Here is a 70793-nt window from a genome sequence, read left to right as displayed (position 1 = left end):
ATCACACTGCCCTCACTCAGCCCAAGGAATAACTGGCTGGCCGCCTCATGCCACACGCCCCACCCCTGCAGAGAAAGGCCGCCAGCCTGTCCCTCCCCAACTCCCAGCTTTACCTCTCAGAAGCAATCGTGTTCACCTCCATCAGCTGTACCTCTGGCCTTTGCCTACATATCTCCAAAGAATCGGTTTATACTTTGTGATGATTAATTCCGTGTGTCACCTGGGCCAGCCCACGGCACCCAGGTGTTTGCTCAAGAGGTCTAGAGGTCACCATGAAGGGAATTTTTAAATGAATGCAGATGGCCGGCGATAATGTGGGTGGGCCTTGTCCAATCAGTTGAAGGACGGAAGAGGAAAGACTGAGGAAGAGGGGACCCTGCCTCCTTATGGCCTTTGGACTCAAGCGGACACGGAAGCTGCAACTCTTCCCTGGCTCGCCCACCTGCCCCGCGGATTTCAGACTTGCAAGCCCTCACGATCACGTTAACCCATTCCTTAAATCTCTCTCCCTTTATCTCCCCGGACACATCCTGTAGATTCTGTTTCTCTGGACACCCTTGTTGTGGGCAGCCGCTGAAACGGCCCCCAGTGAGTCCTGACCCTTGGTGTGCCTGCCCCTGAGTGTGGGAGGAAGCTAGTGATGGATTCCAGTTAGCAAGCACGGTGAGTGCGGCGGGAGGCCGTCTCTGAGACTAGGTTGCGGAAAGACTTCCGTTTCCTCACCTTCCCTTGTGCCCTTTCTGGAGTCAGAATCTTCCCTTTGAGGGAGTGCAGCAGCTTCAGTGGGAGCCACCCGGAGGACGGGCCCTGTGACAAGCAGCGGAGAGAGGCCTCCGGCCAGCAGCTGTTAGGGATCGGAATCCTGGCAACGGCACTGTGAGTGAGGTGGCCCCTTCCCCAGTTAGACCCTCAGATGACCGCAGCCCCAGCTGATACCTTGTGAGGGACCCCACGTCAGAAGATCCTGCTGTCCTGGGCCTGGATTCCTAACCCACGGAAACTGGGGGACGATAAACGTCTTTCAGTTGGGGTTCTGTTGTTTTGGGCCCAGACACTTTGGGGTGACTCCCTACACTGGGAGAAGGAACTCATACACCCCCTGCATACATTTAGACCTTATCTGTTGAGTCTTGCTGTTCCACGCGATTTCCCCTTCCCCTTCCTCCCAACACAGCCACATCCAAGTTTAGGTTAAATCGATACTCAGGCCTCACAGGATTATGACTATGGAAAGGAAATGTTCTTCTGAGCTAAATAGCACCTTCTGATGATACTACCACGTTTTCCCATTTTCCATCCTTTTTTTTCTCCCAGAATTGGTTATTGCCTTGCTTTTTAAAACGTATTTATGTATTACTATTATTTTAAATTTATTTTTTAATGTTTATTTTTGAGAGAGAGAGAGCAAGTTGAGGGAGGGGCAGAAAGAGAGAGAGAGGGAGACACAGAATCCTAAGCAGGCTCCAGGGTCCAAGCTCTCGGCACAGAGCCCGATGCGGGGCTTGACCTCACGAACCGTGAGATCGTGACCTGAGCCGAAATCAGACACTTAACCAACTGAGCCACCCAGGCGCCCCTGTTCATTTATATTCAACAAGTGTTGTTTTTCCGTATACCCATTGACAATCCAAATGCTCAGAGTTTTTAATGCTCAATACTTGTCCAAGTGCTCAAATGTATCAGATCATGTGTAGTTTTCATTTCCCTTCCTCCCGACGTCTCCTCTGGAGTGCTGGTTGCCCAGACCCGCAGCACCCCCATCAGCACCCCCGTCAGCACCCTCGTCAGCACCCTCGTCAGCACCTCTGTTGCTCTGGGGCTTCCCTTCACCGCTCCCCGGGGTGATGCAACTTATTTCGCATATTGTGTAGTTTCCCTGCACACTGTGCCCCAAAACCCAGGCCCAGCAGCTTGCCAAGAAAGAGCACACATTTCCATCCTTATAGGTCTGCGCTGTCCACATAATCTCCCGGTGGTTGGCCGCTAGAGTGCTTAGGCACCAGGTCCTGGTTCCCCTGCAGGTGCCGGGAGCACCCCGCCGTGTCTCCCAGCCTCCAGTGTGGCCATAGAGAGATCAGACGCCGCTGCAATTCTCTTTCCTTTTATACGGTTTGCCCTTGCAGTTTGGAAACTTGTAGGCTTTTTGTCTCCAGTGTCCTGACATTTCCCAAGTTGTGCTTTCTCGTGGGTCTGTCTGGGTCTTCTCCTCTGGACAGGAGAGGGAGGGAACCCTGTCATTCTGGACACCCTCTTCCAGGCTGGAACTTTTCTCGTCTTACTGTTGTGCTGTCCACACCAGATCTCCCGAGCTGACCTGCTGACGTTCCTGCATTTCTGGTCACTTTCCATGTTTTTGTCTTTTTATTTTACTTTAGGAGAGGCTTTCTCTACTCTATCCTCCCGCCTTCCTGTTGATTTTTAAAATTTAGGTGATTATGTTTTGAATTGCCGGTAACAGTCCTCGTCTTCCGAATGCTACTTTTGTTGTGACTCCCTCTTTGTTTCATGGGCACCATATCTTACCCGGCCCTGATAATATTCGTGTTTTAAGCCTTTCTCCCCCTGTCCCACTAAATCGGGGCTCACGCCTTTAATCCTGTTGACATCACCAGCAGCTAACGCCAGATGCCAGGGGTTCCCTAGACGTTATTTCATCACTTGGTCCGTTTCTCAAAATTTGTCCCTCAGGACGAGGATGGGGAGGTGGACATAGCAGCTCAGAGGGCAGCGAAGCTAGCATTTGTTGAGAGCTTCCCACACGCCAGGTCCTGCCCCTTCGGTCCCCTTCACGGCCCCGTGACATCAGCGCCCGAGTCTCCACTTTACACATGAGGACGCTCGGGCCCAAGGGCACCGAGTAACTTGCCCCGGGCCTCCCGGTTAACAAGCCGAGACGCTCTCCCCTTAGCACAGCTGTGATCTGAAGCCAGCGCCCGGTGCCCTGCCCCTAGGCTGGGAAGGACCTGGCCAGGGGGAGGTCCGTGCGTGCGTGGCTGCGCCTTCGGTCAGGTCCCAACACCCAGGATCCCTTGGCTCTTCTCAGAGGGAGGTGAGGCTTTCAGGGGGTGCAGCGCTGGGCAGCGGCGGCCAGCAGAACCCGCCCCTCCTTGCTTGCCCCTTGCACCCCAGGAGCTGGCCTTAGATCCCACGGGGAACCGGCCCAGCCCAAGATCCCCAACTGGAGAAGGGCCGGGAGGAAGCAGATAGCTGTCTCCCTGCGGGAGAGGGGCGTCCAGAGAGCTGGGTTTGAAGAGCTTGCGTTTGAACTGCCCTCACCTCCCGGAGTAGCAGAGGGAGAGGGAGGCTCAGGACAGAGCAATCATCCCGTGGGGCTTCTCACCCTCCTGGCCTCCGTTTCTTGTTTATGAAGCAGGATCAGTGTGTGAGGGCCCCTCGAGCCTCACGGCGGGCCCGGGTGACACAGGACTCCCTCCGCCCTCTGAGGTCCTGGATCCCAGGATGCAGGGAACCCGGCACGCCCCGTGCCAGCCCCTCTCCCTCAGCCTCACGTGCTGCCTCCTGGACCGCACCTGCCAGCTGCTCCTTTCCCTGGGTGGGGAGGCCGGGGGGCCAGAGGGTGAGAGGCCAGGAGACCCCGAATCCTCTCCGGGTGCAGAAACACAGACCCACCCAAGGAAAGAAGGGTCCGTCCCCTGGGTGTGCTTCCTCGATCAGAAGCAGAGGTGCACCAGGGGAGCCTGGGGCACTAGGCACGTCCTGCCCTGCCCTCAGGCGGGGCCAGGCAGGTGCAGGCGAAGGTGAGCCAGCTGGGCGTCAGAGACCCACTCGCTCCCCTCACTGCACCTGCGCGAACCCCACAGAAGGGCCAGCTCTCAGAAATCTGTGTGCAAATCTCTGTGATGCCACCATCACCTTGGAGGCCTGTGGTCAGACCTCACTGCCCTCCTCCCGGCCTGGCCCCTGGACAACCACCCGGCCTGCTCCCGACACCCAGAGTCCCCGTGGCACCCCACTGTCCCCACAGTGTCTATCATCCACTGTCTCCCACTGCCCCAGTTTCCCACTGTCCCCACAGTCCCCACCGTCTCCACTGTCCCCAAGCCCCCATCACACCAGGACTAGAAGAGTTGGGACACACTCCCACTGGCCAAGAACAGATATCTCTCCCCCCTCAGCCCTTTCCTGCCGTACTTCTGGGACGTGAGGGGGTGTGGGTTTCGAGGAAGTGGGTTGTCCCTGGGTTGACATTGAGTGGATTCTCGAGTGAGCCTTTCAGAATCACGTGGGCATCAGGGACGCCCATACGGAGGAGTGCCCGGAAGTAACCCGCTCACTCGTGCCAGGTGCTCTCTTCTCCCTGCGCTTACTCCCTGCTCGCGGAACCAGACTCTGGTCGGAAGGGCTGGCGTCAGAAGAACACCACTGTGGCATTCTCTCCCAGGATCCGCCCACCAGACTTCTGCCCCCTGCCCGTGCCCATGTCTGGATGGAGGCCCTGTGTGCCCACCTGGCTCTCGAAGTCCCCGGTCAGACAGATCCAGACCCATAGCTGGACAAATTTAAACTCGAGCCACAGCCAGTCAGCTGCTGTCCTGCTGTGGCAGCCATCCTGGAGGAGTCCCTCGGCCGGGGCGGACCTCAAGCCAGGGCAGGGGGCCTGCAGCACACCCAGGGGCCTGTGCCCCCAGGGACGGGCCAGAGCGTGCTCTCTGGGCAGCCCACTGAAGGCGTCAGGCCCTGCAACCCCCGGGCCTGGGAGCATGTTAGCATTGCCGGAGCTGGGGCAGGCCGGGCCTTCTGAACAAGACTCTGCAGGAGGGACGGGCATGCACACCGGCTCAGGGTGTATGATGGCCCAGGGAAGGAGGGAGTCGGGCCCTCCCCCGGGGCCGCCCCCTGGCCTCTACCCTTTGCTGTTGTCTCCAGCAGGTCCCTTAATTTGGAAAGCCTCAGTCCCCTCCCCAATACAACGGAGAAGGTAGGAACAGCTCTGGACTCACCAGGAGCGAGGATGTCAGTGGGTGGTCCGTGAAGGGCCGGCATAGAGCATCCACTTGGAGACATTTGCTGTGGGGGCACCAGGCCCTTAGCAAGTGAAGCGGGGTCCTCGGTGGGGAGAACACCCCCAGACACGGGATCATCCGAGCCAGCATCTCCGTGTTGTATCACACGACAAGGGGAACGAATGCCCACCGAGGCTCACCGCCTTCTGGCACGCAGAGCGCTGTGGTCTGCCTTCCTCAGGAGTGTGGACCCAGGTCTGGCTCTGTGTCCTTAGGGGACACCTGAGACAGGAAGACTGAGGAGTACAAGGTCCTGGGGCAGCTCCCCCCTCACTCCTCCTGCCCCACAGAGGCAGTGTCAGCCGCAGGGAGAGCTCCCAGGCCTCACCCAGCACTGGACGCCTGCAGGGGCCCAGCGGGCACCCCGCCTGGAGAGGGGGAGTTAACCCCCAGGGGCCCGGCCCCCAGCAGCAGAGACAGAAGGCAGTGGATAAACGCTTCTCCTGGTCTGAGCTCTCAGAGCAGGTTCCGGCTTCCCCCGCCTGTCTCCAGCCCCGTCCGGTCCTCCATCGGGCCCCCTGGGACCCCCCCCCCCCAACGGAGCACACACGGGCACCCATGCTCATGCATGCCCACACACTGAGCTGGCACTGATTCAGTCTCAGGGTGCTGGGGTGCGACCCTTGCAAGCCCTCAGCACCTGGAAGGAGGAGGACATATGGGGGGTTCCCACGTTCTGCATCCCCGAACATTGTCTCGGGGGGTCTGGGGGCCTCTCTGGGTCTCTCTTCCTATCCCGCCAGGACCGCAACTACGACCTCCAGCGGAATTCTCACACCACCGTGGTGCTGGGGCCCCGGGCTGCCTTCTCAGGGAGTACTTCCAGAAGGAAGGCCGGGGTGCTAGCCGCTTTGGGGGTCTGGGGGCACCAAGCACCCAGAGTGGGCATGTCGTGGCCCCCAGGCACCTGTAACAGTGCACATCTAAGGCGAGTGCCTGTCTGCCCCGAGTCCCGGCCCCACCCTTCCCTGCTGGGCTAGCGGGCTGCACCCCACGTCTCCGGCTGCTTCGACTTCTCTCGGTCGGTATGCCGAACCAGGAGCCTCGCTGACCTGGGGAGTGCAGGCTTGCAGCCCACCTGCCCGTCTGGGTCAGGACCAGAGCCCCACAGCTCCAGGAGGAAGCATCTTGGAAAAGACATGTGTCCCCTCCGGGACTGGGGCCCCCTCTCCCGGCCAGCCTGTGCCCAGAGCCACACACATGGATTGTCAGATTTAGCAAATAAAAATACAGGTTTCCCGTTTAGATTAGGATTTCAAATAATCAGTGAGTGCTTTGTTAGCATCGAGTTCTCCCGTATTTTATGAGTCCACCCTAGAATCCTGACGGGTCCCCACTGCCTGGCCTCAATGACACCCCAGGCCCAGGTGTCCTGGGCTCAGGAGAAGCCCTCTCAGGGACCAAACTGGGACCTGATCAGAAGTTCTGACAAATCAGCTAAATACAAAGATGAGTTTTACAAAGAATCGTTGGACCTTACACATCTTAGCTTTCAAATCTACACGGTACCCGTCTTGACCATCAATCCTCTGGTCATGGCGCCTTCTGGCCTGTAAGGATTCCCGTGGGGATGGCGCCCCCTGGTGCCTGCTGCGGGGATGCACCAGCCAAGATTTTAGGGTCTGGTTTTCTCTGATGGGGGACTCTGAAGGCAGGTCCCCCGGGAATGTGAGGACTTTGGCCCCAACCTCAGCATCGTCCAAGCCACATCTAACTTGACAGTAGTTTCCAGAAACGTCCACCTCTAGTGGGCCTTTCCAAGCAACTTTGTTTTCATCCACAACACTCTTTTCATGTTCATTAGATTCTATGATATTTAATTAAATCCTTTTCTCAAAACGACACGCACAGTCAGAAACCATGAATCTGGGGACAAAACAGGTGAGTGTGAGAAGCGCCCCCTCACTTGCAGGCGCAGAGGGGGTGGCGCTTCCCAAGGGGACCCGGAGAACGGCACACACAGCCAGGCGCTGGCCCAGACGCCCAGGTTACAGCTGAGTGAGAAGAGGCCTGCAGGATGTGGCCCTAACGCGCACGGGGGGCCCCAGGCCGGGCACCGACCCGCCGTGTGTTCAGCCCGTCAGCACGTCACCAAGCCCCACCCACAGGGCGACGGGAGCATTCCAGGCCCGAGACACTCGGCAACGCTCGAGCAGCCAGTGGCTCGGAAAGTGGCTCGAACACATAGCCAAGCAGGAGGGCAGGACGTGGGGCAGAGTGACCGTGCGCTGGGGATGGCGGAGGCTCCAGAGGGGGCAAAGCTCCCGGGCTCGGGGAGGGCGGAGACGGAGGCCCCCCGTGCTGGAGCAGCCGGGCACAGCGCAGGGGCCCGAAGGCCGGCCGGCTGGCCGGAGGCACCCTGGGAGCAGGCCTGCAGCCAGGGCTCAGGTTCCCAGGCTGGAGTGGATGAGCAGTGTGGACGTTTCCAGAAGCAAACCGAGGCCGTGGATGGGGGCTGAGCTGGTGGCAGCTGCAGGAAGGGTCCAAGAAGAGGCACATCCAGAAGGAGCCCATGGGTAGGAGGACCTATGTCTTTGGGACTTAATAAGGAGCAAGGCTCGGGCTTGCGCGGGGACGGCTGGAAGGGCTGTGAGCCCTGGGGTCCTGCCCACCCTTCCGGGAGATCTGAGGTGGGCTGGGCCTTGTCCTCCGGGGCCGAAGCCTGGGTGTCTGCAGCTGCCAGTGACCTCAGCGAGAGGCCACGCTTAGTGTTCCCGAGTCAGACGGCAGAGGGCGCCCGGAGACCTCATGACAGGAGTGTCCGCTGTGCCGGCTGGGGAGGACGCACCTGGGTCATTCAGGTGAAGCAGCAGGGGACAGAAGGCTCCCAGCCCAGCCACCTGACTTGCTCCCTTCCTGCTCATCTGGCAGAGACCACAGCCCTCCCTTGAGTTAGCCTGGGGGCAGACCCGTGTCCACGAAGACCCGATTATGCAACCAGAGCTGCCTCTCGCTACAGGCAGGGGGTCCTTGCAGGCCTCCAGTGCACCTGCAGGCCTCCGTGCAGGACAGGGGCAGGGGCTGGAGGAGCAGGGGGCCTGACCACCCCCAGGCAACAGCACGCCGGGCCCCACCTGGACCCGTTAGAGTAAATCCTGCCCGTGGAGACGGGGCTGAAATCCCCACGGCTGAGCAGCTCCGCGGGTGGTCTGCTGTGCAGTCAGGGTCCGAACCTCTGCTTCTGACGGTGGCTCTCGAAGCCTGGCCCTGAACCTGCTCAGCACCCTTGGTAACACGGCAGACGTGCAGAGTCCCGGGCCCAGCCGCGAGCCCTTGGGGCAGATCTCTGCAGGGTGGCACCCGGCCATCTGCCCTCTAACATGTCCCCGACATCGGTCTGCGAGAAGCTCCTTCAGGTGATTCTGACCCTGCCCAGCTTGAGAACCTGCCTCGAGACCCTAAATGTGCTCTAGGGGCTGGTAGCGTGGGCATCTCCCAGGAGCTTGTTAGGAATGCAGATTCCCAGGCCCTCCCCTCAACCTGCTAGATCGGAACGTGGATTTAACAGATCCCTGGACCATCTGGTCTGGATGCAGTGTGAGGACCATTGCTCTAGGGATCCCGCAGAACAAGAGTGATGCAAGGCTGGCCGTGCAGACCCCCGGCAAGGGGCACTGTGGGAGAGCTGCCGGGTGAGGGGGAGAAGGGGCCCTTGTCCAGGGCCAGAGGAGTTGGCCTCCGAGGTGGGGTCCTTCAGGTGGGATTCTCCAGGTGGGGCCTTCCAGGTGGAACTCTCCAGATGGGACTCTCCAGGTGGGGTTCTCCAGGGGGGACTCTCCAGGTGGGACTCTCCAGGTGGGGCCCTCCAGGTGGGGTTCTCCAGGGGGGATTCTCCAGGTGGGGCCCTCCAGGTGGGGTTCTCCAGGTGGGACTCTCCAGGTGGGATTCTCCAGGTGGGATTCTCCAGGTGGGGCCCTCCAGGTGGGGTTCTCCAGGTGGGGTTCTCCAAGGGGGACTCTCCAGGTGGGATTCTCCAGGTGGGGCCCTCCAGGTGGGGTTCTCCAGATGGGACTCTCCAGGTGGGATTCTCCAGGTGGGATTCTCCAGGTGGGGCCCTCCAGGTGGGGTTCTCCAGGTGGGGTTCTCCAAGGGGGACTCTCCAGGTGGGATTCTCCAGGTGGGGCCCTCCAGGTGGGGTTCTCCAGATGGGACTCTCCAGGTGGGATTCTCCAGGTGGGGCCCTCCAGGTGGGGTTCTCCAGGTGGGATTCTCCAGGTGGGGCCCTCCAGGTGGGGCCCTCCAGGTGGGATTCTCAAGATGGGACCCTCCAGGTGGGGCCCTCCAGGTGGGGTCCCCCAGGTGGGTCTCAGGAAGGTCTGTGTACAGGCCAGCAAAGGAGAGTGGCTTGAAGGACTCGGGAAGAGGGAAAAAGTGTGGGCTGGACTTGGGGTGGCCACGTGGTTGTGGGAGACCTGGGAGGTGTATCCAGGGCAGCAGCTCAGTAAGAAGGAGCTATTGGTGGCGGTTTGTAAGGTTTTCTCCCCACCACGTAAGTGCTAAGTCAAGGGATATACGTACACCCAGAAAGAAAACAAAACTAGTATCCCCACGGCTCTCCCACCCAATACCATCACCGCTCATCACTCGTAGATGCTTTCTAGGTTGGGTTTTTTTTAATTAAGAAAATAGCTATAAAGATATAGTACAGGCAGTTTATTTCCTTTTTCCCGACATCATGGGAACGGCTCCCTGGGCATCATCTTTGAGCGGGGAGTGGTCAGCGATGAACAAAGAGCCATCACCCTCTGGAGCGGCGAGGCGCGACGGGTCTGCCGGCAGGTCCTTGTGCCCTTCACGCCCTGCCCGGCCCGGCAAGGCCGCCGCCCATCTCAGAGGCCCCGGCCCCCACAGACACGCAGGCCACGCGTCGGGGCTTCCTCAGCCCCGGTGCTCCCGGGTCCGGCTCTGCAATAAACATCACGTCCCGCAGGACGCCCAGGGGCCATGTGGGTGGAATACTGGAGCCGGGAGGGATTCATCCCCAGGGGATCGGGTTCGGGATGGAATCGGGAATTGGTTCTCTGGCCCGACCGCAGGGCCATTTGCAGCGGAACAGGGCGCTGCCGTCCCCGGAGCCAACGGGCTACAGAAAGCCGGGCTTTGTGGCTAAGGCCACAGACCACTTAGCAGTGGAAGCAAGGGCTGTGGGGTTGGTTGGTGGTTTCTAAATGTGCCGGAGAATGTGGGGAAAGCAAATTATGAGCTCGGAGCTCAAAATTCCCAGCTCAGGGGCCAGATAAGGAACCCAAAGCTTCTGTGTTGTGCAGAAAGGGTTGACAAGCAGGCCCCGCTGCCCTCCTCGGGAACGCCCGCCCGCCAGGTGGCCCGCGGCTGGAACTCATGGATAAGAGGACCTCGCTGCCCCCTGACGTCTGTGCGGTCTGTGTGGCGTGGTTTCAGCTGAGCACCCGCTTCCGCCCGGGCATCCGGGATCTACGCCAGGCCCGGGGGGCCCCGTGCCCAGCCCCCGATTAAAACCCCGGGCGCTGCGTCTCTCACAGGCACCTGGTGGTGGCCTGTGTGAGCGCACAGGGAGGGCGCCCGGGAGCTCGGGCCTGCTCCCCCGACTTCTCCCTTCCTGCGCGCCCTACCACTTCTGTGTTGCGAATCCCAGCTGGGAGCGCGGCCTGTGCTGAGTCTGGGGGGGCCCCCGTGAGTCACCGAGCCGGGTGGTCTTGAGGACCCTGACACAATTGCCCTAAAAGAATTACGTCTTGCAGGCGAGGAGTCCAGATTTCTGAAAATAAAACCCGAGGTCTAAGCTGGTGGGTCTGAAACTCACAAGGAAAGTTGAACTTCTTCTCTCTTAGGCCATCTTTTGTGAAGGTTAGGGTTTGTTGGGTAGGAATGAGTCTCTTATCACTTGGACGGGGACGTGTGGGGAGACTGATGAAGCTGGGGTCCTGAGCCCCTACATTCAGCTGCGTCTCCTTTGCCAGCAGAAGTGTCCTTCCTCCCTATCCGGCGGGTTAGTCCCCCGTGCTTGAAAAACCTGTAGCCCCCCCAGAGCTGTCGTCCGCCAGGGGCTGCTAATCCTCCTGAGGACCCCACCCCCAATCGTGACCAGACCCTGAGGCTCAGATGTGACTTAGAAAGCGAGGCACAACGTGTGTCCCCAGGAGGGTCCACATACGCCCATACGTGGCGTCCAAAGCCCAGGGAACATAGATGGGGTAGATCAGGGTACAGACGACGGAAGTGCTGGCCTGGGCCCACTTGGCAGAGGATCCTCTGGATTCGCAGGAGACCGGGAGCGGTTCTAGCCGTTTGTGCAAAGACGGCCCGTGCAGGAGGCTGGTCCCGGGTCCGGGCAGGCGCCCAAAGACTTGGGGAGACCAGGTGTGTGTTGGCTGGATCCATCACGGAAGACCTGCTCTCTGCCACTCGCCACCAGCCAGACCACATGCTGTGTCCCCAGCTGTGTGGATTCAGTGGGCGATGGGACCCCGTGGGCAGGGCCACGAGGCACGGCCGCAGTCTTGAGGAGCAGCCCTGAGGGGTAATCAGAGTGGTCTGGAGACCGTAGGAGTCGTCCATGGTGTCCCTGGGGCCAGACAGCTGCCTTCCGGACAATAGACTTAATCGTCGTGCGTGAGCCGGAAGGCTCTAGTCTGCAGATGCGAAGCGGGGCTGGATGCCCACACTTCCTGTACGGACTGTGCTCAACATGTCCCGTCGGCGGGGGTGGGGGGTGCTGAGCTGAGGCTGCTCCTGGCTCCCCGAGGGTCCCGTCCTGCCTGCCTGCCTGCCTGTCCCCCCAGGGGCCGCTCTGTGATGACCTTGTTCCTGTAAGGGGGGACCTCAGCCTCAGTGTCAGACTCAGAACGTCCTTCTATCCGGTGGAGAGGAAATCGCGTCTGAGTACTGGTGTTGAATTCAGTCCTGGAGATCCTAGCAGTGCCTGTGCAGAGATGTTTTTCTCCGGATCTGATCCTTGGATCAGGTTCCCACGAGTGGACTCTCGAGGTCCCGCTGCCAACAAGGTCACAGGAGCCCTCAGTGCTCTGGCCAGGGATGAAATATTCGGTTTGACAGCTCACGTAGGTGACGTCTGCCTCCTTGTCTCTGGCCTTTTATAAAGAGGGGCCTGCGTGCTGGCGGCAGACTCCTGTCCCCGTTCCGGCTGAGGCTGAACAACAGGAGCCCAGTAACTTCTGCGGGGGGCAGGTGCGGGGTCGCCGCCGGCCACGGGGGCGGGGAGGGGTGGTGGGCTCAGCCTCGGGACCACCGTCTGAAGCCACCGAGACTGAAATTGCTGTGAAAACACTCAGAGCTTGTCCTTTTTCCAGAGATGTTTTCCAGGGAGCTGCCCGGTGCAGGGGTGCTGGGAGGAAGCCGGGGCCCTCATGGGCGGCGGGTCTCACCCTCTGGGGTCCTCGCGCTGCAGGGGGACCGGAGCTCCATCGGTTGGTGGAAGATGCACCTGGGGAAGATGAAGGCCTGCTTGGTGCAAGGGGTGGCCCTCTGCCTCCTGCTGGGACCTCTGGCGGGTGAGTGGCGGTTCTGTCCCTCGTGCCATCCCCCTGGCCGCTTGGGCAGCTCATGTGCGGTGGGGTCCTACCCTCGGGGGTTCTCCAGGGTGACTGCTCTCTCTTCCTCTGCAGGAGCCAAGCCAGTGCTGGAGGAGGGAGGTATTGTATTGTCCTCCTGGCCTTTTCTGGTGTGTGTTTGGGTGGGGTGGGGTCAGAAGAGGGAGCTGGGTGGGAGCTGGCTTCTTATCCCCAACGAAGGAAGCAGGAGCCTGGGTCAGCTGAAGGCCAAGCTGTGCAAGCAGAGGGACTGAGTCTCTTCCCTGGGCCCTGCCTTCCAGCCACCTGGGGCTGCACAGGGCAGGAGAGACCCTCTGAACCCCCGAGGCTTCACGTTCTCGCCCTCGGACCGGATTCACCCCTGGGCCCTCCCACCGAGTCCGACCCCAGGGCAGCGGCATCTGGATTCCAGGGCTGGGGGCTGTGGCCTCGTCTGAAATCCCACCGGGATGCTCCCCCATCCTCAGCGTCTCCAGAACAGGGGCCAGATTTCCCGCCCCCTCCCTCCTTGTCCTCCTTTTCCCTCTTCTCCTCCCCCTGAGCTGTCCCCTCAGACCATGAGTCCCGAGAGGCAGAACCCAGGTCATTGTCCAGATGGCAAGGCTCCGGGATGCTGCCACAGAGGATCAGGGATAGCCCGGGGCCTGGCGTCCAGCTGGGAGGCTCCCCTCACTGCATGGGGCTGCTGGCCCCGGCCACCTGCCCTAAGGCATCGTGGAGGGGCGGCCTCGGGGCAGGACAAGCGGGGACAGCCCCTGAGGCAGGTGGTTGTGTCTTTCAGACCCCTATGCTGAGCCACCGGCCATGCCCTACTGGCCTTTCTCCACCTCTGACTTCTGGAACTATGTGCAGTACTTCCAGACCCTGGGAGCCTACCCCCAGTTGGAGGACCTGGCCCGCACCTTCTTCGCTCACTTCCCCCTGGGGACCACCCTGGGGTTCCACGTCCCCTATCAGCAGGACTGAGCACCAGCCTGGATCCCTGGCCGCAAGCTCAATAAATTCCTCACCTGAGTCACACAAACGCTGGTGGTTTTCTTTCAAGAAACAGCTCCAGTCAGGCCACATTTACTGTCTTATTCAATAAGCGAACCATGGCTCTGACTCGGGGCTTTGCTGTACTTGTCACCTAATAGCTGAAGTCACACGCCCTTGGAGGGGCTGTGGGTCCCTGGAGTGCAGGGGGGACAGTGTCCCTGGGAGGGACTGCGGGTCCCCGAAGTGCAGGGAGGACTGTGTCCCTGGAAGGGGCTGCAGGTCCCCTGGAGTGCAGGGGGGGTCAGTGTCCCTGGGAGGGGCTGTGGGTCCCCGAAGTGCAGGGAGGACTGTGTCCCTGGGAGGGGCTGCAGGTCCCCTGGAGTGCAGGGGGGTCAGTGTCCCTGGGAGGGGCTGTGGGTCCCTGGGGTGCAGCGAGGACAGTGTCCCTCAGAGGTGCTGCAAGTCCCCTGGAGTGCAGGGGGGAAGTCGTCCTCTGGAGTGCAGGGGGGAAGTGCAGGAGGGAAGGGGTCCCCTGGAGTGCAAGGGCGACAGTGTCCCTGGGAGGGGCTGCAGGTCCCCCGGAATGCAGGGGGGAAGCGGTCCTCCAGAGCAATCTGCTCTCCTAGGCTCAGTGCAGCACTACTCACAATAGCCAAGATGTGCAAACAGTGTAATTGTCATAGTTCCACAAGGTAGTTCCAGAAGTCAGAGGTGGAGAAAGGCCAGGAGTGCCTGGGAGATCTTACTCCTCTATGGGAATAGGGACTCCCATGTTTTGAAACTACTCGGAAGAGAAGCCTGTTGCTGACCATGGAGTAGTGGCTTCCTTTGTCTTTTGCTGGGGTGCTTCAGAGTGATTTGTGTTCACGGTGATTTCTGAGGCTCAACCATACTCCCGGTCTCTCCGCACCTCTCCCTGGGCCCCACGCTGCCTACTCAGGCCACAGTCCCCCTCATTCCCTGAGGGAATGAGCCCCCTCAGGCTCATTCCCTGTCTCCCTGCCCCACCCTTCCCCTCCTCCACTTCTCTTGCAGACTAGCCCCCAAGCCTACCTGCTTCCAAAGTCTAGCTCTGATATCTTATGCCCTCCTCCCATCCACCATTCCCCTTCCTGCCGCTTCCCTCCTACCCCCTTCTCTCATTCACATGCTTTAAAAAATGATGATAAAATACACATATCGTAAAATTTACTACTGTAACTATCTTTTTTTTTTACTACTGTAACTATCTTTAAGCACATTCACATTGTTGTGCAACCATCAGCGCCATCCATCTCCAGAACTTTCCCGTCTTCTCCAACTGAACCTCTGTCCCCATTAGACACTGCCCAGCCCCTCCACCAGCCCCCAGTGCCCACCCTTCTGGTCTCCATCTCTGTGAATCCGACTATTGTAAGGACCTTCCGTAAGTAGAATCATACAGAATTTGTATGACATCTCCTTTCACTGATCATAATGTCCTCAAGCTTCATCCATGTTGTAGCAGGTGTCAGAATTTCCTTCCCTTTTATGGCTAAATAGTATTCCATCTTATGTATGTACAGAATACATCTTGCTCAGCCATTCTTCTATTAATGAAGACCTGAGATGCTTCTACACTTAGCTATTGTGAATTGCTGTGAACATGGGTGTGCAAATATCTCATGAAGACCTTGCTTTCACTTCCTTTGGGGATACACCCAGAGCAGGACTGCTGGATCATATGGCATTTCTATGTTTAATTTTTGAGGCTCCCCCACACTGTTTTCCGTGACAGCTGCACAATTTCCCTTCCCTGCCAGCAGTGCACAGGTGTTCCTATTTCCCCTCGTCTTCTCCAGCACTTGTTATTTTCTGGGTTTTTAAATAGTGTTTGTTCCAATAAGCGTGAGGTGGTAGCTCACTGTGGTTTGATTTGCATCTCCCTAATGCTTAATGGTGTTGAGCATCTTTTCATGTGCTTACTGGTCATTTGAACATCTACTTCACAGAAAGGTATATTCAAGTCATTTGCCCATTTTGAAAAATTTTTTTTTTCAACGTTTTTTATTTATTTTTGGGACAGAGAGAGACAGAGCATGAACGGGGGAGGGGCAGAGAGAGAGAGGGAGACACAGAATCGGAAACAGGCTCCAGGCTCCGAGCCATCAGCCCAGAGCCCGACGCGGGGCTCGAACTCACGGACCGCGAGATCGTGACCTGGCTGAAGTCGGACGCTTAACCGACTGCGCCACCCAGGCGCCCCTTTTTGCCCATTTTGAATTGGGATTTGTTGATGTTGAGTTTTGTGGGTTCTTTATATATACTGGATACTAATCCCTTACCATATGTGTACATGTGTATGTATGTGTACATACGTACATATATGTGTATGTAACTTGTAAATACTTGCTCCCATCCGGTGGGTTGCCTCTTCACTGCATTGACCATTCACATTCTTTCATTCTAAGGTATAGTTGATGTACAATATTATTCGTTTCAGGTGTACAACATAGTGATTCGACAACTGTACACACTCTGTCCCCATGCAATGTTATTACGGTGTCGTTGGCTGCGCCCCCAGGCTGGACTTTCCATTCCGCACACCTGCACCTGGGGGCTGCGAGTGTGTCTCTCCTGGTCCCCTCCCCATTGTCGCCCACCCCTCACCCCGCCCCTCTGGCAACCGCCCGTCTCTTTCTGAACACGCACATTCTTTAACGGGCATCTCTTGGGCACCGCTCTGTGCCAGGCTCCGTGGGCCGAGCCTTCCGTGCGCTCAGCTTCCCTCTGCGCCGACGGGCCTGCGGGAGACCATAGAGTCGGCGGTCCTCCGGCGTCTAGACGCACCGCGGCCGGCGCTTACCGGAAGAGGCGTCAGGCGGGCCGGAAGTGAGCCGGGGACGCGGGAGACGCCGCAGGCGAGATGAAGCCGGCGGTGGACGAGATGTTCCCCGAGGGCGCCGGGCCCTACGTGGACCTGGACGAGGTGAGGGGGCGGCCGCGGGCAGGGGGCCGGGGCGGGCGGCGGGGACGGCGGCCTGCGCGGGCCCCACCCCCGTCCGAGCGGGCGCCCCGGGAGCCAGCGGGCGGCGGGCGGGCGCTGCCCTGGGCCGTGGCGTCCTCCAGCCCGCGCGGCTGGCAGCCGGCCTGCGGCTCCTCGGGCCCGGCGAGCGCTACGGACGACAGGCCGGAGTTCGGGCCTGTGCTCGGGGCTTTGCGCCGGGTTGCGTGCTGGCCGGGTGTGAGGGTGGGTCCCCGGCCGTGGGTCCGTGTTGTCCGGCAGGAGGCACGACTGGAGCCAGGCTGGGAAGCCGTCGTCGGGAAAGACGCGGCCGTCGGCCTAGGGAGCCGGGGGAATGGGCGCTTGGCATGTGTGTGTTGCACGGTGACCCTGTTCTCCTGCAGTCGTGCCGGTTACGAAGGGGTCTTGCGTTTTCGTCTCACTGCGTCCTGGCCACGGGGTGATCTCGGCTGATGGCGGTGTTGGTGAGCTGGTAGCGCCGCGGCCCAGCTCGAAGTGTCAGGTCCGCCCCATCGATGTCTGGGCCTCATTTCCCCTTTCTCAAAGCTTAGGGGGACAGACCCTGCGTCCGTGCTCCCTGAAATAGGGGCATGACCGAAGCTGATTGCAGACGCTAAGTGGAACAGAGTCGCGAGTGCCCTGATGGAGGCGCCCTCCCGGCTTTGGGGTGGCCCGGCTCGGGTTTAGGAGAGCAGCTGACTGTGGGCGAATGCTGAAAGCATAGTGTTTGCTAACTAGTCGTGGTGGAAGAGGAAGTCCTGGCAGGAGCCGAGTCCAGCAGGCTGTAAGGTGCCCGAACTCCGGGAGAGATTGCAGCTGGAAAAGGGGGCGGGGCTGGGTCACCAAGTGGCTTGTAGCTGTGCCGGGTCGGGTGGGCTGGCTGCACCCCACCCTTGAAGCACTGCCACCGAACCCCAGCTTCTCAGTCCTTTGTGAAAGGCATTTCCCTAGGCAGTGTGGACTCACTTGAGGGCTTTGCTCCAGTCTGCTTCCTAGCAGGTCACTCTGGAGAGTTTGGGGATTGGGTTTGGAGGTGGGAGAGTGGAAAGCTGCGAACGGAAGCCTTGAGGAGGGTCTGAAGGAAGGCAACACCTGTAGGTGGGAGTCGGGACTCACTCAGCAGAGTCTGTCATTGTGGAATCTGCAGGGCTTACTTGGCCATGGGGAAGGGGGAGGGAGGTTGAGGAGAGAGGAGAGCATCTTGGGCTTTTCTCCCGGGTTTGGGTTACTGACAACAGCCACGAAGAGGAAGGTGGGAGACACTCAGCTCCAGGGAGCCTGGAGAAGGTAGAGCAGACAGCCTGGGAATGCGGGGGTAGCAGCGGGGACCGGTGGGCGGGGGCCTGTGCTCTGCCCTCACTGTGTGACTCTCACAGACACCCTGAATCCTGAGGGCATCAGACTGCCCCACTTTGGCTGTGGCACGATTTTCCTGCCCCCGAAGTTGTGGCGGTGGGAGGTCCTGTGACCGCACCCCACAGAGCCCCTGGTCAGCAGGTCACTTTCCCAAGGGAAGCAGTTTAATTCCCAGAAGAAGCAGGGGGCAGTCCGGAGCAGAGAACTCGTCAGGCGCAGTTTTGCACGTTTGGGGCCCGGCCTCTGTGGCAACATCATATAGGGAATTAGAACCTCTACTCCAGGCCTACAGAGACGTGGTGGTGTTCCGGGGACAGCAGGATTCTGTTTCAACAGTAAGAGGAATCAAGGAGACCTTCAAGATGATTCCTCGGAATGCTGCCCCTCCCACCCACTTCCTTTGCCTGGAACTAAATTTTGACTCCCACCTGGGCACCTTTCCCTCCCTCACCTTCCCCTGCCCTGGAGGGGCGTGGCTTCTCTCGAAAAACAGCACTGACATATTCTCACCTTTCCTTTCCCAGGCCGGAGGCAGCACCGGGCTCCTGATGGATTTGGCAGCCAATGAAAAGGCAGTTCATGCCGACTTTTTTAACGGTAAGGACGCCGGGATCGGGGGTCCCGGGTCTAATCGAATGTCTCTCTGTGTGTTGTAAGTGGGGTGCTTTGTGACGAGAGTGCTTGGGGTCAGAGGACAGGGAAGCCAGCTGTGTGCGGTTCTCAGACGCGGCGCGGTGCGTAGGAGGTGACAGCACGGCTGTCAGCGCTGGCCGTCAGCCTTGTTCTTCGGGAGGACAAGTAGCGTAAAATTGCCTACTTGCACTCCAGTAGTTGAACTTGAGCTGCAGCCACATTTCGGACACGGGTGTGGGAGCCCCATCCTGCCTTCTCATCTCTGCTGCATCCTGACAGCTGCTTTCCTTTCCTTTCCTGTGTCCCTGGGCTCTGGTTGGTCGACTCCCTTAGCACAGTGACACCGGCTGTCCCCTCCCTTGTCTCTGAGGGCAGGACTCACTAGTATTTAAGAGCTTTAGCGCTAGTTACCAGGCACATGGGTGGTAAGCGTGGTGGAAACAGTTGATGTGACACCTTCCTGCGTGTCACGGGGGCATTTCTCTGTGTTCCGACTTCCCAAGGCCCTGTTCCTACAGAATGTACTAATTCACACTAAGGGTTTGAATCGTAAACGGAAACACGAGAGGGATCTTCCTCGGAGGGTTAAGTGCGATTTTCTCTCCTTGTCACCTTTCTTTCATCTGGGCGCCCGCTGCTCCAAAGACCTTCTGTCGCTAGTTAGTGGCAGCTGGGATGCGATCTGGCCACACTGGTTTGATGTACCAACCCCGCTCCCTCACCCCTACCCCTACCCCCACCCCCTCCTCGGAGTCTGAGGCCGTGGTAGTTTATCTGGCATCTTGTTAGCAAGTTGTCTGAAAAGAGAAGCCAGTGTTCCCGGGGAGTTGGGCTGCTCCCGAGGCAGCATCTGGGCTTCCCCCAGCCGTGAGGACTGGACCCCGTTTCTCTACGCTTTCCAGAGTGCCATGTGAAAGCCCTCGCTCACGTGGGGTGATCTCGGGGGCCCTTACCCCAAGCAGGGTGGGGTGATCCCTGACACCACCCGACCTGCTCCCACATGTGGTGATCTCCTTCAAGGTCCCACACGTCTTGTGGGTTTACAGACAGTTGGCTGTGTTCAAGTTCATGTGGTTTCTAAAAATAGCGCTTTAATTCTGCCAAGGAAGTATCTGGGAGGGACCTGGGCTGCTCTGCCGCGGGGAGCACGGAGCGGCATGAGCAGTGTGGCCTCCTCCCTCTGGGCCAGGGTTAGAAAGGGAAGGAGCACAGAAGAGCTCCACGCTGCGTCAGCCTGCCCCCGCCAGCTTGCGAGGTGCACACCGCCCGTCGGGTTGTGGCGGTCCCAAGTGTTACTGCGAGGACGCCGTGAGCGTTTGGATGGGGTTTCTTCTGAGTGCTTCTCGCTGCTCAAGCAGAGGCTCTGTCCTCTTGCCGCCTGGGCTCTGGGGTTCAGACCACGAACAAGGCTTGCCCTCTTCACCCACTGTGTTGCAAAGTAGGGGAGTGTTAGACAAGACGGCACGTAGGGGCGGTCGTGACGAGAGCCAGAGGCGGGTGGCATTGTTTCTGGGAGCACATCAGAGGGCGGTTTATTGGGGGGGGTGACACCCCAGCAGAGGTTGGAGGGTGTGACGAGTTAGCTAGGGCTGGGGGCTGGGGACAGAGTGCTCGGAGCCGTAGGCCACAGGCCAGCCCAGGTGTGGGACCCCTCACGGTGCGGTGGGGACACAGCCGGGCAGGAGGTCTCTGGGACAGCACCTTCCCCATGACAGCCTGTGACAGCCTGGATGTGCGGAGACGTGACTGGGGCTTTCCACTGCCCTCTTTGTAGCTCACTGTTTATCCTGCACCGTTTTGAACGGCCAGTACTACACGGGGCTCTTTGATACCCTTTCCCCAACATGACAGCAAGGTGTGCCCCTGGTAGCGGGTTTAGGAAACGCATAGACACGTAGACGATGACCGCCCATCGCAGCAGGTAGGGCGCTGGGAGTTTGTAGCGCTTCTTCCAGTAGGAAGGGCTCAGACAGTGTCTGCAGACTCCCTTAGAGACAACCACTCTAGCGTGGCTCAGTGCTTCCGGCGCCTTCCTCCCGCCTGCCCTCTGTTCCCCTCGCGGTGGGGTCTTCTGGCAGCCTTCCAGCTGCAGCACCTCGCCTCCGCCTGTGTGCGCTTTCTTGATTGTCACCGACACAGGGGATTAGAGATGCGTTCTAGACTCCTGTGTCCCCTGGGACTGTCTGACCTTGGGATAAAATGGAGTCGGTCGTGGGGTCCCTTTGATCGTGTACTGTTTTCTCCCTGTTTCGAATGTCTGTGTAATTCATCGTGAAGGTGTTTTCTCAGTTGTTTGCCTCATGTGCCCCATTAATGCGTGGTTTTGTTCGTTTATATAGATTTTGAAGATCTCTTTGATGACGATGATATCCAGTGAGACGCCCTCCGGCAGTGCGTGTGGTCATGCCCGCGTCACCTAGGGGTGTGGCCGATCTGCTCAGAGGACAGTTTCAGGTGGTTCGAAGGAACGGGTGGACGTTTCGTGAAATTAGGAGACGGTTGACCAAGAAAGAGGGTGGTTTTAACCATCCGCGTGAGGCCCGCTGATCTCTAAATGTGACCGACTTTTGCCCTTCAATTAAAAAAAAGAGCTGCCGTCGTTTGCAGGGTCGTTTTCGTTCTTGCAGTTTCCAGCGAATGTTACAATCCCCAAAAGTCTCTGCGAGCGCGCGTGTGGGCGCAGGTGTGTGTCGGCAAGCCGACTGAAACACGCTCGTCCGCTTAGACACCCTTCGCGGGAGCGGGTGGGCGTGATGGCTCCCAGCCTGCCCGGTGGCATCCGTGGCGGAAGGGTACGCGGTGCGGGGCGCGCCCGGCCCCCCCCCCCCCCCCCCCCCCCCCCCGACAGCGCGCGGAGACCTTCCTCGTCCCGCCCCCGCCCCGCGGGGGGTGCCTGGCACATCCCCCCCCCCTCCCCCCGCCACGGGGCCTCCTGCCCCCGCCTTGGCACCAGAGCTGCCGCCGTCCCCAGACCCGAGGCTCCGGGTTCGGGACGAGTGGATGACGGCCCCCGGAGGAGCTGCCTTCTACGCGAGACATGCGTCCGTCTGTCCGTTTTGAGGGACCGTGACACCCGAGGGGCAGAAGAGGGTTTTTAACTTTCTCCCCGGGTCAGCTCGCCACAGATCGCGGCTGTGAAAGTCAAGACTCCTGTTCCAGCGAGGACTGTCTCCTTGACGGGGAGGCGCCCAGGCCGCGGGACTAAGCAGTGGCGAGGCGGGGCGCCTGCCGACCTCCCCCCGGAGAGGGCGCCGAGCGGCGTTACCCGAGGCCTGTTGGTGGGTGACGTTTCCACCGAAGACACGTGTTCCGAGCCAGAGGAGGTTTCCTTGGTGGGGGGGGCGGGGGGGGCTTCCTGGGGGGGAGGATTTCTTGGGGGGGGAGGTTTTCTGGGGGCGGAGGTTTCCTCGGGAGGAGGTTTCCTGGGGGGGGGGGGAGGTTTTCTCGGGAGGAGGTTTTCTCGGGGGGGGGGGGGGGGGGGGGGGAAGTTTTCTCCGGAGGAGGTTTCCTCGGGAGGAGGTTTTCTCGGGGGGGAGGGGGGGGGGGCGGGGGAGGTTTCCTGGGGGGGGGGGAGGAGGCTTCCTGGGGGGGAGGATTTCTTGGGGGGGGGGGGGGAGGTTTCCTCGGGAATGCCGTGCGGCTTTCCCTTCGTGCTCCTGCCCTGGGAGGGCGCTGCAGCCCAGTCGCCCAGCAGGCTCCACGGGCCGAAAGGGGGGCGGGGTCACAGCCCAATGTCCCTGAAGAGAAGGGACAGACGCGGTCTGCTTCAGAGGAAGGGGCCGTCTCTGTGTCAGTGACTCAACGACAAGCTTCCCCCCCGCCCCCCCGGCGGGCGGGCCGCAGGCCGTGCTTCCAGAGCGGTTTCCCCGAGCCGTGCTCTCCGCTTAACTATGAGCAGTTTTTACCGTGTCCCGAGCGGGTTCTGTGGGGAACAACCAGGTGTGCGGGTGAATTTTTTCGTGATCAGGTGGTTCCCCTGCGGCCTCCTCCGTTGAGGTTGACGAGAGTCCCGCCAGGCTTGTCCCGCATCCGGTCGGGGCTGCCACTCGGATCGCGGCGGCCCCACGTTGACCCCTGGGTCGCAGGTCGCCGGGGAGCCGTCGCCCTGCCCAGCCAACCCGTTTCTCTTAGGCCTCCGTTCTTCGTGGCAGATGAGGCCCCTGGTCCCTGAGGCGCCTCCTGGTTCTTGGGTCTCTGCTCTTCAGCAGGAGGGGGTGGCCCCCACCGCGGGCTCCGGGGACCCCATGAGGCTGGTCTAGTCCAAGCAGCGCTGTGAACGGTGATCCCCGTGTGTGTGTGTGTTGCACTGTTAGGCCTGCTTAAGCGTTTAAGCTGTAGACCACCCTTTCCCTTCACAGAATCTTCGCGGCCTCCCTCGCACCATGAGGCCAAGAGACAGCTCTCCCACCTTTTTCCTCCCTCCTCTCCTGCACCTTGGCCGCCCCCGGGGGGAGCAGGAAATACCGTAGGAGGCAGACCGCACCTTCTGCTCATTTGTGTACTTGTGCTGACTCCTCCGGCCACACTCTTGCCATCGTCACTCATACGTTTTTATTGCCGGTGACCATCTCTGCCACGTTTAGAAAGCCCACTGTGTGGCCACACGGTTGATCACAGGCCCAGCTGCCAGGAAGTCGTGGAGCGTGGAGGGCGCGCACAGCTCAGCGGTACAGCCGCTGGGAGAACCGGCGGGGGGCGAGGGAGACTTCTGCGAGCTTGGGCAAGACTCCTGAGGGGAGCAGGACGCCTCACTGGAGCCCGTGAGAGCAGAAGCAGGGCTTTACCGGCTGGAAGGGCGGGTGAGCTGAGGACAGCTGGCCCCGGGCTCGGGGACCCCGGGCTCGGGGACCCCGGGCTAGGCCACCTCCCGCCTTCCTCTGCCCTCCAGCTGCTCTGGCCACGGGGAGACACGGCTCTGACGGGCCGGTGCCACCTGTCCCACCGTCACCCTTCTGGGGTTGTGTCCCCGAGAAGGCCTCTGATTGACCCTCCATCCATCCTGCCCCCCTGGCCTGTCGGTGGCAGCCGGGCTTCCACTGCGAAAGGAGGTGGCAGCGCCCCTGCTGACCCCCTGGGGTGGGGGGAGCACCTTCCTACGAGGGGAAGGCGTCCAAGGGATGCCCACCTTGGTGGCCATGGTGGGCTCTTGGGAGAATGCTCTGCTAACGTGGCCTCTCTGGGGACCCTGCGATCCTGAGCTCCCCACTTCTTGGACGTGAGAACAAGTGTCCATACCCTGTGACCGGCCACGAGGACGTGGGGCCGGGAGGCAGTTGTAGAGCAAAACTGTCCGACTGCTCAGCTGCTTGAGCACTTCTGTCAGGGCCTCTGAAGGAGCCCCTTCCCTTCCCTGCCCTCGGCATCTGCCTTCTGGCCTCACGCCGGCCTTCACCCTGGCCGTCGCTCAGAGCAGGGACCGGCTGGTGGCCCTTGTCGGGACTCCGAATTCTCGCACAAACGCCAAGCGGCTGGGCCAGGCGTGCCGCCAAACAAGTCACACTTTTTAAAAAGCAACGTTAGTGATCTTGGAACTCTCGCTGCTGTGAATTCTGCCCAAGGCCAGAATGAGAAAGTGCTGAGTTGGGGTGCTCGGCTGAAAGGCCCTCTGTTGCCCAAGAAGCTAAGATAGGCCCTGAGCATCCGGCCTCTCAGGACCCCAGGAGTCCTGGAAGTGAGGCCTCGGCCAAGGGCGAAGACCACTGGATCCCCCACACCCTCTGCCTCCTCCGTGCCCCTCCCCCGGGGGGAGGCACAAGGAGAGGCCACAGCTTCTCCACGGGCACCTCCACAGGGTCCTCACACGTCCCCCTCCAGCACAGGCCAGCAGGGGGCGTCAGCCGTGGGTGCCTGTGCTGTGTGAATTATCGTCACCCCTGACGAGTCTGAAAATAAACTAAGTGTGGCTCTGATGGCTTTTGTCACCGCTGTGTAATTCTGGAGAGGCTCCATGGGATGGCAGGTGCCCTGCGGTCAAGGATGATAATGGGGTGGGGGGGCAAGTCACCTGACCTGCAGGGTGACCACGCACTAGAGGGACAGCTTGTCCCTTTGTCCCTGTAATCAAGCCGAGTGTCTGCCACACAGTAGGTGCTCAATAAATGTCTGTTAAATGTAAACAAATGGCATCTGTTTTCCACGGTGGCTGCACCAGTTCGCATCCCCAGCAGCCGTGCGCGAGGCTCCCCGTTGACGTCCTCGCCGGCACCCGGCGCCCGTCGTTTCTCGTCTTTTTGAGTCTAGCCATTCTGAAGGGTGGGAGGTGGCATCTCATCGTGGTTTTGATTTACGTTTCCCTGGTGACGAGTGATGCCGAGACACACTTTTCACGTGTCTCTCGGCCATCTGAGCATCTTCTTGGGACAAATGTGTGTGCATTCTTCAGTCACCTTGTTGGGATTTCTGGTGTTGAGTCGCACGAGTTCTTTACATATTTTGGATGTTAATCCCTCGTCGGATGTGTCGTTTGCAGAGCCTCCCCCATTCAGTAGTTCGCCCTTTTCAATTTGTGGATAGTGTCCTCCACTGTGCAAACGCTTTTTTTTTTCGAGGTAGTCCCGGTAGTTTATTTTCACTTTTACTCCCTCTGCCTCAGGAGACATATCTAGAAAAAGAGTTGCTGGGTCTGATGGAGAAATCACTGCCTGTGCTCCCTTCTAGGAGGTGTTTGGTTTCGGGTCTCAATTCAGGTCTTTAATCCACTTTGGATTTATTTTTGGGAGTAATGAAAGAAAGCGGTCCAGTTTCATTCTTTGGCATGTTGCTGTCCAGTTTTCCCAACACCATTGGTTGACGAGACTGTCTTTATCTCATTGCATATCCTTTCCTCCTTTGTCAGAGATTCACTGACCATATAAACAAGGGTTTATTTCTGGGCTGTATCTCTTCTGTTCCACTGGTCTCTGGGTCTGCTTTTGTGCCAGCACCATACCGTGTAGGTGACTGTAGCTTTGCAGTTCACCCCGAAATCTGGGGCTGTGATACCTCCAGCTTTGTTCTTGCTTTTCAAGATTGCTTTGGCTCTTTGGAGGGTTTTGTGGTTTCATGCAAAGTTTAGTGATATTAGTTCTAGTTCTGTGAGAAATGATCCAGTAATTCCACTGGTGGGTATTTACCCAAAGAAAATGAAAACACTCATTAGAGATGATGCAGGCATCCCCATGCTTATTACAGCATTATTTGCAATAGTCAAGATGTGGAAGCCGCCCAGCTGTTCGCCGGTAGATGCATGGATAAAAAAGGTGCGTGTGCGCATGTGTGATGGAATATCACTCGGCCTTGAAAAGGATGAGACCTCGTCATTTGTGACAACACGGGCGGGCCTAGTGTGCACTATGCTGAGTGAGATAAGTCCGAGACAGAAAAACACCATGTGATTCACGTGTACGTGTACGTGGAACCTAAACAACAAAGGAGCAAAACAGGAAGAGACCCATAAATGCAGAGAACGCGCTGGTGGTTGCCAGAGGGGAGGGGCGGGGCTGGAGAGATGGGCGCAGGGGGGAGGGAGGGCCAGGCTTCCGGTTACGGTTACGGGGCGAAGGAGTCCCGGTGCGGGAGGCCCAGCGCGGGGACCGCAGCCGGTGGCGCTGGAGGAGCGTCGCGCGGTGACAGCCGGGAGCTACGCTCGTGGGAGCACGGCGTCCTGCCCACGCCGTCCGGTCACCGCGTCGTACACCTGAGAGTGACGTGACGTCGTGTGCCGACTACACTCAAGTGAAAGAAATAGTAAACCTAAATAAACAAGGGTATTTGATCAACGCACGGGGCTTTGGAAGTAGGCTGGGTCCTGCTGGAGGAGGAATGAACGCAGCCTGGAAAGGGTCTGCGCCCAGTGCGCTCACCGCGGCACCTCGTGGGCTTTGAGCGCCCCTCGGGGTAGGGGCACAGCTGCGCACGGCCGGGTTGGCCTGGGGGGGGGGGGTGGGCAGGGGCAGGACCTCCATGAACGCCACACGGGGTGGGGGGAAAGGCTGGCACCTGGCGCCGCGGGACCTGGATTCCTGTCCGTCCTCAAGTCACACCCGGCAGACAGGTGTGCCCTGGGAGACCCCCCCCCCCCCCCCCCCCCCACCCCCCCCACCCCCCCCCCCCCCGACCCAGAGCCCCTGGAGGTGGGACAGGCCAGACCTCACCCGCACCAGACAGGCCCCTCACCCCCAGCAACGTCCGGGCCACACCGACCCTGCCTGGAGACAGGGCCGAAGCCTCTAGAGGCCCTGGCGAGACTATAGGCCCTGTATCCCTGGAGCCGGGGCGTATGCCGTGCTTTGCGGGGAGCTCCCCCCTCCTCTCTGGGGGAGCAGGCCGTGCGGCGGCCCTCCCTGTTGCCCACCCCCCTCCCCACCTGGGTGACAGGTCGTGGCCCGGAGGCTGCACGGAGAGAAGACAGACCCCACAGTCAGTGGGGCCCCAGAGCTGAGCTGCAAGGTCCCGTGGACGCGGATGTCGGTGGGGCCGCTCCGGCCGCGTGTGAGATGCGCGACAGAGGAGATCAGGCCTTGGACAGGAGGGACAAGTGGCAGCCACTTGCAGGGGGCACGGCCCCCAGGGGACAGGGAACCGGGAGGGGGAGGCAGAGAGGGGCAGACAGGGTGGTGGTTACCGGGGTCCCTGGAGCTGCTTCCGCCCTGGTGGTCCCGGGACGACGGAAATCCCCGGGGGGCTGGGCCCGTGAAGGGGGGCGCTGAGAGGAGTCGGGGAGCGAGCTCGCGTTACCCCCGGAACGGCCCCCTGCACGCGTGGCTGGGCCAGCGCCGTGCGAGCGGGTCACGGGAGCGCTGCGTCCGCTGCCCTCGGCTCCCCCCCCCCCCGCCCCCCCCCCCCCACCCCGAGTGCCCGCGAGTCCCGGGCTTCTCCGGCACGAGGGTTTGTGCACCCGGGAGGGCCACACCCTGGTCCTCGCTCTAGGCCTGCGTCCCCTCTCCCCAGAGATCACAACGAGGCCTGGGGAGGCCTGGGGACAAGCGGTGAATTTGGAAGGAATCACAGGAGCCGCAGGGTCACAGACGAAGGCCTGAAGGGTCCGTATTCGCCAGCGCGAGCACTTGCACAAAATGGCCCGAGTGCTCCAGGCGTTCGAAAACGATGGGCACGGGATACCGAAGAGACAGTCCCCCGAAGGACCGGCGGCGACAGTAAATACTGAAAAGTACCCAAAATCTCGAGAAGTTGGTAAAACGTCGGTTAAGGCAACAGGACATCACTCACTACAGGGGCAAACATTTAAACGTGTTTAGGGGCCCCGGGGAGGCCCAGTCAGATAAGCGTCCGACTTCGGCTCGGGTCATGATCTCACGGTTCGTGGGTTCAAGCCCCGCGTCGGGCTCTGTGCTGACAGCTCGGAGCCTGAGCCTGCTTTGGATTCTGTGTCTCCCTCTCTGTCTGCCCCTCCCCTGCTCTCTCTCTCTCCCTCTCTCTCTCTGCCCCTCCCCTGCTATCTCTCTCTCCCTCTCTCTCTCTCTGCCCCTCCCCTGCTATCTCTCTCTCCCTCTCTCTCTCTCTGCCCCTCCCCTGCTCTCTTTCTCTCTGCCCTTCCCCTGATCTTTCTGCCCCTCCCCTGCTCGCTCTCAATCTCTCTCTGCCCCTCCCCTTCTCTGTCTCTCTCTCTCTCTGCCCCTCCCCTGCTCACTCTCTCTCCTTCTCTCTCTGCCCCTCCCCTGCTCTCCCTCTCTCTCTGCTCCTCACCTGTTCTCTCTCTCTCCCTCTTTCTCTGTCCCTCCTCTGCTCACTCCCTCTCACTCTGCCCCTACCCTGCCCCTGCTTGCTCTGTCTCTCAAATAAACATTTAAAAAAAGAAAGTCACTTGTGGGTCAGTAGATCGAGCTGTTCCACAGGAAGGGACGAGTGTGGGGCCGGGATGGTTCGCTTCAGCTGGCAGGCGTTGGACGGTGTTACTGGTTTTGTCCTGCTTGGTTTCTTCTTCTTTTTACTCTTTCAACTTTAAATTTTGTTTTGCTGCGACTTAATTTATCCTGTCACTAGGAGGGCAGATTTCTGTCCCCAACCGTGCCCAGCGCAGTTAAGTAAATGTTGAGAGAACCTGCTGGCACGTTTGCTGGGACAGGAAAGCCACCAAACCTGCCGTGAAAATAACGTCAGGAACAGTTAGCTGTGTTGTTTTTCTTAGCATCCTGTTGCTGATCTTAATAAGCCCACAAGACGCCATTCATTGGAAGCCAACTTTGAGCACAGCGTTTATATTCTATTGTTAAGTCCCCAGGACGTCCCAGAGGGGTAGGTAGTGTGCCATTTGCATGAATAAACGGAAGCCCTCACCCAGACAGGCCCTCCGAGGCCAGGAGGCCAGGAGGCCAGGAGGACGGAGGACAGGAGGACAGGAGGACAGGGCTTTGCCCTGGAGGAGCACAGCAAGGTGTCCTTGCTTAGGACACTCAGGCACGGGTGTTGGTTCTCCCCTGTAGGGTGTCTGACCTGGGGAAAGGCTTCCCTGCCACTGTTTCCCATCTACACAAATGAGGGTTAGAGACACTAGCTCCAAAAATTAGTAATTCCTACTTGGCAAAAGATGCCATTAAGCTGCAGACTGAGGAATATTACAGTACGTGAACTGACAGAGGACTCATGTTCAAAATATGTAAAGAGCTTCTACAAATCAACAATAAAAACATGAACAACCTAATGAAAAAGTGGGCAAGATCTAGGAACAGAACACTTACAAATGGAGCTATGTGAACGGCCGGTGGGCTCCTGAAAAGATGTGCAACCTCGTCAGCCAGAGAGATGGAGATGGGATGTGATGTCACACTTCCTTGAATGGCCAACGTCGAAAATAGCACATGCGTCAGGGGTCCTCAGGGCTGTGGGGCTTCCTCTGGAACTCCCCTGCTGGGGGTACGTGTCAGGCCCGCCACTTTGGGGAGTGGCTCGGCTGTGCCTTAGGAAACTAAGCCTGTGTAGGTGCGCCTGGGTGGCTCAGTCGGTTGAGCGTCCGACTTCGGCTCAGGTCACGATCTCATGGTTCGTGAGTTCAAGCCCTGCATCAGGCTCTGTGCTGACAGCGTGAAGCCTGCTTGGGGTTCTCTCTCCCTCTCTCTACCCCTCCCCATGCGTGCACACGCACCCTCTCTCTCAAAATAAATAAATAAAATTTTTAAAAAAGGGTCTCTTGTGGTTTGCCCCCCTCTCTGTTTTTACCTTATTTTCTTTTTCCTTCCTTTCCCCTGTGGTCATCTGTTTTCTTTCTGAGATTCCACATGAGTGAGATCATATGATACTTGTCTTTCTCCGACTTACTTCACGCAACATCATACCCTCTAGTTCCATCCACGTTGCCGCAAATGGTAAGATTTCCTTCCTTTCGATGGCCGAACAGTATTCCATCGTATGTACATAGCACGTCTTCCTTGGCCATTTTTTGAAGAGAAAAGCGTACTGGTCTGCTCTGGCGGCCACAACAAAGCACCACATGCTGACGCTCCAACAACAGAGATCTGTTTTCTCACGCTCCGGAGGCAGGGAGTCCAGGCTGAGGTGCTGCCAGGCTGGTCTCTGCTGAGACCGCTCCTCCTGGCCTGCGGATGGCCGTCTCCTGGCGTCCTCATGTGGCCTCACCCCTGTGGAGGTCTGGTGTCTCCTCCTCTTCCTGTAAGGACGCCAGGCCCGCTGGACGGGGACCCACTCCTGGACCTCACGTGGCCTCAGCTGCACCCTCAAAGGCCCGGTGTCCAGGGCAGTCACACTGGGCGTTGGGCTTCCACTTGTGAGCTCCTGGGGGACATCATTCAGTTCATAACAGGGGTTTTAGAAGGAAAAACACGGTAATACCTACTTTGCAGAGCCGTTGTCAGGATTGAACAATCAGATGAGGTAAGACCTGAGCTCGGAGCCCCGCCCACCAAACGAGAGGGAGCTGTCAACCTCACGGTTTGCTCTGGAAGGCCAAGTCGTTTTGACCCCATTCTTAGGGACTGTTGACCAGGAACACGTGTGCGTCCTAGCTTGTCCTGGCAGGAAATCACCGTGGCAGGAAGGAGCACCTTATCAGTTAAAGAATTTGCCTCTGCCTACACTCCCGCTCCAAGAGGGGCTTGCTGTTCACGGGCATTGCCCTCGACTCCAGATCATGGGGGAGGTGGCCATCCAACCGCATCTGGGTCCGGCCGCTTTAGCCTCTCACCCCGGGAAGCAAAATGCAAGAAACTTGTTAAATCCTAGAACTATGCTCTATGGAGACGTGGAAATTTAAGGGAAAAGGAAGAAAACAAATAGGTTTATAATTTCTCCCTGCTCCAGATGTCTGTATTCAGAACCTAAAGAAGAAGCTTGCTCTAGTCACAGGCGGACAAAGAAGCTTCAAGAGGTTAATTTCTTTTTTAAGCAACTTTGTTGCTATATAGTTTACATGCAGTTCTTTTAGGAGTATAGATGATGTTTTGGCAAAGGTAGGCATGCATGTAACTTCTATCACATTCGAGATACAGGACATTTCCATCATCCCCAAACCCAAAACATTCCCTCCTACTCCTCGGAGTCAAACCCCTCCACCCGCAACGTCTGACCTGCTTTCTGTAAATACAGCAAAGCTGTGCTATTCCACATCTCGTACAAACACAGTCACGCTCCTGGATCCAGCGTATTTTGCTGAGGTGATGAGGAGATTCATCCGTGCTGACGTGCGTATCGTAGCTCATTCTTCTTTATTGCTTGCTATTCACTGTGCCACTGAATGGGTATACCGTAGTTCTTGAACCACGCGTCTGTGGCAGACATTTGAATTGTGTGCGGTTTTTAGACGCTATGAATACAGTTGGTATTGGCATTACGTGCAAGTCTTTTGCAGACGTGTTTCCATTTCTCTTTATTAAATATTTAGGAGTAGAATTGCAGGGTCCTGTCAGAAATGCATGTTTGGCTTTACGAGAATCTGGTGACTGCTTTTCCAAGGTGGTGGTGTAAGTGTGCATCTCCAGGGGTAATAAACAAGTTCCAGCGATTCCGCAGGTTCTCCAGCCTTTAATACCATCAGAATTTTCCTTCTAGCTACTCAAGCGAACTGTCATAGTAAGTATCACATTGTGGTCTTCATTGCTGTTTCCATGGCGACTTACAGTGTTGAATATCTTACTTGTTTATTGGCCATTTGTATATCTTCTTTGGTGCAGGCTCTATCAAAATGTTTGGCCCCCCTTTTTTGGAGGTTGTGTATTGTCTTATTACTGATTTCTGAGAATTCTTGGTACAGTTTGCATACAAGTCTACAAGTCTTTTGCCAGATATGTATGATAAAAATATCTCCCCACCCCCTGTGGTTTGCCCTTGCGTTTTCTTAACGGTGTCTTTTGGAGGAGCAGAAGCTTTCAATTCTGATGGAGTCTATTTTTTTTTTCTTTCTTTTATTCAGTTAGTATTTTGGGGTCTTGCAGTTTTGGCCTACTACAAGTTTGTGAAGATCTTCTATGTTTTTTTTCTCTAGAAATTATATTGTTCTACGTCTGTGATCCATTTCAAATTAACAGTTATGCATGGTAAAGGCCAGAGTTAAGGATCATTTTATATTTTCATATGGATATCTAGTTTGTTCAGCAATTGAGAGAAATCAGTTGAAAGTAGGATCAAATAATCAGACTATTTTGTCGTGATCACTGTTGCTGTATAGTAAATCTTGAAGTCAGGTAGTATCAGTCCTCCAACTTTATTTTGCTTCTCTGGTATTTTGTTGTCTCCTCTGAGTCTTTTAGCTCTCCGTAGAAAATTTAGAGTCAGTTTGTTAATATCCACAAAATAACTAACTGTGATTTTGATTGGATTTGTAGTGAACCTATAGATCAAGTTGGAAAAAACTGACGTCTTGACAATAGTGAGTCTTCCTATCCATGAACATGGAATATCCCTCTGTCTAGTTCTCCCTTGTTTTCTTTCATCAGAATTTTGTAGTTTTCCTCATATAGATTTTGTACATATTTTGTTAGACATGTCTGAGCATTTCATTTTGGGGGGTGATAATTTAAGCAGTGATAATATAAACAGTGTTTTTATTTCTTTTTTTTTTATGTTTATTTTTGAGACAAAGAGAAAGAGACAGAGCATGAGCAGGGGGAGGGGCAGAGAGAGAGGGAAACAGAATCCAAAGCAGGCTCCAGGTTCCAAGCTGTCACCACAGAGCCCGACGCTGGCATGTAGGAAAGAGATTTTCTTTTAAATATTAATCTTGTATCCTGGAGCCTTGCTGTAACTGCTTATTGGTTCCAAGAGGTTTTTGTTGTTGTTTCTTTTGGATTTTCTACAGATGATTGTCATCTGTGAACAAAGTTTTATTTCTTCCTTCCCAATCAGGATGCCTTCTGTTTCCTTTTTTCTTCCCACTTGATTGAATAGCTAGGACTTCCAGTATGATTTCGAAAAGGAATGTTGAGGGGAGACATCCTTGTCTTGCTCCTGATCCAGGTGTGAAGGTTTCACATTTCACACACCATTAGGTATGATGTCAGCTCTAAGTTTCTTGTAGATGTTCTCTATCAGGTTGAGGAAGTTCCTGTCATCCCTAACTTATGGATGGTTTTTATCATAAATGGATGTTGGATTATGACAAATGCTTTTATCATGTAGAAAAATGTGGTCACATGATTTTTATTCTTTAGACTGTTGTGTGATGGATTATATTATTTGACTTAAAATGTTTAATTAGCCTTCCATACCTGGGATAAATCCCACTCGGTCATGGTGCATAATTATTTTTGTACGTTATTGAATCAGTTTGCTAATATTTTGTTGAGGATTTTGTGTCTTTGTTCGTGAGAGAAATTGGTCTGGACTTTTCTTGTGATGTCTTCATCTGGTTTTGGTATTAGGGCAATTCTGGCCTCATATGTGAGTTAGGAAGTATCTGTCTGCTTCTACTATCTGAGAGAGATTATAGATAATTGCTACGATTTATTCATCAGTGAACTCATCTGAGTTTGGTGCTTTCTGCTTTGGAGGGTTATCAATTATGGCTTTTAATTTCTTTAAAAGATATAGGCATGTCCAGATTTAATCCCAGGATTGTATATTTCATTAGGTTACCAAGTTATTGTTTTAGTTTTCTTTCATTATCCTTGTAATGTTCATGGATCTGTAGTCATGTCGTCTTTGTCATTTCTGATATTAATAATATTTTGTTCTTTCTGTTTTTCTTAGTCTGGCTAATGGCTTATCAATTTTATTGATCTTTTTAAAGTGACACCGTTTGATTTCATTGATTTTTCTCTATTGTTTTTCTGTTTTTAATTAATTTCCACTTTAATTTTTATTCTCTTTTCCCTCCTGCTTCCTTTGGATTTCATGAGCTCTGTTTTTCTAGGATGGAACCTTAGATAATTGACTGCACAGCTTTCTCATATCCTGACATATGAATCCAGGGCTGTCATTTCCCCTGAGCACTGCTTTTACTGCACCCCACAAGTTCCGATGAGTTGTGTTTTTATTTTCACTTAGTTCCAAAACATATTTAAATTTCTTTTGAGATTTTTTTCTTTGACCCTTGTGTTATTTAGAAGTGTGTTTAGTATCTGTGTAGTTGGGGATTTTCTAGCCAGCTTTCTGTTATTGATTTCTCATTTATTCTGTTGGGATCTGAGAGTAGACATTGTATGATTTCTATTATTTTAAATTTATTAAGATGTGCTTTATAGACCGGAATGTAGTCTCTCTTGGTGAATGTTCCAAACAAGTTTGTGAATTATGTGCCTTTTACTGTTGTTGGGGGAAGTAATCCATAGATGTCCATTATATCCAACTGGTTGATAGTCTTGTTGAGTTCAACCACGTCCTTACTAATTTTCTGAAAGAGGGGTGTTAAAGTCTCCAACTATAATAATAATGGATTTATCTATTTCTCCTGGAAGTTCTACCAACTTTTCCCTCATACAGTCTGATGCTCCGTTGTTTGTTTCCTGAGACTGATACGGGGCTCGATCTCACAACCATGAGATCATGGTTGAGCCAAAATCAAAATTTGTATGCTTAACCAACTGAGACACCCAGGTGCCCCAATCTGTATTTTCGGTGAGATTTTTATAGGCAACATACAATTGGGTTTTGTTTTTTTGGATTCATTCTGACAGTCTATACCATTTAATTGGTGCGTTTAGACCACTGATATTCAAAGTGATTATTGATCTGGTTGGACGAGTATCTACCATATTTGTTTTCTGCTGTTCCCCTTGTTCTTTGTTCCTATTTTTGTCTCCCACTTTTTCTGCCTTTTGTGGCTTTAACTGAGCATTTCATTTGATTTCATTTTACCTTTTCTTAGCGTAACAATTATATATATATTTTTTTTTTTTACTTTTTTTTTTTTTTTTTAGTAGTTGCTCTAGGGTCTTCAGTATATGTTTGCAGCTAAACAAAGTTTACTTTCACCTGCTGTTTCACAGGTACTGAGTACTGAAGACTCAAACCAACATGAGCCTGCTTGCTCCTCCCATCTTTCATAGTGCTGCTACTTAGTTCGCTTATCTGTAAGTGAAAGAATGACTAAACATGCATGTGGGTATATAGACATACAAAATTGAAGACTTTGTTACTGTCATTATTTTGAAAAAAAAGTTATGTTAGCTCAATTAGGAAACAGAAAAATGTAAGTTTTTATTTTCCCTTTACTTCTTTCTTTTTCAACAGTATTTTTTTTAAATGTTTTTCATTATTTTTGAGAGAGAGAGAGAGAGAGAGAGAGAGAGAGAGACAGAGCACAAGCAGGGGAGGGGCAGAGGGAGAGAAAGACACAGAATCTGAAGCAGGCTCCAGGCTCTGAGCTGTCTCAGCAGAGAGCCCGTTTCGGGGCTCGAAGTCATGAACCGTGAGATCATGACCTGAGCCAAAGTCGGATGCTTAACTGACTGAGCCACCCGGGCGCCCCACAACCGTATTTTTTTTTTAAATGCAGGTCTGAGTTTCTGACCTACATCATTTTTCTTCTCTCTAAAAAATTCCTTTGGACACGTCTTGAATAAGGCAGGTCTATTGGCAAAAGATTCCTTAAATTTTTGTCTGAGAAAGTCTTTATTTCTCCTTTTTTTTTTTTTTTTTTTTTTTTGAGAGAGAAAGAGAGACAGAACATGAATGGGGGAGAGTCAGAGAGAGACAGGATCTGAAGCAGGCTCCAGGCTGTGAGCTGTCAAAACAGAGCCTGATGCGGAGCTTGAACTTACCAACCGTGAGATCATGACCTGAGCCAAAGTCGGACGCTTCACTGACAAAGCCACCCAGGTGCCTCTCTCCTTCACCTTTGGAGGATGATTTCACAGGGTACAGAATTCTGGGTTGGTGGGTTTTGCTGTCAACATTTTAAGTACTCTCTTCTTGCTTGCATGCTTTTTTGAGAAGTTGGATGTAATTCTTGTCTTTGCTCCTCTGTGGATAAGGTGCTCACTTTCCCCTGTGGCTTCTTTCAGGATTCTTTCTTTATTTTGATTCTGAATATGATTTACTTAGGTGTAGTTTTTTTGGTTTTGTTTTTCCTTTGTTTTTCAGTATTTAATACACGTGTCATTCTCTGACCTCCCTGGATCTGTCGTTGGTGTTTCCTATGAACTCAATGTTTGTGTCCCCTCCCCAGTTAATATATTGAATCCCTAATCTCTAGTGTGACGGTATTTAGAGATTGTACTTTGGGACCTCATTATGGAACAGGTGCCCTTACAGGAAGGGACCCAGGAGAGCTCGCCTCCTCTCCCTGTCAGCCATCTGAGGACAGTGAAAAGGTGGTCGTCTGCAAGGCAGGAAGAATGTCCTCACCGGACACTGGATCTTGGACTTTCCAGACTCTAGAACTGTGAAAAAAGCGAACATTTACTGTTTAACCTCCCCAGTCTACTATACTTTTGTTATAGCAGCAGAACGAAGACAGTGTCTGACAGTAATTTAGGGAAAACTGTCAGTCATTATTAGTTTTTCAACTATTTCTTCCGTTCCTTTCTCTCTCCCTTCCCCTTCAGGTGTTCCATTACACACACATTACAGCTTTCGTAGGTGTCTCACAGTTCTTGGATATTCTGGGGGATCTTTTGCCAGGTTTTTTTTTTCTTTGCTTTTCAGTTTTGGAAGCTGCTGTTGTCATGTTTTCAAGCTCACGGGTGCTCCACTCGGCCCTGTCCCCCTCCTAATAAGCCCATCACAGGCATCCTTCATTTCTATTAGTGTTTTTTATGTCTAACATTTCCCTTGGGTCATTCCTTAGAATTTCTATTTCTCTGTCTACCTTTGCCCATCTGGTTTTGGATGCTGTCTGCATCATCCATTAGAGCCCTTACCGTATTACTCGGAGTTGCTTTAAATTCCTGGTCGTGCAATTCTGCCATGTCTGTCGTACCTGGATGTGGTTCTAATGCTTGCTGTCTTTTTAAAAAATCTGTTTTTCTGGTTTCAGTATGCCTCGTAATTTTTCTCAGACATGGTGTACTGAGTTAGAAGAACTGCTGTCAACAGGCCTCTGGTGATGTGGTGGTGAGGTAGGGGGAGGGGAGGCACTCCCAGTCCTGTGACCTCAGCTGGTCTTGCAGTGAGCCTGCGCCTCTGGACTCCAGCCTGCACAGTGCGTCTCAGCTGTCACTTCATTCCACACGCAGCCCCGCGTGGCACAGTGTGGCCAGAATGGGCCACCGCGGGGTGTTTCCCTCCCACCAGGTCAGTTATGTTCTGATAGTTCCCCACCAGGTTACACTCTGGTGAAATAGTTAAATAGCCTTCTCCTGAGGGAGAACCTTGCTGAGAAGTGCAGAATGTTCTGGCATGTTTCAAAATGGCTCCTTGCCCCCTCCTGCCGTCAGAGGCGTGAAGGGAGTTTCTCCAGTATTTGTGTGAGAACCTGGTAGAGCTCCGGGAGGAAAACGCCCCAGAGCGTGGGGGCCCCTGACGGCTGGGTCCCCCTAGAGGTTTTTTTCCTCAGGCTCATCCACACTGAGCCTCCAGCAGCTCATCAGCTGTGGCTCAGGGTTTCTGAGCTGGCGCTGGTCCCCCCAAGGATTCGGCTCAGAGTTTCTGCTCTAGTAAGTTGTGGTTCTCAGTGTTTTCCTGTGTCTTCAATGTTGGGAGCGGTGGTTTACTGCCTGACCTCACTCTCTTGTGGATCTAAGAAGAGTTGATTTCTCAGTCTGTTCAGGCTTCTACTCACTGGTAGGATGGAGTGGGGACTTGCGAGCCCATGCTGGAGAAACCTCAAGTCTCCATGCCTGGTTTTATTCCCTCCCTCTCACTCCTTTCCTCAGGCAACCACTGACCTCTTTTCATATAGATTATGTTGTATTTGCTAGACCTTCATATACATTGAATCGTGGAGTACACGCTCGTTTCTTTGTCTGTTTTTTTAAATTCACCCATGCCTGCTGCTGGGTGTATCAATAGTTTGGTGATTTTTATTGCCGAGTACTCACACATTGTGTTTGCCACAGTCCGGGTGTGCATCGGTCTGTTGATGTCTTTGGGCCACTTCCATTCTTGGGCCATGACAAATATGGGCGCTATAAACATTCACGCACCGGTCTTTGTGTGGACGTATGCTACCATATCACTTGGGTCAGCATCAAGGAATGGATTGGCGAGGTCATATGGTTGGCGTATGTTTTACTTTTTAGTAAATTATTAAATTGCTTCCCAAAGAAGGTGTATCATTTCATATTCTTACCAGAAATATATGAGCGCTCCATTGCCCTTACGATCAGACTTTTACATTTTAGCTAGTCTAGTGAGAGAGTGTGTGTGTGTGTGTGTGTACACACTCACACACACACATACACACACATATATATATGTGTGTATATATATATATATGTGTATATATATATATATATATATATATATATATATATATTTATAAAAAACATGCAAATATTTTCTTCCAGTCTGTGACTTGTATTATGGGTAGGCAACCTCCAAGTGGGCCCCAATGATCTCTGCCCCCCCCCCCCCGGTGTTAACACCATTGTATAATCCCCTTTCTGGGGCTAGGCTTAACTTAGTTACTTCCTTCTAACGAGTAGTAGGGCAGAAGCAATGGTGTGTTTCTGTCGCTATTCAGTTAGTTATATAAAGCCTGGCTTCTCATTTCCTCTCTCTGTTTCTCTCTTCCTCTTCATCCCCTTCTCTATGTCTCTCATTATTTTCTCAGGTAAGACAGGCTGCATATTGTAAGGATGCTTAGGCACTGTAAAGTGAGATCCACTTGACAAGGATGTGAGTTATCCAGTGAGTAACTGACATCTGTCAGCAATCTTGTGGGTGAGCTTAGAAGCAGATCTTTCAGCTGACTGCATTCTCACGGGTAACTCTGAGAAAGAATCAGCTTTATTTCAGCTGAGCTGTTCCCAGATTACAGACCCTCAGTAACTTTGTGAGATAATACATGTTTTTTGTTTGAAGCTTCTAGATTTGGGGATAATCTGTTATGCATCAATGGATAATTAGAACAGACTTTGTACCTGGAAGCACATAAAAAATGGTAAACTGTGGAAGTGGCGTTGGCACCAGGCCATGGGCTTTGAGGATAGTGTTTGTGAAAATCTAGAATGCCTTCAGGAAGCTCGTAGTCTCTTCTTAGGGCTTACAGAAAAAAAGGGGACGCTAGTTAGGTAGCGGCAGAAAAGTTTGTCGTTGCTTGAGGTAACACGGAAAGTAGAAGTTATGCTGAATGGGTTGGGAAACCTAGTGAAGGAGATTGTCTCCTTGCTGCTTATAGTAAAATTCAAGAAGATCCACATTTAATAAAACGAAGTGCCCTTAAACAGAAAGGAGCCAGGAAATCATGTTTTAAAATTTTTCAGCCTCTCCAGATGACAAGTGATGTTAAAATTAGGAAATGGCCTCTGAGAAAGGCTCAAATCCAGGGCACTTCCAGTAAAACTAAATACAGAAATCAAACCACAGGTGTGACTGTGAACTCCTTTGTTAGACCTTATAAGGATCTAAAGTCATAAAAAGCCTTTGGAAGAGAGGAAGGATGTGCCTCAAAGATGCTTTTACTCACAGAGCACCAGCAGGAAGCTAAGGACCTTGTCCTCACCAGTCTCAGCAGGAGACCAAAGCATGAAGGAATGACGTCAGAGAGCTTCGAGATTTGCAGGAGACCTCCATGTTCTTAAGAGTTCAACATGCAACAGCACCACCAGCTAGCTAAGAGGAGGACGGTGATAAATAAGAATGGAGAGGAGTCTTTGGGCTTCCAGAATCGTACTGGCAAAAATCAGGGTCAGAGAAATATTTAGCTAAAAGCATTTTATACCATTCATGCAAAAAGAAAGATGGCCCAGAGGGCAGAGCCAAAGGCCCCTGAGCATTATTCCTGGGCCATCAGACATAGTTAAGGAACTTAGAGCATTTCCCAGCTGGATTTCAAAATTGCTATGGTCCAGTGGCCCCTCTCTGTCCCCACTTCTCTGAATCCTGAACGGGAGCATTTACAGAAGCTGTTCCATGCATGTCCCACCATTGCATGTTGGGAATGTATGGATTCAAATAACCTCTCTCTTTAGGTTCACCAATCCCAGGTTGAGAAAAATTGTACTCAATGAGCCGTAATTGAGGAACTGCTCCTGAGGAACTGTGTCCCCACGTGGGCCCAATATAAGTGATGAGATCCTAGACTTTGAAGAGGTGTAGTCATGAGATAGGATTTGGGCGAACCTTGGGATGGAATGAGTGTATCTTTCATGTGGGAGAGAAATTGACCAAATGAATACAGGAAAAACGATGGGATGTCAGGCCCCCATCTCTCACTGCCTGTCTGGAGGAAGTCAGCTGCAGTGTCATTGGTCAGTCCTGGGGCCAAGTTGCATGAGGGAGCTTGGGAGAAGGTCTTTTGAGGCCTGTCCATGGACACTTGAGTGATCTTGAGCCTTTAGGTGACTGTAGCCCAGGCTGACACTTTGCTGTCTCAAGGGAGACCTTGAGTGTGGACAGCCTGCTAGGCTGTGTCTACGTTTCTGGCCCACAGAAACTGACGTGATAAATGTTTGGTTTTTTAGCCTCTATGTTTTGGGATAATTTATTAATCAACAATAGATAACTAATAGGACTATTTGCCTTTCTATGTAAATTTTAGAATTAGTTCATCAATATCTTTAAAAAACCTATTGGGATTTTGATCAGGTTTGTACTGAATCTACAGATCAAATTCGGGTGAAGGGATATCTTAACAGTATAGGGTATTCCATGAACACCATTTATGTCTCCCTTTATTTAGGCTTTCTTTAATTTTTTAAATCAGTCTTTATAATTTTACACAAATATATCTTGTGCTTATTTTGTTATGTTTATACTGAAGCATTTCATTTCTGTGATACTGCTGATACTGTTGCAAAATGTGAAGCTATTGTACTTGCAAAATTTCAAATTCCAACTGTTGATTACTAATCTATACAAATATGATTGATTTTGTATTCTGGCTATGTATTCTGAGACTTTGCTAAACTTATTTATTGGTCTATGGGATATTTCGTAGATTCTTTGAAATTTTCCATATAACTGACATTATCTACTAACATTAAACAGGCCCCAGTGACCCAGAAACTTTAGTTCACTGGCATAGTTGCAACACACATGAGTGCTTATGACCATCAAAAGGCATGCAAAAAGTTGTTCATGTCAGTTTGAATTGTGATAGCCCCAAAGGGAACAGCTCAAGTGGTCATCAACAGTAGAGAGGATAAGTAGGTTGTGTGTTCATGTGATAGAGTACCGTGCAGCAGTGGGAAAGAGTGAACCTTTGGGACGTGCTACAGCATGAAGGACTTTCACAGCATTGTGCTGAGCCAAACAAGCCAGACAAAAGAGGACACAGTGTTTAATTCCATTTTTATGAGGTTCAAAAGCAGAGAAAATTATGTTATTAGAGATCAGAATGGCTGTCATCCTAGGAGCAGAGCATTAACTGGGGAAAGGCAGAAATTAGCCCCTTTGGTTCTGAGAACGTTTCGGTCTTGACCTGGGTGATAGTTTCATGGCAGTTTTCATATGTGAGAATCACTAAGCTGTTGAAGTAGTATTTGTGCATTATGGGTGTGGATAGATGAGATGGGATGAGATTGTCTCCTGTGGAGACAGTGACCTCTGAGGTGGTGGACCCTGGAGAGAGGGGCAAGAACAGCTCCCTGGGGGCACCAGCATTTAAATAGAATGACAGACAGGGCCCAACACAAGTGTCTGGGTAGGAATGATCTGAGGCATTTGGAAAGAACAGAGGTTGCCACATGTCCTAGACATTAAAGGAAGAGGAGCTTTCAAAGAAGAAAAGGGTTACACTTGGGCCATCACTGATAAGGACCAGAAAGCGTCCATCAGACTTGGAGACACCATTGCCAGCAATTAGATGCAGTGCTGGGTGCAGAGGCATGATTGCAAAGGGATGGAGGACAGCACAGGCAGAGACAGTGAGTGCAGAGTATGAGTTTAAAAAACGTTCATGGGGAGTGAGTGAGAGATATAAGCAGGCTACAGAGATGTCTGGGCTTTGCACACCTTTGAAGCCTGAAGAGAATGAGTCAGGAAGGAAGAAAGGTCAAAATTAAGTAGAGGGACAATGCTTGTTGGCAGGGAGTCCTGAAGGAGCCCACACCCAGCATAGGGTTGAGTCTTGAGCAGGTTAGGGACGATTCATCCCAGGAAGATAGAGGAAGGAGGTAAAGATGGAAGTGCCTGATGGCCCCACGTTTTTAGCAAAATTCATGATGACCTACTCTGCTGATGGCGAGGCAGTTTGGCTAACTCATTTCAGTTCGGCCAACCTTCAGCATCCACCAGGTGCCGGGAACAGGGCTACAGAGACAACTGAGATGTGATCTCAGTCCTTGAGGAAAGTGCATGTGCATGCACACACACACACGCACGCACGCACACACACACACACACACACAGAGTTACCATTCATGTAACATGGGAGATGCATTGCTAGGAGTATCCACGGTGGGGAGAAGACATGCAGAAAAGTACGTAGATTTGTCCTGGAGTTGGATGCAGGGACTGTGGGGGTGGGGGGTAGGGCAGAGGGAAACAAGATGAGGTGTAGCCAGCAAGCTAGGAAGGAGGTTCATTCTAGGCACTGTTGCAGACTTGTTACAAGAGGAGCACTGGCTTCCTGGGACAAGGGAGGGACCACGATTGTCCAGAGAGAGTGCCAACATGGCCAGACTTCTCTGGGTTTGGTCTTATTAGCCTCACCATAAGGATCACCCTCCCCTGAGCCTGAGGCTGAGACACAGTTAGAAGCCCTTTCCAGGGGCTCTGATAAACTGCTTGGTCTGAGGCTGGAACAGTTATTTGCAGAGAAGCCACGGTGGGCAGGGAGAGCATGGAAAAGGTTAATGGACTGAGAGCCAGAAATGTCAGGGCCTCTGCCTAGGGTGCATTCATGATTCAACCTGGTGTGCTCTTGATTGTGGGAGAGTTCTAGGTAAGAAAGGCATATTCCTTCTCTTTGCTCTAATTTTTCATGTAGGTTTGGTTATTCTTATAGTTTCCATGTAGAAATTTTAGAATCACTTGTCCAGTACTATAAAAAAAATCATGTTAGGATTAAGACAGCATTGAGTATATTGGCTATATTGCATAAGAATATTTATGTTAAAACTTCTTATCCATGAACATAGTATAGTTCTCCATTTACTCTGTTCTTTTTTTTTAATGTTTATTTATTTTTGAGAGAGAGAGTGTGAGTGGGGGAGGGGAAGAGAGTGAGGGCGCCAGAGGATCCAAAGTGACAGCAGTGAGCCCGATGTGGGGCTTGAACTCATGGAGTGAGATCATGACCTGAGCTGAAGTTGGATGCTCAACCGACTGAGCCACCCAGGCACCCTACTCAGTTCTTTTCTATATTTCAATAGCATTTAAAATTATATTTCTAAAGATATTGCACATCATTTGTTATATTCATATATATTGAAGAGCTTATGATATTTTACTTTTTAAACATGAAACAATACATTATAAAATAGGACAAGAATAGATAAATAGCCTGACGAGACAGAATGAGACTCTAGAAACACACCAACTTATATATATAGGGACACTTGGCTTATGACAAAGGTGACACTACACAGTGGGGGAAAAAACGTACATGTGTATGTATATTAAAAAGGTCAGTAGGGGGGACGCCTGGGTGGCTCAGTCGGTTAAGCGGCCGACTTCGGCTCAGGTCATGATCTTGCAGTCCGTGAGTTCAAGCCCCGCGTCGGGCTCTGTGCTGACAGCTGTTTCAGATTCTGTGTCTCCCTCTCTCTGACCCTACCCCGTTCATGCTCTGTCTCTCTCTGTCTCAAAAATAAATAAACATTAAAAAAAAAAAAGGTCAGTAGGATAACCATATGGAAAAAAGACCCGAAATAACCCCTACATCACAAAAACCACAAAAAAGTTAACTCCATGTGGATTATAGATACTAATATAAAAGACAAAGGAAGAAAACTTCTACTAGATAACATAGAGAAATATCTTTTTGATCTAGTATGGGCAATAGTTCTTTAAACATGCCATAGGATAAAGTAACCATGAAGGAAATGGTTGGTAAATTAACTTTACTGAGTAAATTTAAGAACTTCTGATAATCAAAAAAAATTTTTTTTAAATCAATACAAGTACAAATGTGGAAGCTACAAAGAGGGCGAAGATATTTGCAAATCCTAAAACTGATAAAGGGCTCCTATCCAGAATATAGAAACAAAATTCTACTGTCAATATGAAAAAGAAAAACAATACAGTGTAAGAAATGAGCAAGGCATATATACTTCCCCAAAAAGGACATCCAAATTGCTGCTAATTATATGGTAATCTGGTCAGCCCATTGGCCACATATCATGGTGGCTTCATGCCCACCAGAATGGTTAAAATTGGTGAGACAGACAACATGACTTATTCGTGATAATATGCAGCAACAGGAACTCTTGTGCACTATTTCTGGGAACAAAGATTGCTGTAACATTTTTGGAAAACTTGAGTTATCCAAAAAGATGAGCAAGTCCACTAAGAATGCCCAACAGGAATTCACTCACAGCAAAACAAACAAAACAAAACAAAACAAAACAAAACATGTAAAAGAATTTCATAGCAGCATTTTTCTAAAAAAGCCAATAACTGGAAACAACCCAAGTGTTCATCAGCAGTAAGATGGACAAATAATAGTGTCTCCATATAACTAAATTTATACATTAGTGACAATTAACAAACTCCTACTATATACAGTCACAAGGATTAATCTCACAAAGAGAATATTAGCAGGGAAAAACAGTCACAAAAGAAGGAACGCTGTGTGGTTCTATTCATAGGAAGTTCACGGCAGGCAAAACCAATCTGTGCATTAGAGGCAGGATAGGTGTTAACTAGAAGGGAGTAGGAGGGGTGTTGTGGAAACTGGGTAGGTTTCTTTTCTTGACCTGGGTGGTGAACTCCCTGAATGGATGCGATTTGAGCATTTTTCCGTAGATAGTTAAAAATTATATCTATCTGTTTGTACTTCATGTCTCTCGACCTGTGACTAGGAAGGTAGATGTCCTAGCTAGAGCTCTGGGTTGTCTTTTCTAGTGAGAGTGTCTCCCCTGCTTGGTACCATGAAGCAGAGCTCAAGGGATCTTCTTCCCTGAATGAAACCAGTACATTTGCCTCAGACCAGCAACCTGGCTCCTCTGTGAGAGACGCCCTGTAGTCAGACCTGAACCACTCCAGCCAAACCCACCATAGGGAGTGCCTTGGCCTTGCATTAAATGATTGTTTTAAACAGGTATCTCCGGTGATGGTGTTGAGGACAGGCTGATGAGAGGTAAATGGGGGCAGGTGCCCCTTTTAGTTAATGCTCGTGTCTGGCCAACAAGAGACAACAAGGCCCTGCATCTGGAGGACAGGAGGGTGGAGGTGCTGTGATGCAAACATTTTTTTCTTCCCAGTTTGATCAAGATGCACAAACATTTGACTTCTTTCCTGTTGAATCCCATGGATTGCCCAGAGAACCATGATGCCACCCCTGTCTTGATGCCCAGAGATTGCTCTATATTCATGTGATTCAAGTTATGCTCCTTCCTTGAACATTTAGTTTGGGGTGAAGAACATCCTTATTTGTCTATACATTTCAGACTTAGTAAACATGTGGTCCATTAAACACTTTCAAGCAACATTGATCGAATGCATAAATGAGTGAATTTCTTAACACATCTAATTCCTTCTGGAAGTGGAAGAGGTTTGAAGGGGTCCTCACATTTCAGTGTCTCTCTGAGGTCTCCATCCAACCTGTAGGACACTGTCTCCCACCAGCACATCCTTCATGTGACCATGTGTCTCTGGCCCAGCCTCCACAGGGCCTCCTTCACATCCTTGTTTCGAAGACTGTAGATGAGAGGATTGAGCATTGGGATGACCAACGTGTAGAAGACAGAGACCACCTTGCCCTGCTCCATGGACTCAATGGCTCCTGGCTGGGCATACATGACAAAGACAGTCCCAACAAAGAGAGTCACTACAGTCACGCGGGAGCCACAGGTGGAGAAGACCTTGCGTCTCCCAGCTCCTGAGCGCATCCTCAGGATGGTCACTGTGATGTAGCCATAGGAGATGAGGACTACAAATGTCACACCCACAATGATGAGCCCACAGATGTCAAACAAGAGAAGTTCGTTGATGGCTGTGCTGCCACAGGCGAGCTGGAGCAGAGGGGACACGTCACAAAAGATGTGGTTGATGCAGTTGGAGCTGCAGAATGGGAGGAGGAATGTGAGGCTGGTCTGCACAACAGAGTTGAGGCAGCCTCCACAGTAGGTGCCCAGCACCAGGTGAGTGTAGGCAGAGTGGCACATGGTGATGGGGTAGCACAGGGGGCTGCAGACGGCCATGAAATGGTCACGGGCCATGACGCCCAGGAGGAAGCCTTCAGTGGTGACCAGTAAGGAGATGAAGAATAACTGGGTGGCACAGCAAAGGTGATGACCTTGGGTGGGGAGAAGAAGTTGGCCGGGGCACTGGGGGCAATGACACATGAGGAAGAAGAGTGCAGGCGGGCATCCAAGGTGGTGACCATGATAATAGTGAGGTTCCCCATCACAATTACCATGTACATGTTCAGGAAAACAGCAAAGAGCAGAGCCTGGGTCTCCGGGCCACCCTGAAATCCCTCCAGCACAAAATCTTGAAAGTAGACCATGGGGAGGTTCCCATTTCTGTGCAATGGCATGAGCCTCAGGCCTCACCAGGGGAATTACACCTTCTGTACTGGCAGACTAAGTAAGTCAAACTAAACTTCTTGCTGAAGACTGTTAAGAAAAGATAGGCAACATGGCGTGCCTGGGTGGCTCAGTCATTTGAGTGTCTGACTCTTGATTTCTGCTCAGGTCATGATCTCATGGTTCATGGGTTTGAGACCCCCATCAGGCCGTGTGCTGACAGCTCAGAGGCTGGAGCCTGCTTGGGATTCTCTGTCTCCCTCTCTCTCTGCCCTTCCCCTGCTTAAGCGCTCTCTTTCTCAAAAACAAACATTTAAAAACTGATAAACAACAACAAAAACAAAATCTAATTGAAGGTAGAAGAGACTTAATGATTTAGTAACGAATTACTAAAGAAATTCAAGACAAACACACAGACCCAGGGATTCCATTACTGAGAATGTCTTTTTTCCCTTGAGACACAAGCCAGTTTTGAAGAGGAAGTCTGAGAGACTAGGTGCCAAGCAGTGGGTTTATGCCTTGCGGAACTAATGCGGACAGTGGCTAGTTACTAGGACCACCCAGGATGCACCATTGGAGTGAGTTAAATAGAGAGTAGGTATGCATCTCAACTTCTGACCATTTCAGTCACTGAAATTGTGTTATGGTGAGATCTGAGTGCTGTGCCTCTGACACCTTGCAAAAGCAAATATATCTCAAGAGAAGACATGCTATGCTAGACCTCAAGTGTTATCTATAAAAGTTTTGCATAAATACTGCCAGACACACAATTTAAAAATTGAGGAGTTCCCACAATATGAATTAAAATAACAGAAACAGTAGAAAAACCCAGAAAGATTTCAGATTTTGGCGTTAACACACATAAGCTTTTAAATAATTAAGATTATTATGTTTAAAGGATAAAAGATGAGAATTTTAGCAGAAATGTAGAAGTAGTAAAGAGAATCATGTGTCACTTGTTACAAGTACAATGGCTAAAATTAGGAACTGAATGAATGAGTTTTACAGGAGATTAAGAATAGCTAAAGAGAGGGGCGCCTGGGTGGCTCAGTCGGTTGAGTGTCCGACTTCAGCTCAGGTCATGATCTCATAGTTCGTGAGTTAGAGCCCTGCATCGGGCTCTGTGCTGACAGCTCTGAGCCTGGAGCCTGCTTCAGACTCTGTGTCAGCCTCTCTCTGCCCCTTCCAGGCTCATGCTCTCTCTCTGTTTCTCTTTCTCAAAAATAAATAAACATTAAAAAAAGTTAAAAAAGAAATAGCTAAAGACAAAATTTGTGAACTAGAATACAGATCAGTATAAAATACTCAGATTGAAACATTAAGATATAAAAGGATAGAAAAATTAGAAATGAAGATTAGAACCAAAGATATAGAGACATACATAGTATGAGTTCAAACCCCCTCCCACACACACACACCAAAGAGGAATGAGATAAATAGGCTGAATCAGAACTTGGAAGAGATAACGGCCAAGTATGTTCTCAAACCAGTAAAAGATATATCAGAACTTGGAAGAGATAATGGCCAAGTATGTTCTCAAACCAGTGAAAGATATCTTACAGATTCATTAACCCTCCAGACTCAAACCAGGATTTATACGAAGAACACCACACTTAGACACAGCATAATAAAAATATTTAGAACCAGAATAAAAAGAAAAATCTTAAAAGTATCATGAGAAAGAAGAGATAGTTGCTTCAAAGTATCAACTTTAGAAGACTGACAATTGGCTTCTTACCAGATTAAAAATAATGTAAACCAAAGTAAAGGAAATTATATTTTCCTTTGCTCAAAGAAAATAATTACTAACTAGAATTATACATGTACCCAAAAATATCCTTCAAGACTCAAAGTGAATTTAGCAATAATAGTTTAAGACTTAGGGGCGCCTGGGTGGCTCAGTCAGTTAAGCATCTGACTTCGGCTCAGGTCATGATCTCATGGTTGGTGGGTTCAAGCCCCGTGTCAGGCTCTGTGCTGACAGCTTGGAGCCTGGAGCCTGCTTTGGATTCTGTGTCTCCCTCTCTCTGTTCATGCTCTGTCTCTCTCTGTCTTTCAACAATAAATAAATGTTTAAAAATTTTTAAAAAAGACAAATACTCCACTTTCAATAACAAATAGAACAACAAAACTAAATATCACCAAGGAAATAATAGATTTGAACAACATTATAAAGTAAATAGAGCTAACAGGCATATGTAGAACACACTTTATCCAACAACAGCAGAAAACATTCTTCGCCAGTGCACATGGAACATTATCAGGATAGTTATCCATATTACCCATATATTAGTACACAAAGAAAGGCTCAATAAATTTTAAAAGGCTGAAATTATACTAAGTATGTTATCTAAACAAAATGGAATTAAATCACAAATCAAGCAATTGAGAAAATTTACAAATACGTGGAAATTAAACAACACATTTATTAATCACCATGGGATAAAATAAGGAATCACAAGGGAAATTATAAAGTATTTTGATATTAATAAAAATGGAAACACAAAATACCAAAACTTACAGAATTTAATGAAAGAAGGACTCAGAAATTTATAGCTATAAACACCAACATTAAAAAAAAAGACCTCAAGGGGCGCCTGGGTGGCTCAGTCAGTTGAGTGTCCGACTTCGGCTCAGGTCATGATCTTGCAGTCTGTGGGTTCGAGCCCTGCGTCGGGCTCTGTGCTGACAGTTCAGAGCCTGGAGCCTGCTTCAGATTCTGTGTCTCCCTCTCTCTCTGACCCTCCCCCGCTCAGGCTCTGTCTCTCTCTGTCTCAAAAATAAATAAACATTAAAAAAAATTAAAAAAAAAAAGACCTCAAATCGGGGTATATGGATGGCTCAACCAATTGAGCATCTAACTCTTGATTTCGGCTTAGGTCATGATCTCATGGTTCATGAGATCAAGCTCCCCATAGGGCTCTGTGCTAACAGTGCAGAGCCTGCTTGGGATTCTCTCCCTCCCTCTCTCTCTGCCCCCTCCCCTGCTCACGCACTCTCTCTCTCTCAAAGTAAATAAACTTTAAAAAAAGGACCTCAAATCAATAACATAAGTTTCCATATTAGACAAGAAAGTAGAAAAAGAAGACCAAATTAGCTGAAAGCATATAGAATGAATTAACTAATAAAGATTAGAGAAGAGATAAATGAATTGAGAAGAGTGAAATAATACAGAAAATCAATGACACTAAAAGTTAGTCCTTTGAAAAGTTAAACTTGACAAACCTTTAGCTAGATTGACAAAAAAAAAAAAAAAAGAGAAGACTTAAATTTCTAAAATCAGGAATGAAAACAGGGGTATTGCCTCTGACTTCACAGAAATAAAAAGTACTATAAAAGTATATCAGAACAATCATATGGCAACACATTTAGATAACTTAGATGAACAAATTCCTGGAAACACACAAACTAATAAAACCGAATTAAAGAGAAATAGAAAATCTGAACAGACGTATAACAAACAGATGAAGTCAATGGTGAAAAAACTTTTCCAACAAAGAAAAGCTCAGGACCAGATATTTTCACTGGTGAATTCTACCAAATACTTAAAGAATTAACACCAGTACTTCTCAAACTCTAAAAAATAGAAAAGGGGAAAACACTTCCCAATTCATTCTATAAGGCCTGTTGTTCTAAAACTAAATGGAGACAAAGATGTTACCAAAAAAATGAAGCTATAAGCCAATATCTCTTAAGAATATAGATACAAAAATCCTTAACAAAATACTTACTAGCAAGTGAAATCCAGCAGAACATTAAAGGGATTATACAGCAAAACCAAATCAACCCTGGAATGTAAGAGTGGATCAACAAACAAAAACCAATTAATATAATAAACCATACAAATGGAATGAAAGAAAAAAAAAAAACCCACATGATCATCTCAATAGATGCAGAAAAATGACAAAACACTACTGAAAGAAATGAAAGAAGACCTACATAAATGTCAAGATATTCCATGTTCATGGACAAGAAGACTTAATAACTTCAAGATGCAGTAACCCCCAATTTTATGTACAGATTCAGTGCCACTTTATCAAAATTCCAATTGCCTTAGGGGTTTTTGGGGGCAGAAATTGACCCTAAATAGCCAAAACAATATTTTAAAAGAACAAAGTATCCATTCATCAGTTGATGGACATTTAGGCTCTTTCCATAATTTGGCTATTATTAAAGCGCTGCTATAAACATTGGGGTAAATGTGCCCCTGTGCATCAGCATTCCTGTATCCCTTGGGTAAATTCCTAGCAGTGGTATTGCTGGGTCCTAGGGTAGATCTAGTTTTAATTTTTTGAGGAACCTCCAGACTGTTTTCTAGAGTGGCTGCACCAGTTTGCATTCCCACCAACAGTGCAAGAGGGTTCCCATTTCTCCACATCCTCTCCAGCATTTATAGTCTCCTGATTTGTTCATTTTAGCCACTCTGACTGGTTTATAGACACAATGGAATACTACTTGGCAATGAGACAGAATGCAATCTGGCCTTTTGTAGCAACGTGGATGGAACTGGAGAGTGTTATGCTAAGTGAAATAAGTCAGAGAGAGAAAGACAGGTACCATATGTTTTCACTCTAATGTGGATCCTGAGAAACTCAACAGAAGACCAGGGGGGAGGAGAAGGGGGGAAAAGTTACAGAGAGGGAAGGAGGCAAACCATAAGAGACGCTTAAAAACTGAGAATAAATTGAGGGTTGATGGGGTGTGGGAGGGGAGGACAGAGAAGGGTGGGTGATGGACACTGAGGAGGGCACCTGTTGGGAGGAGCGCTGGGTGTTGTATGGAAACCAATTTGACAATAAATTTTATATTAAAAAAAAAAAAGAACAAAGTAGGTGGACTAATACGTCCTGATTTCAAAACTGACTACAAAGCAGAAGAGTGTTGTGCTTACTTAAGGATAGACATAGACCAATGGAATTGAATTGAGAATCCAGAAATAAACTCCTATACCTGCAGTTTTCAACAAGGGGACCAAAAGCACCATTTAACGGAGAAAAAATAGTCTTTTTAACAAGTGGTGATCAGAAAACTAAAAATCCACATGCAAAATAATGAATGAAGAGCTTCACCTCACACCATATACCAAAATTAACTCAAAATGGACAAAGACATAAATGCAAGTGCTAAAACTATAAAACTATTAGAACAGAGACATCTGTGTAACTTACTGTGACTTGAGGTTAGTCAACAGTTTCTTAAATATGACATCAAAAGCACAAGCGACAGCAACAAAATAAACAAACTGAACCTCATCAAAATTTAAATCTTTTGTGCACTAAAGGACACCATCAAGAAGCTGAAAATAAAACGGATATGATGGGAGAAAATATCAACGAAGTATGTACCTAATAAGGATCTAGTATCCAGGAAATGCACAGAGCTCTTCCAAGTCAGCAACAAAAAGACAGTCAAATTTTCAAATGGGCAAAGGACTTGCATAGACGTTTCTCCAAAGAAAATATACAAATGGCCAGTAAGTACAGGAGAAGGTGTTCAGCGTCATGAATCGTTAGGGAAATGCAGATTGAAACCACAGTGAGATACCACTTTGCTCATTAGAATGGCTATAATTTAAAAAAAAATAGAGAATAACAAGGGTTGGTGAGAATTTGGGAAGATTAGAACCCTCATACACTGCCAGTACCAATGTTAAGAGTGGTGCAGCCTTTGCCGTTCCTCAGAAAGTCAGACGTAGAGCTACCTACCATATGACCCACCATAACTCACATGTAGGTGTGTCCCCAAGAGAATTGAAAATATGTGTTGACGTGAAAGCTGGTACGCAAATGTTCGTAACAGCAATGTTCATAATGGCTGAAAAGCGAATGCAGGCCAGATGTCCATCAAATGATGAATAAAGTGTGAAATACTTGTATAGTGGAACAATATTCAGCCATAAAAGAAATAAAGTTCTAATACAAGGTACAACACGGATGAGCCTTGAAAGCATCATGCTGAGTAAATGAAGCTTGGCACAAAAGGCTGCAGGTTCTAGAATTCCATTTCTATAAAATGTGCAGAATAGGCAAATGCACAGAGACATACGTACATTTGTAGGGGCCAGGGGCTGGGGGAGACGGAATGGGGAGCAACTGATGACAGATTCAGGGTTTCTTTGTGTGATGAAACTATTCTGGAACCAGAGAGTGGTTATGATTGAACAACACTGTGGATACAATAAAAAAACAAAAACAAAAACACCACACTGGTTTGTATGCTTTAAACTGGTAAAATTGTGACTCTTATGTCACATGAGAATTGTTCCTCAATTTAAAATATTAAGAATAAAAAATAACAAAGGAGAAATAAGAAAAGAACATTCACCAGCATTTCAAACTGAGAGAATGTACTTGAAACACATCAGATATGTTAAAAACCCACGAGATGATGATCCCGAAGGAATATCTTCATTGGCTACCTTTGGAGGGCGATGCTGAGAGGTTCCAAACTGCTCCTCACAGTGACAAAATAATTTTTTTTGTTTAGAGAGACTTTCCCTTTATTGAAGTACTGCAACTAATAAATAAAGAATGAATTACAGAATTTGCATATCATCATCTTATAAACCCCTAACAAAATAACGAATCTAGGTAGTGGTTACTAATGGCCACTACCAGGATGCGATCAGCAAAATCCATCTGAGCATCTCTGCAGGATAACTACCTGTTTTCTTCAGTAAATAAATTGAAGTCATAATTTAAAATAAAAATAGAGGGGGGTGCCTGGGTAGCTCAGTCAGTAAAGCATCTGAATCTTGATTTCGGCTCAAGTCATGATCTCAAGGTTCATGGGATCAAGCCCCGAGTAGGGCTCTGCACTGACAGCATGGAATCTGCTTGGGGTTCTCACTCTCTGCCTCTCCCCTGCACCCTCTCTCTCAAAATAAATAAATAAACATTTAAAAACAAATAAAATAAAATAAATATAGAGGGACTGGCAACCAGGGAATTAGAGACTTAAGAGGCATCAGCAAAACACAGTGGGCCTTCTGAACACTGTTTCAAAACAAACTGTAAAAGAAAAATTAGCAATCAGGAAAATCAAAATACTACATGAAAATTTTTATAATATTAAGAAGTAATTATTAATTGTTTTATGAATAATGGTAACATTGAGGTTGTCTTTCTTTAAAGTCCACATTATTTATAGGGATTAAATATGATTGACTCTAAGTTGATAATTTTGAAGTTGGTTGGTGAGAATAGGTAGGTCATTACTACTCTAGTTTTATGTGTGTGTGTTTGAGAACATCCATAACAAAAAGTAAGAAGCATATGTCTAAAATAAATTAAATAAAACTAAACAGAGAGAATCTGTTATCAGTAGACACACACTAGAGGGAATGCCCGAGAGTGACCTTCAGGAGCAGGAAACTGACCACTGGTTGGAAGGTCAGTCATGACAGAAAGAATGAAAGTTAAGAAAAGGGCCCCAAAAAGGATATATCTAAATAAATACCGATTTTATAAGATGTATGAGAGGTTAAAAATGCAGGGAGAGTAAAATACACCACAACAAAGGTATGTAATTCAGGAGCGAATAAGTAGAGTTAAGAGTTTCCGCGGTTTACAGGAAGTTAGCAAAAATGCTAATGTTGGTTGTGTTAAGCCAAAAATGCAAGTTGTATAAAGAACTTATCAAACTCAACACTCAAAAAACACATAATCCAGTTGAGAAATGGGCAGAGGACATGAATAGACATTTTTCTGAAGAAGACATCCAGATGGCCAACAGACACATGAAAAGATGCTCAGCGTCACTCATCATCAGGGAAATAGAAGTCAAAACCACAATGAGATGCCACCTCACACCTGTCAGAGTGTCTAAAATTAACAACACAGGAAACAACTGATGTTGGCGAGGATGTAGACAAAGGAGAACCCTCTTACACTGTTGGTGGGAATGCAAACTGGTGCAGCCACTCTGGAGAACAGTATGGAAGTTCCTCAAAAAGTTAAAAATAAGGGCACCTGAGTGGCTCAGTCAGTTAAGTGTCCAACTTTGGTTCAGGTCATGTTCTCACAGTTTGTGAGTTCAGTCCCTGCATTGGGCTCTCTTCTGTCAGCATAGAGCCTACTTCCAATCCCCTGTCTCCTTCTCTCTCTGCCCCTCCCCCACTCACTCTCCCTCTCAAAAATACATAGACATTAAAAAAATATATTTTTTTAAAGTTAAAAATAGAACTACCCTACGATTCAGCAATTGACTACTAGGTATTTACCCAGAGGATACAAAAATACAGATTCTAAGGGGTACATGCACCCCCAATGTTTTAGCAACTGTTTAGCAACTGTTTTAGCATCAACAATAGCCAAATTATAGAAAGAACTCAAATGTCCATCGGCTGATGAATGGATAAAAAGATGGTATATATATACATACACATATACATATACATATATATATATGTACACATATATATACACACATATATATGTATATATATATATATATATATTACCCAGCCATCAAAAAGAATGAAATCTTGCCATTTGCAACAACATGGATGGAGCTGGAGAGTATTATGCTAAGCGAAATAAGTTAGAGAAAGACAAATACCATAGGATTTACTCATACGTGGAATTTAAGAAACAAAACAGATGAACATAAGGGGAGGGGAAAGAAAGAGAGAGGGAAACAAACCATAAGAGACTCCTAACTCTAGACAAACTGAGAGTTGATGGAGGGAGGTGGATGGGTGATGGCCTAGATGGGTGATGGGTTCTAAGGAGGGCACGTTATGATGAGCACAGGGTGTTATATGTAAGTGATGAGTCACTAAATTCTACTCCTGAAATCAATATTACACTATATATTAACTAACTAGAATTTAAATAAAAATTTGAAAAAAAGAATTACTATAATATAAATATTAAAAACAAAACAAAAAATGCAAGTTGTAGTTTGCTTGCAACCACTAAAAAAAAAAGAGTAAACAAATAAAAAACTTCCAAGCTAATATAAAGAAAAAGTAGAATAATACTTTTTTCAACGAATGTGAGGAAATGAAAGAAAAGTGAGAAAAATAGACAAGAGAGTAAAAGCACTAAAGATCATGGTATGCATAAAACCTAAATATGTCAGTATTACGTAAAGAACTAAAGTATATTGTATAATGTAAACGGAATAAAGTTTCCAATTAAGAGGTATGTACTATTAGGCTGAAGAAACAAAACTTAACAATATGTTGAAAAGAGACATAAAAAGCAAACATAAAAAAGTGTTTAAAATAAGTGATAGAGGGGTGCCTGGGTGGCTCAGTCAGTTGAGCGTCCGACTTCGGCTCAGGTCATGATCTCACGGTTTGTGGGTTCGAGCCCGCGTCGGGCTCTGCGCTGACAGCTCGGAGCCTGGAGCCTGCTTTGGATTCTGTGTCTCCCTCTCTCTCTGCCTCTCCCTGCTCATGCTCTGTCTCTCTCTGTCTCAAAAATAAATAAATGTATAAAAATTTTTTTTAAATAAGTGATAGAAAGATACACAGCAAACTAACATTTCAGCAAAAAAACATCGAAAACTAGAGTTGCTATACTAATCCTAAAGTAGACTTCAAGACAGGAAGCAGTAATTGAGAAGAGGACACTTTCTAGTGATGACAAAACATTTGGTTCACTAAGAAGACGAGCAACAATGTTTAACGTGCAACTATCTAACAGAAGAGCCTCAATATATACAAAGCAAAAAGGGGCTCGTCTTCCGTATCCAGCCATCAAAGGATGTACCCTGCACACTATTTTCAGGTTTACAAACAGCAGATTCACACGTGGACTACATTCTGAACACCGAGCAGCTTTCAGCAAATTCCAAAGGACTGAAGGTGTACAAAATATATCTGTGTGCAATTTAAAGTAAACCTAACATAAATCATGAATAGAGCATTTTAAAACCTTCATGTGTTTTTTTTTAACTTAAAACATAACTTCTAAATAAGCCACGGGTCTAAACAATAATTTTGAAATTTGAAAATTGCATAAGACAAGTAACAAAAATAGTAGCTAGGATGCATCCAAGTCAGTGTTTAAAGGGAAATTTATAGGCTTAAATACATATGTTAGAAAAGAAGAAAAGCAGGAAATCAAGAGCTCAGTATTCATCTGAAAATGTTATAATAAAAAGATTATTGGGTGAAGTCCCAAGAAAATAGCAGGGAAGAAGGTAAAGAACAAAATGTATTAAGTAGAAAGCCAGCAAACAGGAGAGAGACATTATACCGAAGGTAATTATTTGAAAAGACGGACAGCATCACAAGACTCTGGAAGGATGAGGAGAGAAGGCAGAAATACTGATGCTGGGAATGAAAGGAAGGTCTCACCACGATCCTAAAAACACAGAGTGGATCCTGAGAGGATGTCATGAATAATTTTGTGCGAATACACTTGAAATGTTGACGAAATTGGAAAACTACTGGAAGAATATCACCCACCAAAACTGACCACCGAAGAAGTAGAGGATCTGAAAGCTCATAGTTATCCATAAATGTAATCTTGCCATGAAAAAGATTCCAGGATCAGGTGGCTTTACTTGTGAAAGGAAAGACACTTCTACCTTTCTAAATTAAGCAGACGGGCCATAACCAGTGGTGTCGAGGTCCAGAGCAAACCAGAAGGGATTGCAAATGAAGACAAGAAGTTTGGACTTTCTACTGACGTTGAAGCTACCTGGCCTGACCTATGATTTCACGTTCCCCGTCGAAGGTATTTACCCAACAGAAATGCACACACACGTGCACAGAGACCAGTATAAGACTTCTCTGCAGCACTGATCACGACAGCTATGAATGGGAAGCGACAGGAGTGAATTGTGGTGTCTCTGTCTGGTGACGTGCCATCCAAGAGGAAACACGACCACACTAGAAGCAGCACAGCATGATGATGCTGGCCCGGGGACCGCACTTTGAGAACAGCTGATAATTACGTGTCTGACTCACACTTCTCTCTGTCTCTCTCTCAACCCATATTTCCAAATGGTCACAACCTAGGTCATCCTGTTCAAAACTGCTTGTTCACACGCTCACGTCCAGGCTAAGGATGTCACCACCACCAGCCACCCCAGACCCTGCCCACACCCTCCCCTGCAACCTCCGTGCTGTGCTGTGCCCTGCCAATCCCCATCCACCGTTTCTGCCTCCGCCCCTCCTGTCGACTCCAGGCCCTTCTCTCACCTGACTGGCTGCTGTGGTTTGACCATGAGCTCCAGCCTGTCCATTCCCTGCTTTGTTCCCCACACGGAGCTCCCTGTGTGGACTCGTCCAGTCCTCCATTCAGATTCTTTTGCTCCCTAATGCAAATGAGGTGACAGCGTCCCCGTCACCTGAAGGACCCCTGTCACCTGGAAGGGACCCCCAGAAAGGTCTTGCTCCCAGGCTGCCGGGAGACCTCGGCTCCAACCCAGAGATCATGCCCGGCCGATTCTCCAGTTCTCTTCTTTTGCCCAGAACGTCTACCCCCGTCCACCCTGTGGGTGTGACCGGCTTGCACATCTCCCCCTGAGTTCTCCATCACCTCTCTGATGTGACTGTTTCCTCCTCTGTGCCATCAGCAACCTGGTCACGCCCCTCTCACTGCCCTTGTCACATCAAATTGCAGGTGTTTGCTTCCCCGTCTGCATTCCCGCAGAGCCCTGAGATCCGCAGGGCCCGACTTGGTCTAATTCATTTCCGTCCCCCACACAGTGCGCATGTCCCTTAGAAGCATGTGCCCAGTAGTCCGGTGGTACCGATCTGAGCCTGAGAAACGCATTTAAGGCGATGAAGGAGCCTGATGCTGCGATCCTCTCATTATAATAAAAACCTGTCCCTAAAGGGGGTTGAAATGACCCTGAAGCCTGGGACAGGGCTGGCCAGAGCAGGAGTGTGGTCAACACTTCACTGCTGAGAGCGGGCCCTGAGTGCTTACTGTATACCACAGCCCTCATGCCTCCCTTACACACACAGTGTCCTCTCACCCCCGGCAGCCGTGAGGGGTGGCTGTGTTGACCCTACCTTTTCCAGCTGAGGGTCATGACTCATTCAAGATCACACGGCTGGTACCTTCTCTCCCAGGGTCTCCCAAGCTCCTGACCCATGTCTGTACGGATGATAATGCGGACTGAGGACTCTCACCCTCCCTCACTCAGCTCCGGCTTCCTGTGCAATGAAGAGAGAGTGGGGACGGGGCAGGGGAGGGCACCTGGGGTCCCAGTGAGAGTCTGGCCGGGTGCCCCATGTTCGGGCTACAGGAAGCTCCTGGGTCTTGCTACAGGAAGCAGGGGAGGGAATGGTCTCCGCTCACCTCAGCTTCCTCATCTGGTTGCGTCAACCAGGTAGCATATCAAGGCACCTGCACCTTGACGTCCCTCTGATTGGGAAGATCTCTCCACCTGCACGGCTGGGATGTGGAGCCTTGAATGGCCCATTAGGTGTCTGTTTGTCTTCTGGCCTCTGCAGTGCACTGGGACCCCCGGTTCTCCCGGATCCCCTCTCACCACCCTTTGTCCGATCCCCCCTCACCCGCAGAGCCAGGAACCAAAGCCCACAAGTCCCTTGGGACCCCAGACGGGTGAGCGGAAGAGCAGCACAGACCCTGTGGCCCTCAGTGGCCTGTCCTCTCAGGGGCCACAGGTGTGAACTCCTGGGCCCTAAGCTGTTCTGTCAGCCCCGCCCCCCCCCCCCCCCCCCGCAGGTGCACCGCTGTGAGCTGAACCCATCTATCAGGAAAACAGTTCTCTTCTGGGTCGGTCTGTGCCTACTGTTGGTCCCCCCCACTCCAGCAGAGGCTGACCCTGTGCAGATCACCCCCCACGAGTGGGAGAAGACCACCCTGAATACACTTCTGTTCCTGGAGGAGGAGCTGGTGGGGCATAATATTTGAGAAATACTGCTTTTCTTTTCAAAATTATAGAACCAAAATGTGTATGAAAAGTTCAGGAGATTAGAAAGTGGAGACCACATCGAGGATGTTGCTCTGTTTACCCCAATCACTGTCCCAACCTCTGTTGGAGGCTCGTAGTTTCCACTTTCAAACCTGCCGGGGGAGGAGGCTTGGGGGTGCCCGTGAATTCTATTTGTTTTTTTCTTTTACAAAAATATGATCACACCCCACACAGGGCCTGCACTTTTTTTTTTTTTTTTTTTTTTTTCTGAATACTGTGTAACTGTTGCCTTCCTGAGCCAGTGGCTTTCTCCTTCAGCGTCTCCATTGTATGAGGGACCAGAACTCACTCATTTAACTATGTGAATGGTTGTTTAGGATTTTACATTTTTAAAAATTTTATTCTGGAAAGAACACAACGTAAGATCTACTGCCTACTAAACGTTTAAGGACACAATATTATTGTTGATTGTGGGTACAATGTTGCACAGCACATCTCTCTACAGCATATTCCTCTCGTTTGACCGAAACTTATGCCTGGTAATAACCCCACCGCTTCACCCCTGGCAACCACCACTCCACTCTGATTCTACGGACTTGACTATTTCAGATAACTCATACACGTGGAATCATACAATTTTTGTCTTCCAGTGACTGGCTTATTTTGCTTAGCATAATGTCCTCACGTTTACCCATGTTGCAAAATGTCCTTCTTTTGAAAGGCTGAGTAGCAAGTATTACACTGTATGCATAAACCACAGTTTCTTTTTAAAAATTAATTTATTTAAATTCAAGTTAGTTAGCATACAGTGTGGTAATGGTTTCGGGAGTAGAGCCCAGTGGTTCATCACTTACCTACAACACCCAGTGCTCATCCCAACAAGTGCCCTCCTCAATGCCCATCTCTGTCTAGCCCCTCCCCTCCAGCAACCCTCAGTTTGTTCTCTGCATTTAAGAGCCCCTTAGGGTTTGCCTCCCTCTCTGTTTTTATCTTATTTTTCCTTCCCTTCCCCTATGTTCATCTGTTTTGTTTCTTAAATTCCACATATGAGTGAAATCTTACAATATTTGTCTTTCTATGACTTATTTCAGTTAGCATCATACCCTCCGGTTCCATTCACATTGTTGCAAATGGTAAGATTTCCTTCTTTCGATAGCCAAGTAATATTCCACTGTATGTATATGGACCACAGCTTCTTTATCCATTTGTCAGTCAATGGACATTTGGGCTCTTTCCGTAATTTGGCTTTTGTTGATAGCGCTGCTGTTGACATCGGGGTGCATGTGCCCCTTCGAGTCAGCATTTTCATAACCTTTGGATAAATACCTACTAGGGCGATTGCTGGGGCAGCCGCTCTGGAAAACAGTATGGAGAGTCCTCAGAAGATCAAAAATGGAACTACCCTACAACCCAGCAATTAGACCACAGTCTCTTGATCTGCTCACACGTTCACGGGCAATCGCGCTGTTTGCACGTCTTGGCTGTTGTGAGCAGTGCTGCACCGAGCCTGGGAGAAGCAGACCGACTTCGGTTCTTTTGAGTACATACCCAGCAGTGGGATTCCTGGATCCCGTGGGTGTTCTATTTTTCATTTTTTAAAGACTTCTATGCTTTTTCTGTAGCAGCTGCACTATTTTGCCTTCCCAACAGCCATGGCAAGTTCTTCCACATCCTCGCCAGTGTCTGTTGTCTTCTTAAAAACATATAACAGCAATCCTGAGAGGTGGGATAGGACATTTCCTTGTGCTTTTGATTCTTATTTCCCTGATGATGAGTAACCTGAGCATTTTTTTTCCGTATACCTATTGGCCATTTGTATGTCTTCAGAGAAATGTCTATTCGAGTGCTTAACCCATTTTTTAATTGGATTGTTAGCATTTTTTTTTTAATTTTGAGTTGTAGGAATTGCTTCCATGTGGAGATGAACCCCTTATCAGACATGCAGTTTGCAGATATGTTCTTTGTCCCGTAGGTTGCCGTTTCATGCTATTGACTGTTTCCTTTGCTGGGAAGATGCTTTTTAGTTTGATAGAGTCCCTCTTGTTTATTTTTTTTTGTTCTGTCGGGTGTGCCAAGACCAACACTGTGAAGTTTTTCCTTGTGTTTTCTTTTAGAAGTTTTAAAGATCAGGGTCTTGTGTTTAAGACTTTTGTCCATTTTGAGTTTATATTGCTGTATGGTATAAAATAAGGGCTAGGGGCGTCTGGGTGGCTCCCTCGGTCGAGCGTCCGACTTCGGCTCAGGCCATGATCTCACAGTTCAGGAGTTGGAGCCCCGCGTTGGGCTCTGTGCTGATAGCTGGGAGCCTGGAGCCTGCTTCGGATTCTGTGTCTCCCTCTCTCTCTACCCCTCCCGCGCTTGTGCTCTGTCTCTCAAAAATGAATAAATGTAAAAAAAAAAATGTTTTAAAAAATAAAATAAGGGCCTAATTTCATCCTTTTGCATGTATATATCTAATTTTCCCAGCACCAGTTGTTGGAGAGAATGTTCTTGTTGTGTATTCTTGTACAAAATGTCAAAGATCGATTGAACATGTATGCATGAATTTATATCTGGGCTCTCTAGTCTGTTCATTGATCTCTACATCTGTCTGTACACCAGCATCATACTGTTTTGATTATCGTACCTTTATGATACATTTTGAAACAAAAAACTATGATACTTCTAGCTTTCTTTTCTTTTTAAGGTTGAGTTGGCTATTCACGGTCCCTTGTAGTTCCATATGGATTTTAAAATTGCTTTTTCTATTTTTGTAAACCATGCCATTGAGATATGTTAGTTTCATGTGAAAGATACAATGACTCAACAATTCCATATGTCACTCAGTGTTCACCACAATCCCCTTCACCTATTTCTCCCATCCCCCACCTGCCTCCCCTCTGGTAACCATAAGTTTGTTCTCTATACTTAAGTGGCCGTCTTTTCTTTTTCTATCTTTTTTATGGCTGACTAGTATTCCATTGTATACATGTAACACATCTGTTTTATCCATTCATCTATGGGTGAACACTTAGGTTGTTTCCGTATCTTTTTTTAAGTTTGTTTATTTATTTTGAGAGAGAGAGTTTGAGCAGGGGAGGGGCAGAGAGAGAAGGAGAGCGAGAATCCCATGCAGGCTCTGTGCTGCCAATGCAGAGCCCAGCATGGGGCTTGATCCCATGAACCATGAGATCATGACCTGAGATGAAATCAAGAGCCAGGTGCCTAACCAAGAGACCCCTAGGTTGCTCCCATATCTGGGCTATTGTAAATAATGCTTCAATAAACATGGAGGTGCATATATCTTTTTGAATTAGTGTTTTAGTTTTTGTGGGGTAAATACCCAGTACTGGAATTAGTGGATCATATGACAATTCTAGTTTTAATTTTTTGAAGAACCTCTGTATTGTTTTACACAGTGTCTGCACCAATGCAACAACCATGGGTGTACCTAAAAAGTACGATGCTAAGTGAAATAAGTCAGACAGAGAAAGACGAATACCGTATGATTCACTCATATGCAGAATTTAAGAAACAAAACAAAGGAACAGTTTCATAATATATTTTGAAATCTGGGATTGTGATACCTCCAGTTTTGTTTTTCTTTTTCAAGATTGCTTTGACTGTTCTGGGTCTTTTGTGCCTCTATACAAGTTACAGGTTTATTTGTCTTAGTTATATGAAAAATACTGTTGGCATTTGGATAGGGATTGCATTAAATCTCTAGATTGCTTGGGGTATTATGGACATTTTAACAATATTGGTTCTCCCAATCCATCTCTCCATTTGTTTATATCATATTTAATCTCTCTCTCTAGATGTGTTTCCATTGGCAAGGAAAACAAAAGCAAAATTAAACTATTAGGACTACGCAAAAATAAAAAGCTTTTGCACAGCAAAGGAAACCATCAACAAAGCAAAAAGACAACCCAATGAATCAGAGAAGATCTCTGTAAATGATATAACCAACAAGGGGTTAATATCCAAAATATATAAAGAACTTATACACTCAACATCAAAAATAAAAAAGGAGAAAAGAAATAATCTAATTAAATATGGGCAGAAGACATGAACTGACATTTCCTCAAATAAGACATACAAATGGCCAACAGGCACATGAAAATATTTTCAACGTCACTCATCACCAGGGAAATTCAAATCAAATCTGCAATGAGATATCACCTCACACCTGTCGAAACGGCTATAATCAACAACACAAGAAACAACCAGTGTTGGCGAGGATGTGGAGAATGGGGAACCTTCTTGCACTGCTGGTGGGAATGCAAACTGGTGCAGCCACTCTGGAAAACAGTATGGAGGTTCCTCAAAAAATTTTAAAAAAAGAAATTACCATATGATCCGATAATTTTACTACTGTATTTAGTCCCCCCCCCAAATGAAAACACTAATTTGGAAAGATGTATACCCTATGTTTACTGCAGCCTTACTTATAATAGCAAAGATACGGAAGCAACCCAAGCATCCATCCATAAATGAATGGATAAAGAAGATGTGGTATAGATATATAAGGGAATATTACTCAGCCTTAAAAAAAGAATGAGATACTAACACTGAGATTTTGATAGGTACTGCATTGAATCTGTAGATTGCTTTAGGTAGTGTGGACATTTTAAAGGTATTAAGTCTTTAGTAAATACCATGTTAATATTTCACTTTAATTTTTTCACTATAGGATGCAAGTAGATGTATTTTATCAAGTGAGAAGATTGCTAGAGAACTACGTATAAATACTGCTTTAGCTGTATCATCTAAGTTTTGATGTTCAGAGTTTTCAGTATCATTTAGTTTTACCTGCTTGGGTTTTCAGTATTATTTCTTCTTTGACCTGTGAGTTACTTATAAGGATGTGTCTTAAACTTCCAGATATTTAAGATTTTTTTCAGTTTTATTTTTTTATTAACATCTATTAAATTACATTTATGTCTTGGTTCCGTAGTCATAAATTAATTGAGCAGATATGTGTAGGTTTATTTCTGGGCTCTCTATTCTGTTCCATTCATCTCCGTGTCTGTTTTTAGGGCAATATCATACTGTTTTGATTACTAACACATTGTAATATGGTTTGGAATCAGGAAATGTAATGCCTCCAACCTTGTTATTCTTTCTCAAGATTGCTATGGCTCTTCAAAGTCTTTTGTTGGCGCCATACACATTTAAGAATTATTTTTCTCTTTCTGTGGAAAATGTCACTGGAATTTTATTAGGGATTGCATTGAATCTGTAGATGGCTTTGGGTAGTGTGGACACTTCAACGATATTTATTCTTCCAATCTATAAACACAGACTATTTTTCCATTTATCTGTTTTCTTCCATTTATATCATCAATATCTTATAATTTTTCAGTGTATGAGTCTTTCACCTCCTTGCTTAAATTTATTCCTAGGCACTTTATTCTTTTGATGCAATTTTAAATGGGATTGTTTTCTTAATTGCTCTTCTGATAGTCTGATAGTATATACAAACACAGCTGATTTTTGTTTATTGATTTTGTGTCCTGCAACTTTACTAAATTTATTAGTTTCAACAGATTTTTGGTGGAGTCTTTAGGTTTTCTACATACAAAATCATGCCATCTACAAATAAACAGTTTTACTTCTTTTTTTCCCAATTTGGATGACTTTTATTTATTTTTCTTGTCTAATTGCTCTGGCTAGGAATTCCAATACAATGTTTAATAAAAGTGGTGAGAGCGGGCATCTTTGTTTTCATAAAGGAAAAGCTTTCAGTTTTTCACCCCTGGGTATATTAGCTGTGGGCTTGTCATATATGGACTTTAGTATGTTGAGGTACTATATCCAGTTTGCTGAGAATTTTTATCATGAATCAATGTTGAATTTTGTCAAATGCTTTTTTTTTTACATCTGTTGAGATGATCATTTTATCTTCACCCTTGTTGTGTTCATGTTATGTATCACATTGATTGATATGCAGATATTGAACCATCCTTGCATCTCCAGAATGAATCCTACTTGACTATGATGCATGATCCTTTGAATGTATTTTTGAATTTGGCTTGCTAATACTTTCTTGAGGATTTTTGCATCTATGTTCATCAGGAATAATGGCCTATAATTTTATTTTCTTCTTGTCTTCTTGTCTGGTTTTGATATCAATGTAATTCTGAACTTGTAAAATGAGTTTGGAAGTATTACCTCTTCTATTTTTGGAAGAGTTTGAGAAGGATTGGTATTAGTGCTTTAAATTTTTGGCAAAAGTCACTAAAAAGAATTCTTTTTTTTCCTCAGTAAGTATGGCTGAATCTTGATCTAGAGAGGAGTTCTCTTCCAAAATGGTATCATAGGAGGCTTCTGAACTCACCTCCTCCCATGGATGCATTGACTCTACAGCTATACATGGAATAGTTCTCTCTGAAATAAAATCTAGAAACTAGCTGAGTGACTTCTACACATCAGGTGAATGAGAAAATACCCACACTGAAATGGGAAGGAAAGGCTGAAACGCACTCTCACCGTATGTTCCCACCCCTGCAACAGCAACATAGATTGGGAAAGAACGGACAATTCTGATTCTCCATGAGAAGCAAAAGGTTTGTACTCAACATGTAGCACTCTAACTTTTAAGAATTCCACATAAGGGATGGCTGGAAGTCTACATCCCTACACAGGCCTTGCAAGAGATGTTAAAGGGACTTCTTCAAGCTAAAATGAAAGGATGTTAATTAGTAACAGGAAAAAATGAAAGTATAAATCTTACTGATAATATAAATACATTAGTTAATTCTAGAATACCCTGGTGGTGATGGTGGTAGGTAAATTACATATACATTTAGTTTGAAGGTTAAAAGACAAAAGTATTTAAAATAACTATGACTACAATAAATTCTTAATAGATACACAAGGTAGAAATGTAAATTTTGACATCAACAATATAAAATGTAGGTGGAGGAGAATAAAATGAAAGCTACAGCATGCATTCAAAGTTAACTTGTTATCAGCTTAAAATATACTCTTACAAGTATAAGATGTTAAATGTAAGCCTTGTTATAGCCACAAAGCAAAAACCTATAGCAGACACACAAAAGAGAAAGAGACAGGAATCCAACTATACCACAACAGAAAAATATCATTCACACAGGAAGAGATAAAGAAGAAAGGAACAAAGGAATTGCAAAGTAGCCAGGAAACAATATCACCTATAGCTATAAATAATAACTCCAAATGTAAATGTTCTAAACTCTCAAGTAAAAATACACAGAGTGTCTGAATGAATAAAAAGAATATGACATAACTATATGCTGCCTACACAAGGCTCACTTCAGTTTTAAGGGCACACACAGACTGAAAGTGAAGGGATGGAAAAATTAGTCCGTGCAAATGGAAACTGAAAGAAAACAGTGGTACCCCTACTTATTTCAGAAAAAAAATAGACTTTAAGCCAAAGACTGTAATAAGATAAAGGTCATTATATAATAATAAAAAGATCAATCCAGTAAGAGGATATAACATTTAAAAATATGCATGCAATATACGAGCTCCTAGATACATAAAGCAAGTACTAACAGATCTGAAAGAATAAATAGTCAGCAATACAATAATAGTGGGGATTTCACTTTCAATAGATTGTCCAGACAGAAAGCCAGAATTGTCCAAGCCAATAAGGAAACACTGGACTTAAACTACATGTCAGACCTGATGGACTTAGACATTTATAGAACATTCTATCCAACAGCAGCAGAATAAATTCTTTTCAAGTGAATATGAAACATTCTCCAGGATAGACCACATGTTAGGACATAAAACACATCTTAATAAACTTAAGAAGATTGAAATAACAGGCACCTATTCTGACCATAGTGGTTTGAAACTAGAAAATAATTACAAGAAGAAATTAATTTCATGAAAGGATAATTCACACACATGGAAATAAAACAACGTACTACTGGATGACCTATGGATCAAAAAAGAAATCAAAAGATAAAAAGAAATATATATATTGAGACAAACGAAAATGGAAATACAACATATAAAAACATATGGGATGCAGCAAATGCAGTTCTAAAAGGGAATTTTACAACAATAAACACCCATATTAAGAAATAAGAAACGTCTCAAATAAACAATTCTACTGTATATCTCAAAGAATTAGAAAAAGTTCAAAGTAAATCCAAAGTTAATAGAAAGTTGTCTTATTGCTTTCCAGATAAATTATGATGTCTTGTTTGATTTTCCTCTTTGACTCAATTTTTGGTTCCTTTTAATAAATATTTTTAATTTTATTGTATATGACCCAAGAACCTGGTAAAAAAATATTATTTTTAATTTTAATTTATAGCCGAACCATGATATATTTTGGAAACATTCTACGAACAAACAAAATAAACCCAATATGTTTTTATTCAAGGGATCTAAGGTTTTTGTAAAAATATTGAAGAATTTTGTTGACTGATCTCTTATTATATTTGTCTTTGCTTACATTTTGACTTCTAGATCTGTCCCATTCTTTAAGAATTCTCTCCTAACATTTCTAGCAGCCTTTACTGTATTTATTTAAATCCATTTTTAGTGTGTACACATTTATGACAGTTATATGATATGTGTAAATTTACCTGTTTTCATTGCTTAATTAAATCTTTAGCCTGTTCAAAAAATTTATCGTTAAATTTGACCTTGTCAGCTATTAACAATCCTTCTGCTTTTTTGTGCACTTAGCTGCCATCAAATTGCTCATAACATTATCTTCAACAGTTCTTTATCATTTTAATTATGTTTCTTGTACCTTAGTGTATAGTTGGATTTTATTTTATTCAAACCTTACATTTTCTCTCTTTTGATAGAGAATTCAGGGCATTCGCATTTTGTGTGATGACTTTACATCCTTCTCAATATTATTAATAACACATTGGAATAATCTATGGTAATGAAAAGTGAATGATCTATTTCTATAAGCAACAGCATATATTAACATCACAAATATAATAATGAACAAACGAAGGCAGATATAAAAGATTACCTAGTATGTAATTCCATTTATATAAATTCAGAGCGGACAAAATTAATCTTTAGCATTAGAAGTTAAAACAATTATTACCATTGGAGATATAAAGGAGTATTAGAGGGTTTCTGGATTGAGTATTACTGTTTCTTTTTGCTAGGTAATGGGTTACACAGGTGTGTTCACACTTTCAAAATTCATTGAGTTGTATACTTAGGTCTTATTCAGCATTCTCTAAAAATGTTATACTTAAAAATGTTTATTAAATTTTTCTGATCTATGAGCATAATCATGTTGTCTGCAAGTTGTAAGTTTAATTCTTTTCTAAGTTCTGTTTCACTGAGCCTTTAATTTACATTTTTATTGAGTTTTTATGTCCATGTGCTTGTAGCTCAACACAATGTTAAGGAGTGAGACAAAGGCTATTGTGTCATTGACTTGTTTGCAGTTTTAGAGGAAATACTTTTAACAGTTTATTATTTAAGTGTGATATTAGCTGTAAGTTTTTAGAAGATGTCCTTTATGATGATAAGGAAGTTTCCTTCTATTCCTGGTTTGCTAAAAGTGTGCAAAAATAGGATGTTGAATTTCATCAAATGCTTGTATTATATGTATATTCTTCTTCATTTTGTTCATGAGTTAGGTTACATCAATTAGTCTTTAAGTATTTAATAAACCTTGTATTTCTGAAATATATGAATTAGTTGTAATGAATGCTATCTATCACTATCTATCTACAATTAGCCTTTTGTTTGAAAGGTTTTTGTTTGGGAAAACTTTCCATCTATATTTATTATGGAAGAGGGTCTGTAATTCTGTAATGTCCTCATCAGATTCAGGAATCAAGGTTTTGTTGCCCTTACAAAATGAGTTCATCAGTGTTCCTTCTATTTATTTTTTCTGAAAAGACATGACCATGCTTCTTTCTTATATACTTGGAAAAATCACTGACAGAACTTTCTGTGTCTAAATATTTCCATGTTGAAAGTTTGTAATTTCAGAGTCAATGTCTTTAATCTATATGTAATTATCATTCAGCTTTTAAATTTCATTTTATGTTGGCTTTGATAAAGTTGCATTGCTATAGGAATATTCATCCTATGCATCTAAATTTTCATTTGGCTTAAAGTTGTTCATAATATCCCTTGTCATCTTTTTAATATTTGTGGGCTCTGCGGGACTTCTCCTCTCATTCCCATTTTTGGTTATTGATGGCTTTCTCTCTTGTTTCCATCCAAGTGTTTATATCACTTTCATTAGCCTTTATAAAGAACACATTTTTAACTTTATTGGCCTCAACACTGAGTATTTATTTCCTAATTAATTTTTTTGCTCTTATAGTTATATATCCCTTTCTACTTTCTTTGGGTCAAATGTAATCTTCTGCCAATTTCTTGAATTGGCTTCCATTGTTTCCATTGATAACACACTTACCTGTTTATGAAGATAAGACTTTTTTCTGTGGATTCCTTTCAATTTTTCATAATGTCAACTGTGACATACCTAACTACAATAAGTGTGTGTATGTGTGTGTGTGTGTGTGTGTGTGTGTGTGTGTGTGTTTAAATAAATATCCTATTTGATGTTTCATAATTTTTGGGAAACTCATCTATTATTTATTCTAATATTGGTCCCTGCTCATTCCTTCACTTCTTCATCTGAGGACTTCAATCATATGTATGTTCAGGCTTATTACCATATCCTCTGTGTCTCTTATTACTTTTCCAGTATTTGTGCTTTTGTCTTTTCATGCTTATAAGTATGAATATTTTCTTTTGATCTATATTCCAGTTTACTAATTCTCTCTCCAGCTATATCTAGTCTGTTGTTAATCCTATCCATTGTATTCTTGATAGCAGTTATTTTATTTTTAAATTTATTTTTTTTAATTCCTTGAACATACTTATTTTAAAGTCCATGTCTGAGATCTCTTGTGGATCTACTTCTAATGTCTACTTTTTAGTTTTGTTTTATCGTGTTTTTCTGAGTGGCTGGTTACTTTTGATTACATGCTGGATAATAAATATTTTTAAATGCAGGGGTAATTTGAGGCTCTGGATGATGTCAACTCTCCTCTAAGAGGATTTTCTTTTGCTTGTACTCAGAAGCCAGACAAACAAACCCTGACCACATTAATTCAATTAGACTCTAAGAAAATTTGGATCTGGAAGATGGTGTGAGACCTTGTGAAAGCTGGTCTATGTGAAGTTTACTGCTACTTCTAGGATGTTGCCATTCATACTCCCTCCTATTCATTGCCAATTTTTGCTCCCCAGCCCCATGAATCTGCCAGTCACATCTTAGCGTCTCAGCATCAACCTTAGTAGTTGACAACTTCCTCAAGGAAGAAGCCCTGACAAATTTTAA

General features: G+C 48.1%; 3 protein-coding genes across 3 annotated transcripts; 2 read left to right on the top strand and 1 right to left on the bottom strand.

Moving 5' to 3' along the window:
- Positions 1-12456: 12456 nt before the first annotated feature.
- Positions 12457-13519, top strand: OTOS (otospiralin). The gene is made up of 3 exons (XM_042951580.1): positions 12457-12514; positions 12629-12655; positions 13335-13519. Exons 1-3 carry the CDS (start codon positions 12457-12459, stop codon positions 13517-13519), a joined length of 270 nt encoding a protein of 89 aa, XP_042807514.1.
- Positions 13520-16368: 2849 nt separating this feature from the next.
- COPS9 (COP9 signalosome subunit 9) lies at positions 16369-21102 on the top strand. The gene is made up of 3 exons (XM_042953536.1): positions 16369-16478; positions 18395-18467; positions 20843-21102. Exons 1-3 carry the CDS (start codon positions 16416-16418, stop codon positions 20878-20880), a joined length of 174 nt encoding a protein of 57 aa, XP_042809470.1. The 5' UTR covers positions 16369-16415; the 3' UTR covers positions 20881-21102.
- Positions 21103-45733: 24631 nt separating this feature from the next.
- Positions 45734-46638, bottom strand: LOC122228478 (olfactory receptor 12-like). Its single transcript, XM_042953535.1, is given in 2 exon segments — positions 45734-46383; positions 46386-46638. Coding segments are annotated over 2 exon segments (903 nt in total).
- Positions 46639-70793: the final 24155 nt, after the last annotated feature.

The sequence above is a fragment of the Panthera leo genome, chromosome C1, assembly GCF_018350215.1.
Source record: "Panthera leo isolate Ple1 chromosome C1, P.leo_Ple1_pat1.1, whole genome shotgun sequence".
Classification (NCBI taxonomy): domain Eukaryota; kingdom Metazoa; phylum Chordata; class Mammalia; order Carnivora; family Felidae; genus Panthera; species Panthera leo.
This window is presented reverse-complemented; position numbering and strand designations above follow the sequence as displayed.

What these genes read in the sequence shown, in the direction of transcription:
- OTOS (XM_042951580.1), top strand. Translation starts at nt 12,457, where the DNA reads ATGAAGGCCTGCTTGGTGCAAGGGGTGGCCCTCTGCCTCCTGCTGGGA. An exon ending in CCTGCTGGGACCTCTGGCGG is followed by an intron (nt 12,515 to 12,628) that starts GTGAGTGGCGGT and finishes CTTCCTCTGCAG; the next exon opens with GAGCCAAGCCAGTGCTGGAG. An exon ending in GCCAGTGCTGGAGGAGGGAG is followed by an intron (nt 12,656 to 13,334) that starts GTATTGTATTGT and finishes TGTGTCTTTCAG; the next exon opens with ACCCCTATGCTGAGCCACCG.
- COPS9 (XM_042953536.1), top strand. Translation starts at nt 16,416, where the DNA reads ATGAAGCCGGCGGTGGACGAGATGTTCCCCGAGGGCGCCGGGCCCTAC. An exon ending in CCTACGTGGACCTGGACGAG is followed by an intron (nt 16,479 to 18,394) that starts GTGAGGGGGCGG and finishes TTCCTTTCCCAG; the next exon opens with GCCGGAGGCAGCACCGGGCT. An exon ending in TCATGCCGACTTTTTTAACG is followed by an intron (nt 18,468 to 20,842) that starts GTAAGGACGCCG and finishes TCGTTTATATAG; the next exon opens with ATTTTGAAGATCTCTTTGAT.